Source organism: Garra rufa, unplaced genomic scaffold, assembly GCF_049309525.1.
Source record: "Garra rufa unplaced genomic scaffold, GarRuf1.0 hap1_unplaced_001, whole genome shotgun sequence".
NCBI classification, from domain to species: domain Eukaryota; kingdom Metazoa; phylum Chordata; class Actinopteri; order Cypriniformes; family Cyprinidae; genus Garra; species Garra rufa.
In genome coordinates, this window is record NW_027394276.1 from 14,114,764 (window position 1) to 14,186,852 (window position 72,089).

The window sequence follows — 72,089 nt, forward strand, 5'->3', positions numbered from 1 at the left end:
AACTCACTATTCTGATATTACTACCATAATTGTATGATATAAACTCTCTTTTCTGACATTCATGTCATAATTGCATGATACAAACTAACTAATCTGACTTTATTGTCATAATCGCATGATATAAACAAACTATTCTTCCATTTTTGTCATAATTGCATGATATAAACTGACTATTCTGAATTTCGTGTCATAATTGCATGATACAAACTAACTAACCTGACTTTATTGTCATAATTGCATGATATAAACAAACTATTCTTCCTTTTTTGTCATAATTGCATGATATAAACTCACTATTCTGACTTTTGTCTCATAATTTCTTGATACAAACTAACTATTCTGACTTTATTGTTATAATTGTATGATATAAACAAACTATTTGGCCTTTTTTGTCATAATTACATGATATAAACTCACTATTCTGCCTTTTTTGTCATAATTGCATGATATAAACTCACTCTTCTGACTTTTGTGCCATAATTGCATGATATAAACTTACTATTCTGATATTACTGCCATACTTGCATGATATAAACTCACTATTCTGCCATTCGTGTCATAATTGCATGATACAAACTAACTAATCTGACTTTATTGTCATATTTGCATGATATAAACAAACTATTCTAACTTTTCTGTCATAATTGCATGATATAAACTCACTATTTTGATATTACTGCCATAATTGCATGATATAAACTCACTATTCTGCATTTTTTGTAATAATTACATGATATAAACTCACTATTCTGCCTTTTTTGTCATAATTGCATGATATAAACTCACTATTCTCACTTTTTTGTCATAATTACATGATATAAATTCACTATTCTGCCTTTTTTGTAATAATTACATGATATAAACTCACTATTCTGCCTTTTTTGTCATAATTGCATGATATAAACTCACTATTCTCACTTTTTTGTCATAATTACATGATATAAACTCACTATTCTGCCTTTTTTGTCATAATTGCATGATATAAACTCACTATTCTGAGTTTCATGTCATAATTCCATGATACAAACTAACTAACCTGACTTTGTCATAACTGCATGATATAAACTCACTATTCTGCCTTTTTGTCATAATTGCATGATATAAACTCACTATTCTGATATTACTGCCATAATTGCGTGATATAAATTCACTATTCTGCCTTTTTTGTCATAATTGCTTGATATAAACTCACTATTCTTACTTTTTTGTCATAATTACATGATATAAATTCACTATTCTGCCTTTTTTTGTAATAATTACATGATATAAACTCACTATTCTGCCTTTTTTGTCATAATTGCATGATATAAACTCACTATTCTTACTTTTTTTGTCATAATTACATGATATAAATTCACTATTCTGCCTTTTTTGTAATAATTACATGATATAAACTCACTATTCTGCCTTTTTTTGTCATAATTGCATGATATAAACTCACTATTCTCACTTTTTTGTCATAATTACATGATATAAACTCACTATTCTGCCTTTTTTGTCATAATTGCATGATATAAACTCACTATTCTGCCTTTTTGTCATAATTGCATGATATAAACTCACTATTCTGATATTACTGCCATAATTGCGTGATATAAATGCATTATTCTGCCTTTTTTTGTAATAATTACATGTTATAAACTCACTATTCTGATATTACTGCCATAATTTCATGATATAAACTCAATATTCTGACATTCGTGTCATAATTGCTTGATACAAACTAACTAATCTGACTTTATTGTCATAATTGCATGATATAAACAAACTATTCTTCCTTTTTTGTCATAATTGCACGATATAAACTCACTATTTTGCCTTTTTTGTCATAATTGCATGATATAAACTCACTCTTCTGACTTTTATGCCATAATTGCATGATACAAACTAACTAATCTGACTTTATTTTCATAACTGCAAAATATAAGCTCTCTATTCTGACATTTGTGTCACAACTGCATGATAAAAACTCACTCTTCTGACTATTGTGCCATAATTGGATGATATAAACTCACTATTCTGATATTACTACCATAATTGTATGATATAAACTCTCTTTTCTGACATTCATGTCATAATTGCATGATACAAACTAACTAATCTGACTTTATTGTCATAATTGCATGATAAAAAAAAAAATATTCTTCCTTTTTTGTCATAATTGCATGATAAAAACTCACTATTCTGAGTTTCATGTCATAATTCCATGATACAAACTAACTAACCTGACTTTGTCATAACTGCATGATATAAACTTACTATTCTGACTTTTGTGTCATAATTGCTTGATGCAAACTACCTATTCTGACTTTATTGTTATAATTGCACGATATAAAAGAACTATTCGGCCTTTTTTGTCATAATTGCATGATATAAATTCACTATTCTGCCTTATTTTGTAATAATTACATGATATAAACTCACTATTCTGACATTCATGTCATAATTGCATGATACAAACTAACTAATCTGACTTTATTGTCATAATTGCATGATATAAACAAACTATTTTTCTTTTTGTGTCATAACTGCATGATATAGTCTCTCTATTCTCACATTCGTGTCATAATTGCATGATACAAACTAACTAACCTGACTTTATTGTCATAATTGCATGATATAAACAAACTATTCTTCCATTTTTGTCATAATTGCATGATATAAACTGACTATTCTGAATTTCGTGTCATAATTGCATGATACAAACTAACTAACCTGACTTTATTGTCATAATTGCATGATATAAACAAACTATTCTTCCTTTTTTGTCATAATTGCATGATATAAACTCACTATTCTGACTTTTGTCTCATAATTTCTTGATACAAACTAACTATTCTGACTTTATTGTTATAATTGTATGATATAAACAAACTATTTGGCCTTTTTTGTCATAATTACATGATATAAACTCACTATTCTGCCTTTTTTGTCATAATTGCATGATATAAACTCACTCTTCTGACTTTTGTGCCATAATTGCATGATATAAACTTACTATTCTGATATTACTGCCATACTTGCATGATATAAACTCACTATTCTGCCATTCGTGTCATAATTGCATGATACAAACTAACTAATCTGACTTTATTGTCATATTTGCATGATATAAACAAACTATTCTAACTTTTCTGTCATAATTGCATGATATAAACTCACTATTTTGATATTACTGCCATAATTGCATGATATAAACTCACTATTCTGCCTTTTTTGTAATAATTACATGATATAAACTCACTATTCTGCCTTTTTTGTCATAATTGCATGATATAAACTCACTATTCTCACTTTTTTGTCTTAATTACATGATATAAATTCACTATTCTGCCTTTTTTGTAATAATTACATGATATAAACTCACTATTCTGCCTTTTTTGTCATAATTGCATGATATAAACTCACTATTCTCACTTTTTTGTCATAATTACATGATATAAACTCACTATTCTGCCTTTTTTGTCATAATTGCATGATATAAACTCACTATTCTGAGTTTCATGTCATAATTCCATGATACAAACTAACTAACCTGACTTTGTCATAACTGCATGATATAAACTCACTATTCTGCCTTTTTGTCATAATTGCATGATATAAACTCACTATTCTGATATTACTGCCATAATTGCGTGATATAAATTCACTATTCTGCCTTTTTTGTCATAATTGCTTGATATAAACTCACTATTCTTACTTTTTTGTCATAATTACATGATATAAATTCACTATTCTGCCTTTTTTTGTAATAATTACATGATATAAACTCACTATTCTGCCTTTTTTGTCATAATTGCATGATATAAACTCACTATTCTTACTTTTTTTGTCATAATTACATGATATAAATTCACTATTCTGCCTTTTTTTGTAATAATTACATGATATAAACTCACTATTCTGCCTTTTTTTGTCATAATTGCATGATATAAACTCACTATTCTCACTTTTTTGTCATAATTACATGATATAAACTCACTATTCTGCCTTTTTTGTCATAATTGCATGATATAAACTCACTATTCTGCCTTTTTGTCATAATTGCATGATATAAACTCACTATTCTGATATTACTGCCATAATTGCGTGATATAAATGCATTATTCTGCCTTTTTTTGTAATAATTACATGTTATAAACTCACTATTCTGATATTACTGCCATAATTGCATGATATAAACTCAATATTCTGACATTCGTGTCATAATTGCTTGATACAAACTAACTAATCTGACTTTATTGTCATAATTGCATGATATAAACAAACTATTCTTCCTTTTTTGTCATAATTGCACGATATAAACTCACTATTTTGCCTTTTTTGTCATAATTGCATGATATAAACTCACTCTTCTGACTTTTATGCCATAATTGCATGATACAAACTAACTAATCTGACTTTATTTTCATAACTGCAAAATATAAGCTCTCTATTCTGACATTTGTGTCACAACTGCATGATAAAAACTCACTCTTCTGACTATTGTGCCATAATTGGATGATATAAACTCACTATTCTGATATTACTACCATAATTGTATGATATAAACTCTCTTTTCTGACATTCATGTCATAATTGCATGATACAAACTAACTAATCTGACTTTATTGTCATAATTGCATGATAAAAAAAAAAATATTCTTCCTTTTTTGTCATAATTGCATGATAAAAACTCACTATTCTGAGTTTCATGTCATAATTCCATGATACAAACTAACTAACCTGACTTTGTCATAACTGCATGATATAAACTTACTATTCTGACTTTTGTGTCATAATTGCTTGATGCAAACTACCTATTCTGACTTTATTGTTATAATTGCACGATATAAAAGAACTATTCGGCCTTTTTTGTCATAATTGCATGATATAAATTCACTATTCTGCCTTATTTTGTAATAATTACATGATATAAACTCACTATTCTGACATTCATGTCATAATTGCATGATACAAACTAACTAATCTGACTTTATTGTCATAATTGCATGATATAAACAAACTATTTTTCTTTTTGTGTCATAACTGCATGATATAGTCTCTCTATTCTCACATTCGTGTCATAATTGCATGATACAAACTAACTAACCTGACTTTATTGTCATAATTGCATGATATAAACAAACTATTCTTCCATTTTTGTCATAATTGCATGATATAAACTGACTATTCTGAATTTCGTGTCATAATTGCATGATACAAACTAACTAACCTGACTTTATTGTCATAATTGCATGATATAAACAAACTATTCTTCCTTTTTTGTCATAATTGCATGATATAAACTCACTATTCTGACTTTTGTCTCATAATTTCTTGATACAAACTAACTATTCTGACTTTATTGTTATAATTGTATGATATAAACAAACTATTTGGCCTTTTTTGTCATAATTACATGATATAAACTCACTATTCTGCCTTTTTTGTCATAATTGCATGATATAAACTCACTCTTCTGACTTTTGTGCCATAATTGCATGATATAAACTTACTATTCTGATATTACTGCCATACTTGCATGATATAAACTCACTATTCTGCCATTCGTGTCATAATTGCATGATACAAACTAACTAATCTGACTTTATTGTCATATTTGCATGATATAAACAAACTATTCTAACTTTTCTGTCATAATTGCATGATATAAACTCACTATTTTGATATTACTGCCATAATTGCATGATATAAACTCACTATTCTGCCTTTTTTGTAATAATTACATGATATAAACTCACTATTCTGCCTTTTTTGTCATAATTGCATGATATAAACTCACTATTCTCACTTTTTTGTCTTAATTACATGATATAAATTCACTATTCTGCCTTTTTTGTAATAATTACATGATATAAACTCACTATTCTGCCTTTTTTGTCATAATTGCATGATATAAACTCACTATTCTCACTTTTTTGTCATAATTACATGATATAAACTCACTATTCTGCCTTTTTTGTCATAATTGCATGATATAAACTCACTATTCTGAGTTTCATGTCATAATTCCATGATACAAACTAACTAACCTGACTTTGTCATAACTGCATGATATAAACTCACTATTCTGCCTTTTTGTCATAATTGCATGATATAAACTCACTATTCTGATATTACTGCCATAATTGCGTGATATAAATTCACTATTCTGCCTTTTTTGTCATAATTGCTTGATATAAACTCACTATTCTTACTTTTTTGTCATAATTACATGATATAAATTCACTATTCTGCCTTTTTTTGTAATAATTACATGATATAAACTCACTATTCTGCCTTTTTTGTCATAATTGCATGATATAAACTCACTATTCTTACTTTTTTTGTCATAATTACATGATATAAATTCACTATTCTGCCTTTTTTTGTAATAATTACATGATATAAACTCACTATTCTGCCTTTTTTTGTCATAATTGCATGATATAAACTCACTATTCTCACTTTTTTGTCATAATTACATGATATAAACTCACTATTCTGCCTTTTTTGTCATAATTGCATGATATAAACTCACTATTCTGCCTTTTTGTCATAATTGCATGATATAAACTCACTATTCTGATATTACTGCCATAATTGCGTGATATAAATGCATTATTCTGCCTTTTTTTGTAATAATTACATGTTATAAACTCACTATTCTGATATTACTGCCATAATTGCATGATATAAACTCAATATTCTGACATTCGTGTCATAATTGCTTGATACAAACTAACTAATCTGACTTTATTGTCATAATTGCATGATATAAACAAACTATTCTTCCTTTTTTGTCATAATTGCACGATATAAACTCACTATTTTGCCTTTTTTGTCATAATTGCATGATATAAACTCACTCTTCTGACTTTTATGCCATAATTGCATGATACAAACTAACTAATCTGACTTTATTTTCATAACTGCAAGATATAAGCTCTCTATTCTGACATTTGTGTCACAACTGCATGATAAAAACTCACTCTTCTGACTATTGTGCCATAATTGGACGATATAAACTCACTATTCTGATATTACTACCATAATTGTATGATATAAACTCTCTTTTCTGACATTCATGTCATAATTGCATGATACAAACTAACTAATCTGACTTTATTGTCATAATTGCATGATAAAAAAAAAAAATATTCTTCCTTTTTTGTCATAATTGCATGATATAAACTCACTATTCTGAGTTTCATGTCATAATTCCATGATACAAACTAACTAACCTGACTTTGTCATAACTGCATGATATAAACTTACTATTCTGACTTTTGTGTCATAATTGCTTGATGCAAACTACCTATTCTGACTTTATTGTTATAATTGCACGATATAAAAGAACTATTCGGCCTTTTTTGTCATAATTGCATGATATAAATTCACTATTCTGCCTTATTTTGTAATAATTACATGATATAAACTCACTATTCTGACATTCATGTCATAATTGCATGATACAAACTAACTAATCTGACTTTATTGTCATAATTGCATGATATAAACAAACTATTCTTCGTTTTTTTGTCATAAATGCACGATATAAACCACTATTTTGCCGTTTTGTCATAATTGCATGATATAAACTCACTCTCCTGACTTTTATGCCATAATTGTATGATACAAACTAACTAATTTGACTTTATTGTCATAACTGCAAGATATAAACTCACTATTCTGACATTTTTGTCATAACTGCAAGATATAAACTCACTATTCTGAGATTAGTGCCATAATTGCTTGATATAAATTCACTATTCTGCCTTTTTTTGTAATAGTTACATTATATAAACTCACTATTCTCACTTTTTTGTCATAATTGCATGATATAAAGTAACTAATCTGACTTTATTGTCATAATTGCATGATATAAACTCACTATTCTGAGTTTCGTGTCATAATTGCATGACACAAACTGACTAACCTGACTTTATTGTCATAATTGCATGACACAAACTGACTAACCTGACTTTATTGTCATAATTGCATGATATAAACAAACTATTTTGCTTTTTGTGTCATAACTGCGTGATATAAACTCACTATTCTGACTTTTGTGTCATAATTGCTTGATACAAACTAACTATTCTGACTTTATTGTTATAATTGTATGATATAAACAAACTATTTGGCCTTTTTTGTCATAATTACATGATAAAAACTCACTATTCTGCCTTTTTTGTCATAATTGCATGATATAAACTCACTCTTCTGACTTTTGTGCCATAATTGCATGATATAAACTTACTATTCTGATATTCCTGCCATAATTGCATGATATAAACTCACTATTCTCACTTTTTTGTCATAATTACATGATATAAATTCACTATTCTGCCTTTTTTTGTAATAATTACATGATATAAACTGACTATTCTGCCTTTTTTGTCATAATTGCATGATATAAACTCACTATTCTCACTTTTTTGTCATAATTACATGATATAAACTCACTATTCTGAGTTTCGTGTCATAATTGCATGACACAAACTGACTAACCTGACTTTATTGTCATAATTGCATGACACAAACTGACTAACCTGACTTTATTGTCATAATTGCATGATATAAACAAACTATTTTGCTTTTTGTGTCATAACTGCGTGATATAAACTCACTATTCTGACTTTTGTGTCATAATTGCTTGATACAAACTAACTATTCTGACTTTATTGTTATAATTGTATGATATAAACAAACTATTTGGCCTTTTTTGTCATAATTACATGATATAAACTCACTATTCTGCCTTTTTTGTCATAATTGCATGATATAAACTCACTCTTCTGACTTTTGTGCCATAATTGCATGATATAAACTTACTATTCTGATATTACTGCCATAATTGCATGATATAAACTCACTATTCTGCCATTCGTGTCATAATTGCATGATACAAACTAACTAATCTGACTTTATTGTCATATTTGCATGATATAAACAAACTATTCTAACTTTTTTGTCATAATTGCATGATATAAACTCACTATTTTGATATTACTGCCATAATTGCATGATATAAACTCACTATTCTGCCTTTTTTTGTAATAATTACATGATATAAACTCACTATTCTGCCTTTTTTGTCATAATTGCATGATATAAACTCACTATTCTCACTTTTTTGTCATAATTACATGATATAAATTCACTATTCTGCCTTTTTTTTGTAATAATTACATGATATAAATTCACTATTCTGCCTTTTTTGTCATAATTGCATGATATAAACTCACTATTCTCACTTTTTTGTCATAATTACATGATATAAACTCACTATTCTGCCTTTTTTGTCATAATTGCATGATATAAACTCACTATTTTGCCTTTTTGTCATAATTGCATGATATAAACTCACTATTCTGATATTACTGCCATAATTGCGTGATATAAATTCACTATTCTGCCTTTTTTGTCATAATTGCTTCATATAAACTCACTATTCTCACTTTTTTGTCAAAATTGCATGATATAAATGCATTATTCTGCCTTTTTTTGTAATAATTACATGTTATAAACTCACTATTCTGATATTACTGCCATAATTGCATGATATAAACTCAATATTCTGACATTCGTGTCATAATTGCTTGATACAAACTAACTAATCTGACTTTATTTTCATAACTGCAAGATATAAGCTCTCTATTCTGACATTTGTGTCACAACTGCATGATAAAAACTCACTCTTCTGACTATTGTGCCATAATTGGACGATATAAACTCACTATTCTGATATTACTACCATAATTGTATGATATAAACTCTCTTTTCTGACATTCATGTCATAATTGCATGATACAAACTAACTAATCTGACTTTATTGTCATAATTGCATGATAAAAAAAAATATTCTTCCTTTTTTGTCATAATTGCATGATATAAACTCACTCCTCTGACTTTTGTGCCATAATTGCATGATATAAACTCACTATTCTGAGTTTGATACAAACTAACTAACCTGACTTTAATTTCATAATTGCATGATATAAACAAACTATTTTTCTTTTTGTGTCATAACTGCATGATATAGACTCTCTATTCTGACATTCGTGTCATAATTGCATGATACAAACTAACTAATCTGACTTTATTGTCATAATCGCATGATATAAACAAACCATTCTTCCATTTTTGTCATAATTGCATGACATAAACTGACTATTCTGAATTTCGTGTCATAATTGCATGATACAAACTAACTAACCTGACTTTATTGTCATAATTGCATGATATAAACAAACTATTCTTCCTTTTTTGTCATAATTGCACGATATAAACTCACTCTTCTGACTTTTATGCCATAATTGCATGATACAAACTAACTAATCTGACTTTATTTTCATAACTGCAAGATATAAGCTCTCTATTCTGACATTTGTGTCACAACTGCATGATAAAAACTCACTCTTCTGACTATTGTGCCATAATTGGACGATATAAACTCACTATTCTGATATTACTACCATAATTGTATGATATAAACTCTCTTTTCTGACATTCATGTCATAATTGCATGATACAAACTAACTAATCTGACTTTATTGTCATAATTGCATGATAAAAAAAAATATTCTTCCTTTTTTGTCATAATTGCATGATATAAACTCACTCCTCTGACTTTTGTGCCATAATTGCATGATATAAACTCACTATTCTGAGTTTGATACAAACTAACTAACCTGACTTTAATTTCATAATTGCATGATATAAACAAACTTTTTTTCTTTTTGTGTCATAACTGCATGATATAGACTCTCTATTCTGACATTCGTGTCATAATTGCAAGATACAAACTAACTAATCTGACTTTATTGTCATAATCGCATGATATAAACAAACCATTCTTCCATTTTTGTCATAATTGCATGATATAAACTGACTATTCTGAATTTCGTGTCATAATTGCATGATACAAACTAACTAACCTGACTTTATTGTCATAATTGCATGATATAAACAAACTATTCTTCCTTTTTTGTCATAATTGCATGATATAAACAAACTATTCTTCCTTTTTTGTCATAATTACATGATATAAACTCACTATTCTGCCTTTTTTGTCATAATTGCATGATATAAACTCACTCTTCTGACTTTTGTGCCATAATTGCATGATATAAACTTACTATTCTGATATTACTGCCATAATTGCATGATATAAACTCACTATTCTGCCATTCGTGTCATAATTGCATGATACAAACTAACTAATCTGACTTTATTGTCATATTTGCATGATATAAACAAACTATTCTAACTTTTTTGTCATAATTGCATGATATAAACTCACTATTTTGATATTACTGCCATAATTGCATGATATAAACTCACTATTCTGCCTTTTTTTGTAATAATTACATGATATAAACTCACTATTCTGCCTTTTTGTCATAATTGCATGATATAAACTCACTATTCTCACTTTTTTGTCATAATTACATGATATAAATTCACTATTCTGCCTTTTTTTGTAATAATTACATGATATAAACTCACTATTCTGCCTTTTTTGTCATAATTGCATGATATAAACTCACTATTCTCACTTTTTTGTCATAATTACATGATATAAACTCACTATTCTGCCTTTTTTGTCATAATTGCATGATATAAACTCACTATTCTGCCTTTTTGTCATAATTGCATGATATAAACTCACTATTCTGATATTACTGCCATAATTGCGTGATATAAATTCACTATTCTGCCTTTTTTGTCATAATTGCTTGATATAAACTCACTATTCTCACTTTTTTGTCAAAATTGCATGATATAAATGCATTATTCTGCCTTTTTTTGTAATAATTACATGTTATAAACTCACTATTCTGATGTTACTGCCATAATTGCATGATATAAACTCAATATTCTGACATTCGTGTCATAATTGCTTGATACAAACTAACTAATCTGACTTTATTGTCATAATTGCATGATATAAACAAACTATTCTTCCTTTTTTGTCATAATAGCAAGATATAAACTCACTATTTTGCCTTTTTTGTCATAATTGCATGATATAAACTCACTCTTCTGACTTTTATGCCATAATTGCATGATACAAACTAACTAATCTGACTTTATTTTCATAACTGCAAGATATAAGCTCTCTATTCTGACATTTGTGTCACAACTGCATGATAAAAACTCACTCTTCTGACTATTGTGCCATAATTGGACGATATAAACTCACTATTCTGATATTACTACCATAATTGTATGATATAAACTCTCTTTTCTGACATTCATGTCATAATTGCATGATACAAACTAACTATTCTGACTTTATTGTCATAATTGCATGATAAAAAAAAAATATTCTTCCTTTTTTGTCATAATTGCATGATATAAACTCACTGCTCTGACTTTTGTGCCATAATTGCATGATATAAACTCACTATTCTGAGTTTGATACAAACTAACTAACCTGACTTTAATTTCATAATTGCATGATATAAACAAACTATTTTTCTTTTTGTGTCATAACTGCATGATATAGACTCTCTATTCTGACATTCGTGTCATAATTGCATGATACAAACTAACTAATCTGACTTTATTGTCATAATCGCATGATATAAACAAACCATTCTTCCATTTTTGTCATAATTGCATGATATAAACTGACTATTCTGAATTTCGTGTCATAATTGCATGATACAAACTAACTAACCTGACTTTATTGTCATAATTGCATGATATAAACAAACTATTCTTCCTTTTTTGTCATAATTGCATGATATAAACAAACTATTCTTCCTTTTTTGTCATAATTGCATGATATAAACTCACTATTCTGAGTTCCCTCTCAGTCGGTCTCTACGACGTCACGTCGGAGACCGACGAATTGGGATATCGCTTTAGAGATACCAATCCTCTTCGTGTGTAAACTAAACGAGCCAATGCACATTGGCATGCATGATTGCATCCAGCTGTCGCTGATCACAGCGTGAGCATAAATACACAGCAGGTGCAATGCATAGACAGCATTTCGCATCGGAGCCGATCTTCTCAATGAGAGACGCAACGAGCCATTCTTACAGAAAGAACTCTTCACTGCGGTGTTGGCGGTACGGCGCGTCAGCGGTGGTGGTCTCCTGTGGGTGGAAAAAGCGCGCAGTCAAGGATTGCACTACCTGCCTTCTGTGTCGCAGCGGCCATCTCCCCTGTGTGCTTCAGCACTGAGCAGTTTCTAAAAGAGTATCACGGGTGAACGTCTTTTTAAAGACGAGGTGTTTGAAACACAATGCCGTTTCACCCGTGCGTTTCTGGATGCGGTCGTTACCTGGCGCCAGGTGATGGTCACGATCGCTGTCTGACGTGTCTGGGTATTGAGCACGCTCAGGCGGCGTTTGTGGATGAGTCATTCTGTCATTGCGGCGGCATGTCCATCACGGAGCTGCGGACCAGACTCCGCTTCCTGCAAAGGGGCGGGGTGCCAGTTCCTCTGCCCAGATCTACCGTTCCCCCCGGCAAACGCCGGGGGGACTCTACCTCTGGCAGAGGGCTGACTGGTCTGACGGTGACGGTGGGGAATTTCCCGGCGGGTAATCCGCCGGGGGTTCCTCCTTCCACCGACAGTCCGTTCCATCCGGAGCTCCCAGAAGAGTGTTCGGGTCCTCCTCGTGAGGTACCGCTCATTACTTTTGGGGCTCCCCCTGACGACCGGATGTCAATCGCTGCATCGGGGGTGAGCCAGACTTCTCGGGGGAGGACGATTCCGGATCGCTGCCGTCCACTGGGCGGTCAGCGGTGCCGGATACCGACCCCGAAATGATGGCTATGCTTTCCCGGGCCGCCGAGAGGGTAGGGCTTGAATGGAACCCTCCATCACGTCCCGACCCCTCTCGGCTGGATGACTGGTATCTTGGGGTGGCCCGCGCTGGTTCTCAGCGTCCCACCCCAGTGCCCTTCTTCCCGGAGGTGCATGACGAGCTTACTGGGACGTGGACGGCACCTTTTACTGCCAGAAACCGCTCCAGTGGCACGTCCTCCCTCACCACCCTTGATGGCGGACCAGCGCGGGGGTACGCGGCTGTCCCGCCGGTGGAGCGTGCGGTGGCGATGCAATTGTGTCCCGGCGCCGCTTCCACTTGGCGGGGCAACCCGTTGCTCCCCTCCCGGGCCTGTAGGCACTCGTCGGCTCTGATCGGCAGTGCCTACACGGCTTGTGGCGCTGCTGGCTCCGCCCTACACGCTATGGCGTTGTTACAGGTCCATCAGGCCCAGGCACTGAAGGACCTGTACGAGGGTGGTCACGACCCGGAAGTTCTACGTGAACTCCGTATCGCTACGGACCTCGCGCTACGAGCGACGAAGGTTACGGCGCGGTCTCTGGGTCGTGCGATGTCCACGATGGTGGTCCGGGAACGCCATCTCTGGCTGTGTCTGGCCGACATGAGGGAAGCAGACAAGGTCAGGTTCCTGAATGCCCCCGTGTCCCAGACCGGCCTCTTCGGCGACGCGGTCGAAAATTTCGCCCAGCAGTTTTCGGCCGCCCAGAAGCAGACTGAGGCCATCAGTCATATCCTGCCCCGGCGTGCTCCCGCTGCTGCCTCCACCCAGCCGCCGGCGGCACCTCGGTCTGCTCGTCGCCGAGGGCGGCCCCCTGCCTCCGCCCCCGCTCCACAGCAGCCTGCGCAGCAGCCTTCACGGCGGCGCCGTGGAGCCGGTCCCAGGGCGGCCGCCCCGCCCGTCCAGGCTCCCACCAAGACCAGTGGGAAACGCAAGAACAAGCGTCCCTGAGACGGGCGACCCAGAGATGGAGGAAGCTGCTCTTCGGGAGATGGTGATCGCACCACTCCCTCCCCCGGAGGAGGGCCGGGCGGAGAATCTTTTGTTTCCTTTAAAAAAGTTTCTTTTAAGAAACCCGTCATCGGCCTCACGGTCGGTGACACCCAAATTTTCAATAAAAGAGCAGTTTCTACTATCTCTGGGTCCCCAGAGGGGACAGCGGGTGTTGCACGGGTTAGCCCCGGGCTTCACCCCCTCTCCCCTCCCGCCAGCAAATGGCGCTGGGCGGTTGGAGAGTGCGGTAAGACGGACTACTCACGCACCAGCTGCCAGAACGCAGGTAAATGTCTTGCACACACCACACACAGACACCCTGACCCCGCTTCGGACCGGCATAGAGACGCCCGAGCGGGGTCCCTGCGTTCCACCTCGCTGCCCCCCCGCAGGTACGTCAGTGGTCCCGCTGGTCCCTCTTGTACGTTGGCTGGGGGCCTGGAGAGGGCTTCCCAGTCCGTCTTGCTGGCTCCTCCGGACCATCAGGCTCGGCTACGCGATTCAGTTCGCCCGGCGTCCGCCTCGGTTCAGGGGCATCCACTTCACTACAGTGAAAGTAGCAGATGCCCCTGTCCTACGGGCAGAGATTGCTACCTTGCTGGCGAAGAAAGCAATAGAGCCGGTCCCTCTAGCCGATATGAAGACAGGGTTTTACAGCCCCTACTTCATAGTACCCAAGAAAAGCGGCGGTTTACGACCGATCCTGGACCTGCGCATCTTGAATCGAGCTCTTCACAAGCTACCTTTCAGAATGCTCACACAAAAACACATCCTCAGATGTGTTCGTCCCCAGGATTGGTTCGCAGCGATCGACCTGAAGGACGCGTACTTTCATGTTTCGATCCTTCCGCGCCACAGACCATTTCTGCGGTTCGCGTTCGAAGGCAGAGCATATCAGTACAAGGTCCTGCCCTTCGGGCTGTCCCTCTCCCCCCGTGTCTTCACGAAAGTCGCGGAGGCGGCCCTTGTTCCCCTCAAGGAACAGGGCGTTCGTATCCTCAACTACCTCGACGACTGGCTGATACTAGCACACTCTCGAGAGCAGTTATGCGAACACAGGGACCTGGTGTTGGCACACCTCGCCCGCTTGGGCCTTCGGGTCAACTGGGAAAAGAGCAAACTCTCCCCCGTGCAGAGGATCTCTTTTCTTGGTGTGGAACTGGACTCGGTCAGCCAAACAGCTCGCCTCACGCAAGAGCGGGCTCAGTCGGTGCTGAACTGCTTGAATACGTTCAAGAGCAGAGAAGTGGTCCCACTGAAACAGTTTCAGAGGCTCCTGGGGCATATGGCAGCAGCTACGGCAGTCTTACCGCTTGGCCTGCTCCATATGAGGCCACTTCAGCACTGGCTTCATGGCCGAGTCCCGAGGAGAGCGTGGCAGCACGGCACTCTCCGGGTCAAAGTAACCTCGGCCTGTCGCCTAACCTTCACCCCGTGGTCAGACCTAGCTTTTCTTCGGGCAGGAGTTCCCTTAGAACAGGTCTCCAGGCACGCTGTGGTACACACGGATGCCTCCACCACCGGTTGGGGAGCCACGTACAACGGGCAGGCAGTGTCGGGGGTTTGGACGAGCCCCCAGCTACACTGGCATATCAACTGCCTAGAGCTGCTGGCAGTACGCCTTGCCTTGAACCGTCTCAAAGGGCGCCTTCGAGGCAAACACGTGCTGGTCCGTACGGACAACACTGCGACCGTTGCGTACATCAACCGACAAGGTGGTCTACGCTCCCGTCGCATGTCGCAGCTCGCCCGTTCTCTCCTCCTCTGGAGTCAGAAGCATCTGAGGTCGCTTCGTGCCATTCACATTCCGGGTTTGCTCAACCGTGCAGCCGACGAGCTCTCACGAGCTGCGCTTCCCGGAGAAAGGAGACTCCATCCCCAGTCGGTCCAGCTGATCTGGAGACGTTTCGGGAAAGCTCAGGTAGACCTGTTTGCTTCTCCAGAGACGTCCCACTGCCAGCTCTTTTACTCCCTGACCGAGGGTACACTCGGCACGGACTCCCTGGCATGCAGCTGGCCACGGGGCCTTCGCAAGTATGCGTTTCCCCCAGTGAGCCTTCTCGCACAGACACTGTGCAAGGTCAGGGAGGACGAGGAGCAGGTCCTGTTAGTGGCGCCTTACTGGCCTACTCGGACCTGGTTCCCAGAACTGATGCTCCTCGCGACAGCCCCTCCCTGGCGGATTCCTCTGAGGAAGGATTTACTGACTCAGAGACGGGGCACCCTGTGGCACCCGCGTCCAGACCTCTGGAAACTACATGTCTGGTCCCTGGACGGGACGCGGAGGTTCTGAGTGATCTACCCCAAGGAGTGGTAGACACCATCACTTCGGCGAGAGCTGCATCCACGAGACATGCTTACGCCTTGAAGTGGAACCTGTTCGTCGAATGGGCTTTCTCAAGAAATGAGGATCCCCGAAGATGCTCGGTCGGAGTCGTGCTTACCTTTTTGCAGCAAGGGTTGGAGCGTAGGCTGTCACCCTCCACCCTTAAGGTCTATGTGGCCGCTATTTCTGCAAACCATGACCCCGTTGAAGGAAGGTCAGTAGGTAGGCACGACCTGGTCGTCAGGTTTCTCAGGGGAGCCAGGAGGTTAAATCCTCCTAGGCCCCCCTCCGTACCCTCTTGGGACCTGTCTCTGGTGCTCACAGCACTACAGCGGGTCCCCTTTGAGCCTTTACAGTCAGTCGAGCTGAAGTATCTCTCTATGAAGACTCTGCTCCTGCTGGCATTGGCCTCCATCAAGAGGGTAGGGGACCTGCAGGCGTTTTCGGTCGACGATTCGTGCCTTCAGTTCGGGCCGGCAGATTCCCAGGTAACCCTGAGGCCCCGGCCTGGCTACGTGCCCAAGGTTCCCACTACTCCCTTCAGGGACCAAGTGGTGAGCCTGCAAGCGCTGCCCCCGGAGGAGGCAGACCCAGCCCTAGCTTTGCTTTGTCCCGTCCGAGCATTAAGATGCTACGTCGACCGGACGCAAAGCTTCAGGACCTCAGATCAGCTCTTTATTTGTCACGGAGGACGGCAGAAGGGGAAGGCCGTCTCCAAGCAGAGGATGGCACACTGGATAGTGGATGCCATCGCCTTGGCTTATCAAGCTCAGGGCGTGCCCTGCCCGCTCAGGTTGCGAGCTCACTCTACTAGGAGTATTGCATCCTCCTGGGCGCTGGCTCGTGGCGCCTCGCTATCTGACATTTGTAGAGCTGCGGGTTGGGCGACCCCTAACACGTTCGCTAGGTTTTATAGCCTTCGTGTAGAGCCAGTCTCCTCCTGTGTTCTCACCTCAAACGGGTAGAAGCACTGAGAGGCACTGGCTCAGGTCGGCTTGCTATCTTCTCCAGAGTGTCCATGAAGACCCTGTCGAATCCTCCTTCCTCGGCTCCAGACGTAGCGGAGCGTCTAGGCGCCAGGCCTCTCTCGATGAATCTTTAGAACCGATAGAAGGCTTAGGATACATGAGAGACTTAAGTGAATCCCATATGTCTTCCACGGTACCCACAGAGACCGTGTTTTCCCGGTAACCTTCTACCATCTTCACGAGGGTTCAATCACCTCCATTCTTCCATATGTCCTAATTGAGCCATATGCGTATTGCTCCGAACCTCCTGCGGGATGGGTGGGAGCTCCGCACGTTCCCAGTGCTCCAGCTTCACTAAGTAGGTAGTGCTATGTTATACAGTGACTGGTCTTTTCTGATCCGCCCTTGGCCTTAGCAAAAATTGGAGGCCAGGTGGCTTGCTCAGGACACTGGAGGGGGGCAGCAGCTGCGGCGCTTTGCTAGGGATCCCAATTCGTCGGTCTCCGACGTGACGTCGTAGAGACCGACTGAGAGGGAACGTCTTGGTTACGTATGTAACCCTCGTTCCCTGAAGGAGGGAACGGAGACGTCACGTCCCGTCGCCTCAGCTGCTGTACCACCGCTGTGCGGCCGGACCCAAGCTCGGCTCCTCAGCGAAATCCTGTCTATGCATTGCACCTGCTGTGTATTTATGCTCACGCTGTGATCAGCGACAGCTGGATGCAATCATGCATGCCAATGTGCATTGGCTCGTTTAGTTTACACACGAAGAGGATTGGTATCTCTAAAGCGATATCCCAATTCGTCGGTCTCCGACGTGACGTCTCCGTTCCCTCCTTCAGGGAACGAGGGTTACATACGTAACCAAGACGTTTCGTGTCATAATTGCATGATACAAACTAACTAACCTGACTTTACTGTCATAATTGCATGATATAAACTCACTATTCTTCCTTTTTTGTCATAATTGCATGATATAAACTCACTATTCTGAGTTTCGTGTCATAATTGCATGATACAAACTAACTAATCTGACTTTATTGTCATAATTGCATGATAAAAACAAACTATTCTTCCTTTTTTGTCATAATTGCATGATATAAACTCACTCCTCTGACTTTTGTGCCATAATTGCATGATATAAACTCACTATTCTGAGTTTCGTGTCATAATTGCATGATACAAACTAACTAACCTGACTTTAATTTCATAATTGCATGATATAAACAAACTATTTTTCTTTTTGTGTCATAACTGCATGATATAGTCTCTCTATTCTCACATTCGTGTCATAATTGCATGATACAAACTAACTAATCTGACTATATTGTCATAATTGCATGATATAAACTGACTATTCTGAATTTCGTGTCATAATTGCATGATACAAACTAACTAACCTGACTTTATTGTCATAATTGCATGATATAAACAAACTATTCTTCCTTTTTTGTCATAATTGCATGACATAAACTCACTATTCTGACTTTTGTGTCATAATTTCTTGATACAAACTAACTATTCTGACTTTATTGTTATAATTGTATGATATAAACAAACTATTTGGCCTTTTTTGTCATAATTACATGATATAAACTCACTATTCTGCCTTTTTTGTCATAATTGCATGATATAAACTCACTCTTCTGACTTTTGTGCCATAATTGCATGATATAAACTTACTATTCTGATATTACTGCCATACTTGCATGATATAAACTCACTATTCTGCCATTCGTGTCATAATTGCATGATACAAACTAACTAATCTGACTTTATTGTCATATTTGCATGATATAAACAAACTATTCTAACTTTTCTGTCATAATTGCACGATATAAACTCACTATTTTGATATTACTGCCATAATTGCATGATATAAACTCACTATTCTGCCTTTTTTGTAATAATTACATGATATAAACTCACTATTCTGCCTTTTTTGTCATAATTGCATGATATAAACTCACTATTCTCACTTTTTTTTGTCATAATTACATGATATAAATTCACTATTCTGCCTTTTTTGTAATAATTACATGATATAAACTCACTATTCTGCCTTTTTTGTCATAATTGCATGATATAAACTCACTATTCTCACTTTTTTGTCATAATTACATGATATAAACTCACTATTCTGCCTTTTTTGTCATAATTGCATGATATAAACTCACTATTCTGCCTTTTTGTCATAATTGCATGATATAAACAAACCATTCTTCCATTTTTGTCATAATTGCATGATATAAACTGACTATTCTGAATTTCGTGTCATAATTGCATGATACAAACTAACTAACCTGACTTTATTGTCATAATTGCATGATATAAATTCACTATTCTGCCTTTTTTGTAATAATTACATGATATAAACTCACTATTCTGCCTTTTTTGTCATAATTGCATGATATAAACTCACTATTCTCACTTTTTTGTAATAATTACATGATATAAACTCACTATTCTGCCTTTTTTGTCATAATTGCATGATATAAACTCACTATTCTGCCTTTTTGTCATAATTGCATGATATAAACAAACCATTCTTCCATTTTTGTCATAATTGCATGATATAAACTGACTATTCTGAATTTCGTGTCATAATTGCATGATACAAACTAACTAACCTGACTTTATTGTCATAATTGCATGATATAAACAAACTATTCTTCCTTTTTTGTCATAATTGCATGATATAAACAAACTATTCTTCCTTTTTTGTCATAATTACATGATATAAACTCACTATTCTGCCTTTTTTGTCATAATTGCATGATATAAACTCACTCTTCTGACTTTTGTGCCATAATTGCATGATATAAACTTACTATTCTGATATTACTGCCATAATTGCATGATATAAACTCACTATTCTGCCATTCGTGTCATAATTGCATGATACAAACTAACTAATCTGACTTTATTGTCATATTTGCATGATATAAACAAACTATTCTAACTTTTTTGTCATAATTGCATGATATAAACTCACTATTTTGATATTACTGCCATAATTGCATGATATAAACTCACTATTCTGCCTTTTTTTGTAATAATTACATGATATAAACTCACTATTCTGCCTTTTTGTCATAATTGCATGATATAAACTCACTATTCTCACTTTTTTGTCATAATTACATGATATAAATTCACTATTCTGCCTTTTTTTGTAATAATTACATGATATAAACTCACTATTCTGCCTTTTTTTGTCATAATTGCATGATATAAACTCACTATTCTCACTTTTTTGTCATAATTACATGATATAAACTCACTATTCTGCCTTTTTTGTCATAATTGCATGATATAAACTCACTATTCTGCCTTTTTGTCATAATTGCATGATATAAACTCACTATTCTGATATTACTGCCATAATTGCGTGATATAAATTCACTATTCTGCCTTTTTTGTCATAATTGCTTGATATAAACTCACTATTCTCACTTTTTTGTCAAAATTGCATGATATAAATGCATTATTCTGCCTTTTTTTGTAATAATTACATGTTATAAACTCACTATTCTGATGTTACTGCCATAATTGCATGATATAAACTCAATATTCTGACATTCGTGTCATAATTGCTTGATACAAACTAACTAATCTGACTTTATTGTCATAATTGCATGATATAAACAAACTATTCTTCCTTTTTTGTCATAATTGCACGATATAAACTCACTATTTTGCCTTTTTTGTCATAATTGCATGATATAAACTCACTCTTCTGACTTTTATGCCATAATTGCATGATACAAACTAACTAATCTGACTTTATTTTCATAACTGCAAGATATAAGCTCTCTATTCTGACATTTGTGTCACAACTGCATGATAAAAACTCACTCTTCTGACTATTGTGCCATAATTGGACGATATAAACTCACTATTCTGATATTACTACCATAATTGTATGATATAAACTCTCTTTTCTGACATTCATGTCATAATTGCATGATACAAACTAACTATTCTGACTTTATTGTCATAATTGCATGATAAAAAAAAAAATATTCTTCCTTTTTTGTCATAATTGCATGATATAAACTCACTGCTCTGACTTTTGTGCCATAATTGCATGATATAAACTCACTATTCTGAGTTTGATACAAACTAACTAACCTGACTTTAATTTCATAATTGCATGATATAAACAAACTATTTTTCTTTTTGTGTCATAACTGCATGATATAGACTCTCTATTCTGACATTCGTGTCATAATTGCATGATACAAACTAACTAATCTGACTTTATTGTCATAATCGCATGATATAAACAAACCATTCTTCCATTTTTGTCATAATTGCATGATATAAACTGACTATTCTGAATTTCGTGTCATAATTGCATGATACAAACTAACTAACCTGACTTTATTGTCATAATTGCATGATATAAACAAACTATTCTTCCTTTTTTGTCATAATTGCATGATATAAACAAACTATTCTTCCTTTTTTGTCATAATTGCATGATATAAACTCACTATTCTGAGTTTCGTGTCATAATTGCATGATACAAACTAACTAACCTGACTTTACTGTCATAATTGCATGATATAAACTCACTATTCTTCCTTTTTTGTCATAATTGCATGATATAAACTCACTATTCTGAGTTTCGTGTCATAATTGCATGATACAAACTAACTAACCTGACTTTAATTTCATAATTGCATGATATAAACAAACTATTTTTCTTTTTGTGTCATAACTGCATGATATAGTCTCTCTATTCTCACATTCGTGTCATAATTGCATGATACAAACTAACTAATCTGACTTTATTGTCATAATCGCATGATATAAACAAACCATTCTTCCATTTTTGTCATAATTGCATGATATAAACTGACTATTCTGAATTTCGTGTCATAATTGCATGATACAAACTAACTAACCTGACTTTATTGTCATAATTGCATGATATAAACAAACTATTCTTCCTTTTTTGTCATAATTGCATGATATAAACTCACTATTCTGACTTTTGTGTCATAATTTCTTGATACAAACTAACTATTCTGACTTTATTGTTATAATTGTATGATATAAACAAACTATTTGGCCTTTTTTGTCATAATTACATGATATAAACTCACTATTCTGCCTTTTTTGTCATAATTGCATGATATAAACTCACTCTTCTGACTTTTGTGCCATAATTGCATGATATAAACTTACTATTCTGATATTACTGCCATACTTGCATGATATAAACTCACTATTCTGCCATTCGTGTCATAATTGCATGATACAAACTAACTAATCTGACTTTATTGTCATATTTGCATGATATAAGCAAACTATTCTAACTTTTCTGTCATAATTGCACGATATAAACTCACTATTTTGATATTACTGCCATAATTGCATGATATAAACTCACTATTCTGCCTTTTTTGTAATAATTACATGATATAAACTCACTATTCTGCCTTTTTTGTCATAATTGCATGATATAAACTCACTATTCTCACTTTTTTGTCATAATTACATGATATAAATTCACTATTCTGCCTTTTTTGTAATAATTACATGATATAAACTCACTATTCTGCCTTTTTTGTCATAATTGCATGATATAAACTCACTATTCTCACTTTTTTGTCATAATTACATGATATAAACTCACTATTCTGCCTTTTTTGTCATAATTGCATGATATAAACTCACTATTCTGCCTTTTTGTCATAATTGCATGATATAAACAAACCATTCTTCCATTTTTGTCATAATTGCATGATATAAACTGACTATTCTGAATTTCGTGTCATAATTGCATGATACAAACTAACTAACCTGACTTTATTGTCATAATTGCATGATATAAACAAACTATTCTTCCTTTTTTGTCATAATTGCATGATATAAACAAACTATTCTTCCTTTTTTGTCATAATTGCATGATATAAACTCACTCTTCTGACTTTTGTGCCATAATTGCATGATATAAACTTACTATTCTGATATTACTGCCATAATTGCATGATATAAACTCACTATTCTGCCATTCGTGTCATAATTGCATGATACAAACTAACTAATCTGACTTTATTGTCATATTTGCATGATATAAACAAACTATTCTAACTTTTTTGTCATAATTGCATGATATAAACTGACTATTTTGATATTACTGCCATAATTGCATGATATAAACTCACTATTCTGCCTTTTTTTGTAATAATTACATGATATAAACTCACTATTCTGCCTTTTTTGTCATAATTGCATGATATAAACTCACTATTCTCACTTTTTTGTCATAATTACATGATATAAATTCACTATTCTGCCTTTTTTTGTAATAATTACATGATATAAACTCAATATTCTGCCTTTTTTTGTCATAATTGCATGATATAAACTCACTATTCTCACTTTTTTGTTATAATTACATGATATAAACTCACTATTCTGCCTTTTTTGTCATAATTGCATGATATAAACTCACTATTCTGCCTTTTTGTCATAATTGCATGATATAAACTCACTATTCTGATATTACTGCCATAATTGCGTGATATAAATTCACTATTCTGCCTTTTTTGTCATAATTGCTTGATATAAACTCACTATTCTCACTTTTTTGTCAAAATTGCATGATATAAATGCATTATTCTGCCTTTTTTTTGTAATAATTACATGTTATAAACTCACTATTCTGATGTTACTGCCATAATTGCATGATATAAACTCAATATTCTGACATTCGTGTCATAATTGCTTGATACAAACTAACTAATCTGACTTTATTGTAATAATTGCATTATATAAACAAACTATTCTTCCTTTTTTGTCATAATTGCACGATATAAACTCACTATTTTGCCTTTTTTGTCATAATTGCATGATATAAACTCACTCTTCTGACTTTTATGCCATAATTGCATGATACAAACTAACTAATCTGACTTTATTTTCATAACTGCAAGATATAAGCTCTCTATTCTGACATTTGTGTCACAACTGCATGATAAAAACTCACTCTTCTGACTATTGTGCCATAATTGGACGATATAAACTCACTATTCTGATATTACTACCATAATTGTATGATATAAACTCTCTTTTCTGACATTCATGTCATAATTGCATGATACAAACTAACTAATCTGACTTTATTGTCATAATTGCATGATAAAAAAAAAAATATTCTTCCTTTTTTGTCATAATTGCATGATATAAACTCACTCCTCTGACTTTTGTGCCATAATTGCATGATATAAACTCACTATTCTGAGTTTGATACAAACTAACTAACCTGACTTTAATTTCATAATTGCATGATATAAACAAACTATTTTTCTTTTTGTGTCATAACTGCATGATATAGATTCTCTATTCTGACATTCGTGTCATAATTGCATGATACAAACTAACTAATCTGACTTTATTGTCATAATCGCATGATATAAACAAACCATTCTTCCATTTTTGTCATAATTGCATGACATAAACTGACTATTCTGAATTTCGTGTCATAATTGCATGATACAAACTAACTAACCTGACTTTATTGTCATAATTGCATGATATAAACAAACTATTCTTCCTTTTTTGTCATAATTGCATGATATAAACAAACTATTCTTCCTTTTTTGTCATAATTGCATGATATAAACTCACTATTCTGAGTTTTGTGTCATAATTGCATGATACAAACTAACTAACCTGACTTTACTGTCATAATTGCATGATATAAACTCACTATTCTTCCTTTTTTGTCATAATTGCATGATATAAACTCACTATTCTGAGTTTCGTGTCATAATTGCATGATACAAACTAACTAATCTGACTTTATTGTCATAATTGCATGATAAAAACAAACTATTCTTCCTTTTTTGTCATAATTGCATGATATAAACTCACTCCTCTGACTTTTGTGCCATAATTGCATGATATAAACTCACTATTCTGAGTTTCGTGTCATAATTGCATGATACAAACTAACTAACCTGACTTTAATTTCATAATTGCATGATATAAACAAACTATTTTTCTTTTTGTGTCATAACTGCATGATATAGTCTCTCTATTCTCACATTCGTGTCATAATTGCATGATACAAACTAACTAACCTGACTTTATTGTCATAATTGCATGATATAAACAAACTATTCTTCCATTTTTGTCATAATTGCATGATATAAACTGACTATTCTGAATTTCGTGTCATAATTGCATGATACAAACTAACTAACCTGACTTTATTGTCATAATTGCATGATATAAACAAACTATTCTTCCTTTTTTGTCATAATTGCATGATATAAACTCACTATTCTGACTTTTGTGTCATAATTTCTTGATACAAACTAACTATTCTGACTTTATTGTTATAATTGTATGATATAAACAAACTATTTGGCCTTTTTTGTCATAATTACATGATATAAACTCACTATTCTGCCTTTTTTGTCATAATTGCATGATATAAACTCACTCTTCTGACTTTTGTGCCATAATTGCATGATATAAATATACTATTCTGATATTACTGCCATACTTGCATGATATAAACTCACTATTCTGCCATTCGTGTCATAATTGCATGATACAAACTAACTAATCTGACTTTATTGTCATATTTGCATGATATAAACTCACTATTCTCACTTTTTTGTCATAATTACATGATATAAACTCACTATTCTGCCTTTTTTGTCATAATTGCATGATATAAACTCACTCTTCTGACTTTTGTGCCATAATTGCATGATATAAACTTACTATTCTGATATTACTGCCATAATTGCATGATATAAACTCACTATTCTGCCATTTGTGTCATAATTGCATGATACAAACTAACTAATCTGACTTTATTGTCATATTTGCATGATATAAACAAACTATTCTAACTTTTTTGTCATAATTGCATGATATAAACTCACTATTTTGATATTACTGCCATAATTGCATGATATAAACTCACTATTCTGCCTTTTTTTGTAATAATTACATGATATAAACTCACTATTCTGCCTTTTTTGTCATAATTGCATGATATAAACTCACTATTCTTACTTTTTTGTCATAATTACATGATATAAATTCACTATTCTGCCTTTTTTTGTAATAATTACATGATATAAACTCACTATTCTGCCTTTTTTGTCATAATTGCATGATATAAACTCACTATTCTCACTTTTTTGTCATAATTACATGATATAAACTCACTATTCTGCCTTTTTTGTCATAATTGCATGATATAAACTCACTATTCTGCCTTTTTGTCATAATTGCATGATATAAACTCACTATTCTGATATTACTGCCATAATTGCGTGATATAAATTCACTATTCTGCCTTTTTTGTCATAATTGCTTGATATAAACTCACTATTCTCACTTTTTTGTCAAAATTGCATGATATAAATGCATTATTCTGCCTTTTTTTGTAATAATTACATGTATAAACTCACTATCATGATATTACTGCCATAATTGCATGATATAAACTCAATATTCTGACATTCGTGTCATAATTGCTTGATACAAACTAACTAATCTGACTTTATTGTCATAATTGTATGATATAAACAAACTATTCTTCCTTTTTTGTCATAATTGCACGATATAAACTCACTATTTTGCCTTTTTTGTCATAATTGCATGATATAAACTCACTCTTCTGACTTTTATGCCATAATTGCATGATACAAACTAACTAATCTGACTTTATTTTCATAACTGCAAGATATAAGCTCTCTATTCTGACATTTGTGTCACAACTGCATGATAAAAACTCACTCTTCTGACTATTGTGCCATAATTGGACGATATAAACTCACTATTCTGATATTACTACCATAATTGTATGATATAAACTCTCTTTTCTGACATTCATGTCATAATTGCATGATACAAACTAACTAATCTGACTTTATTGTCATAATTGCATGATAAAAAAAAAATATTCTTCCTTTTTTGTCATAATTGCATGATATAAACTCACTCCTCTGACTTTTGTGCCATAATTGCATGATATAAACTCACTATTCTGAGTTTGATACAAACTAACTAACCTGACTTTAATTTCATGATTGCATGATATAAACAAACTTTTTTTCTTTTTGTGTCATAACTGCATGATATAGACTCTCTATTCTGACATTCGTGTCATAATTGCATGATACAAACTAACTAATCTGACTTTATTGTCATAATCGCATGATATAAACAAACCATTCTTCCATTTTTGTCATAATTGCATGATATAAACTGACTATTCTGAATTTCGTGTCATAATTGCATGATACAAACTAACTAACCTGACTTTATTGTCATAATTGCATGATATAAACAAACTATTCTTTCTTTTTTGTCATAATTGCATGATATAAACAAACTATTCTTCCTTTTTTGTCATAATTACATGATATAAACTCACTATTCTGCCTTTTTTTGTCATAATTGCATGATATAAACTCACTCTTCTGACTTTTGTGCCATAATTGCATGATATAAACGTACTATTCTGATATTACTGCCATAATTGCATGATATAAACTCACTATTCTGCCATTCGTGTCATAATTGCATGATACAAACTAACTAATCTGACTTTATTGTCATATTTGCATGATATAAACAAACTATTCTAACTTTTTTGTCATAATTGCATGATATAAACTCACTATTTTGATATTACTGCCATAATTGCATGATATAAACTCACTATTCTGCCTTTTTTTGTAATAATTACATGATATAAACTCACTATTCTGCCTTTTTTGTCATAATTGCATGATGTAAACTCACTATTCTTACTTTTTTGTCATAATTACATGATATAAATTCACTATTCTGCCTTTTTTTGTAATAATTACATGATATAAACTCACTATTCTGCCTTTTTTTGTCATAATTGCATGATATAAACTCACTATTCTCACTTTTTTGTCATAATTACATGATATAAACTCACTATTCTGCCTTTTTTGTCATAATTGCATGATATAAACTCACTATTCTGCCTTTTTGTCATAATTGCATGATATAAACTCACTATTCTGATATTACTGCCACAATTGCGTGATATAAATTCACTATTCTGCCTTTTTTGTCATAATTGCTTGATATAAACTCACTATTCTCACTTTTTTGTCAAAATTGCATGATATAAATGCATTATTCTGCCTTTTTTTGTAATAATTACATGTATAAACTCACTATCATGATATTACTGCCATAATTGCATGATATAAACTCAATATTCTGACATTCGTGTCATAATTGCTTGATACAAACTAACTAATCTGACTTTATTGTCATAATTGCATGATATAAACAAACTATTCTTCCTTTTTTGTCATAATTGCACGATATAAACTCACTATTTTGCCTTTTTTGTCATAATTGCATGATATAAACTCACTCTTCTGACTTTTATGCCATAATTGCATGATACAAACTAACTAATCTGACTTTATTTTCATAACTGCATGATAAAAACTCACTCTTCTGACTATTGTGCCATAATTGGACGATATAAACTCACTATTCTGATATTACTACCATAATTGTATGATATAAACTCTCTTTTCTGACATTCATGTCATAATTGCATGATACAAACTAACTAACCTGACTTTGTCATAACTGCATGATATAAACTTACTATTCTGACTTTTGTGTCATAATTGCTTGATGCAAACTACCTATTCTGACTTTATTGTTATAATTGCACGATATAAAAGAACTATTCGGCCTTTTTTGTCATAATTGCATGATATAAATTCACTATTCTGCCTTATTTTGTAATAATTACATGATATAAACTCACTATTCTGACATTCATGTCATAATTGCATGATACAAACTAACTAATCTGACTTTATTGTCATAACTGCATGATATAAACAAACTATTCTTCGTTTTTTGTCATAATTGCACGATATAAACCACTATTTTGCCGTTTTGTCATAATTGCATGATATAAACTCACTCTCCTGACTTTTATGCCATAATTGTATGATACAAACTAACTAATTTGACTTTATTGTCATAACTGCAAGATATAAACTCACTATTCTGACATTTTTGTCATAACTGCAAGATATAAACTCACTATTCTGAGATTAGTGCCATAATTGCTTGATATAAATTCACTATTCTGCCTTTTTTTGTAATAGTTACATTATATAAACTCACTATTCTCACTTTTTTGTCATAATTGCATGATATAAAGTAACTAATCTGACTTTATTGTCATAATTGCATGATATAAACTCACTATTCTGAGTTTCGTGTCATAATTGCATGACACAAACTGACTAACCTGACTTTATTGTCATAATTGCATGACACAAACTGACTAACCTGACTTTATTGTCATAATTGCATGATATAAACAAACTATTTTGCTTTTTGTGTCATAACTGCGTGATATAAACTCACTATTCTGACTTTTGTGTCATAATTGCTTGATACAAACTAACTATTCTGACTTTATTGTTATAATTGTATGATATAAACAAACTATTTGGCCTTTTTTGTCATAATTACATGATATAAACTCACTATTCTGCCTTTTTTGTCATAATTGCATGATATAAACTCACTCTTCTGACTTTTGTGCCATAATTGCATGATATAAACTTACTATTCTGATATTCCTGCCATAATTGCATGATATAAACTCACTATTCTCACTTTTTTGTCATAATTACATGATATAAATTCACTATTCTGCCTTTTTTTGTAATAATTACATGATATAAACTGACTATTCTGCCTTTTTTGTCATAATTGCATGATATAAACTCACTATTCTCACTTTTTTGTCATAATTACATGATATAAACTCACTATTCTGAGTTTCGTGTCATAATTGCATGACACAAACTGACTAACCTGACTTTATTGTCATAATTGCATGACACAAACTGACTAACCTGACTTTATTGTCATAATTGCATGATATAAACAAACTATTTTGCTTTTTGTGTCATAACTGCGTGATATAAACTCACTATTCTGACTTTTGTGTCATAATTGCTTGATACAAACTAACTATTCTGACTTTATTGTTATAATTGTATGATATAAACAAACTATTTGGCCTTTTTTGTCATAATTACATGATATAAACTCACTATTCTGCCTTTTTTGTCATAATTGCATGATATAAACTCACTCTTCTGACTTTTGTGCCATAATTGCATGATATAAACTTACTATTCTGATATTACTGCCATAATTGCATGATATAAACTCACTATTCTGCCATTCGTGTCATAATTGCATGATACAAACTAACTAATCTGACTTTATTGTCATATTTGCATGATATAAACAAACTATTCTAACTTTTTTGTCATAATTGCATGATATAAACTCACTATTTTGATATTACTGCCATAATTGCATGATATAAACTCACTATTCTGCCTTTTTTTGTAATAATTACATGATATAAACTCACTATTCTGCCTTTTTTGTCATAATTGCATGATATAAACTCACTATTCTCACTTTTTTGTCATAATTACATGATATAAATTCACTATTCTGCCTTTTTTTTGTAATAATTACATGATATAAACTCACTATTCTGCCTTTTTTGTCATAATTGCATGATATAAACTCACTATTCTCACTTTTTTGTCATAATTACATGATATAAACTCACTATTCTGCCTTTTTTGTCATAATTGCATGATATAAACTCACTATTCTGCCTTTTTGTCATAATTGCATGATATAAACTCACTATTCTGATATTACTGTCATAATTGCTTGATACAAACTAACTAATCTGACTTTATTTTCATAACTGCAAGATATAAGCTCTCTATTCTGACATTTGTGTCACAACTGCATGATAAAAACTCACTCTTCTGACTATTGTGCCATAATTGGACGATATAAACTCACTATTCTGATATTACTACCATAATTGTATGATATAAACTCTCTTTTCTGACATTCATGTCATAATTGCATGATACAAACTAACTAATCTGACTTTATTGTCATAATTGCATGATAAAAAAAAATATTCTTCCTTTTTTGTCATAATTGCATGATATAAACTCACTCCTCTGACTTTTGTGCCATAATTGCATGATATAAACTCACTATTCTGAGTTTGATACAAACTAACTAACCTGACTTTAATTTCATAATTGCATGATATAAACAAACTTTTTTCTTTTTGTGTCATAACTGCATGATATAGACTCTCTATTCTGACATTCGTGTCATAATTGCATGATACAAACTAACTAATCTGACTTTATTGTCATAATCGCATGATATAAACAAACCATTCTTCCATTTTTGTCATAATTGCATGATATAAACTGACTATTCTGAATTTCGTGTCATAATTGCATGATACAAACTAACTAACCTGACTTTATTGTCATAATTGCATGATATAAACAAACTATTCTTCCTTTTTTGTCATAATTGCACGATATAAACTCACTATTTTGCCTTTTTTGTCATAATTGCATGATATAAACTCACTCTTCTGACTTTTATGCCATAATTGCATGATACAAACTAACTAATCTGACTTTATTTTCATAACTGCAAGATATAAGCTCTCTATTCTGACATTTGTGTCACAACTGCATGATAAAAACTCACTCTTCTGACTATTGTGCCATAATTGGACGATATAAACTCACTATTCTGATATTACTACCATAATTGTATGATATAAACTCTCTTTTCTGACATTCATGTCATAATTGCATGATACAAACTAACTAATCTGACTTTATTGTCATAATTGCATGATAAAAAAAAATATTCTTCCTTTTTTGTCATAATTGCATGATATAAACTCACTCCTCTGACTTTTGTGCCATAATTGCATGATATAAACTCACTATTCTGAGTTTGATACAAACTAACTAACCTGACTTTAATTTCATAATTGCATGATATAAACAAACTTTTTTTCTTTTTGTGTCATAACTGCATGATATAGACTCTCTATTCTGACATTCGTGTCATAATTGCATGATACAAACTAACTAATCTGACTTTATTGTCATAATCGCATGATATAAACAAACCATTCTTCCATTTTTGTCATAATTGCATGATATAAACTGACTATTCTGAATTTCGTGTCATAATTGCATGATACAAACTAACTAACCTGACTTTATTGTCATAATTGCATGATATAAACAAACTATTCTTCCTTTTTTGTCATAATTGCATGATATAAACAAACTATTCTTCCTTTTTTGTCATAATTACATGATATAAACTCACTATTCTGCCTTTTTTGTCATAATTGCATGATATAAACTCACTCTTCTGACTTTTGTGCCATAATTGCACGATATAAACTTACTATTCTGATATTACTGCCATAATTGCATGATATAAACTCACTATTCTGCCATTCGTGTCATAATTGCATGATACAAACTAACTAATCTGACTTTATTGTCATATTTGCATGATATAAACAAACTATTCTAACTTTTTTGTCATAATTGCATGATATAAACTCACTATTCTCACTTTTTTGTCATAATTACACGATATAAACTCACTATTCTGCCTTTTTTGTCATAATTGCATGATATAAACTCACTATTCTGCCTTTTTGTCATAATTGCATGATATAAACTCACTATTCTGATATTACTGCCATAATTGCGTGATATAAATTCACTATTCTGCCTTTTTTTGTCATAATTGCTTGATATAAACTCACTATTCTCACTTTTTTGTCAAAATTGCATGATATAAATGCATTATTCTGCCTTTTTTTGTAATAATTACATGTTATAAACTCACTATTCTGATGTTACTGCCATAATTGCATGATATAAACTCAATATTCTGACATTCGTGTCATAATTGCTTGATACAAACTAACTAATCTGACTTTATTGTCATAATTGCATGATATAAACAAACTATTCTTCCTTTTTTGTCATAATTGCACGATATAAACTCACTATTTTGCCTTTTTTGTCATAATTGCATGATATAAACTCACTCTTCTGACTTTTATGCCATAATTGCATGATACAAACTAACTAATCTGACTTTATTTTCATAACTGCAAGATATAAGCTCTCTATTCTGACATTTGTGTCACAACTGCATGATAAAAACTCACTCTTCTGACTATTGTGCCATAATTGGACGATATAAACTCACTATTCTGATATTACTACCATAATTGTATGATATAAACTCTCTTTTCTGACATTCATGTCATAATTGCATGATACAAACTAACTAATCTGACTTTATTGTCATAATTGCATGATAAAAAAAAATATTCTTCCTTTTTTGTCATAATTGCATGATATAAACTCACTCCTCTGACTTTTGTGCCATAATTGCATGATATAAACTCACTATTCTGAGTTTGATACAAACTAACTAACCTGACTTTAATTTCATAATTGCATGATATAAACAAACTTTTTTCTTTTTGTGTCATAACTGCATGATATAGACTCTCTATTCTGACATTCGTGTCATAATTGCATGATACAAACTAACTAATCTGACTTTATTGTCATAATCGCATGATATAAACAAACCATTCTTCCATTTTTGTCATAATTGCATGATATAAACTGACTATTCTGAATTTCGTGTCATAATTGCATGATACAAACTAACTAACCTGACTTTATTGTCATAATTGCATGATATAAACAAACTATTCTTCCTTTTTTGTCATAATTGCACGATATAAACTCACTATTTTGCCTTTTTTTGTCATAATTGCATGATATAAACTCACTCTTCTGACTTTTATGCCATAATTGCATGATACAAACTAACTAATCTGACTTTATTTTCATAACTGCAAGATATAAGCTCTCTATTCTGACATTTGTGTCACAACTGCATGATAAAAACTCACTCTTCTGACTATTGTGCCATAATTGGACGATATAAACTCACTATTCTGATATTACTACCATAATTGTATGATATAAACTCTCTTTTCTGACATTCATGGCATAATTGCATGATACAAACTAACTAATCTGACTTTATTGTCATAATTGCATGATAAAAAAAAATATTCTTCCTTTTTTGTCATAATTGCATGATATAAACTCACTCCTCTGACTTTTGTGCCATAATTGCATGATATAAACTCACTATTCTGAGTTTGATACAAACTAACTAACCTGACTTTAATTTCATAATTGCATGATATAAACAAACTTTTTTTCTTTTTGTGTCATAACTGCATGATATAGACTCTCTATTCTGACATTCGTGTCATAATTGCATGATACAAACTAACTAATCTGACTTTATTGTCATAATCGCATGATATAAACAAACCATTCTTCCATTTTTGTCATAATTGCATGATATAAACTGACTATTCTGAATTTCGTGTCATAATTGCATGATACAAACTAACTAACCTGACTTTATTGTCATAATTGCATGATATAAACAAACTATTCTTCCTTTTTTGTCATAATTGCATGATATAAACAAACTATTCTTCCTTTTTTGTCATAATTACATGATATAAACTCACTATTCTGCCTTTTTTGTCATAATTGCATGATATAAACTCACTCTTCTGACTTTTGTGCCATAATTGCACGATATAAACTTACTATTCTGATATTACTGCCATAATTGCATGATATAAACTCACTATTCTGCCATTCGTGTCATAATTGCATGATACAAACTAACTAATCTGACTTTATTGTCATATTTGCATGATATAAACAAACTATTCTAACTTTTTTGTCATAATTGCATGATATAAACTCACTATTCTCACTTTTTTGTCATAATTACATGATATAAACTCACTATTCTGCCTTTTTTGTCATAATTGCATGATATAAACTCACTATTCTGCCTTTTTGTCATAATTGCATGATATAAACTCACTATTCTGATATTACTGCCATAATTGCGTGATATAAATTCACTATTCTGCCTTTTTTTGTCATAATTGCTTGATATAAACTCACTATTCTCACTTTTTTGTCAAAATTGCATGATATAAATGCATTATTCTGCCTTTTTTTGTAATAATTACATGTTATAAACTCACTATTCTGATGTTACTGCCATAATTGCATGATATAAACTCAATATTCTGACATTCGTGTCATAATTGCTTGATACAAACTAACTAATCTGACTTTATTGTCATAATTGCATGATATAAACAAACTATTCTTCCTTTTTTGTCATAATTGCACGATATAAACTCACTATTTTGCCTTTTTTGTCATAATTGCATGATATAAACTCACTCTTCTGACTTTTATGCCATAATTGCATGATACAAACTAACTAATCTGACTTTATTTTCATAACTGCAAGATATAAGCTCTCTATTCTGACATTTGTGTCACAACTGCATGATAAAAACTCACTCTTCTGACTATTGTGCCATAATTGGACGATATAAACTCACTATTCTGATATTACTACCATAATTGTATGATATAAACTCTCTTTTCTGACATTCATGTCATAATTGCATGATACAAACTAACTAATCTGACTTTATTGTCATAATTGCATGATAAAAAAAAAAAAATTCTTCCTTTTTTGTCATAATTGCATGATATAAACTCACTCCTCTGACTTTTGTGCCATAATTGCATGATATAAACTCACTATTCTGAGTTTGATACAAACTAACTAACCTGACTTTAATTTCATAATTGCATGATATAAACAAACTATTTTTCTTTTTGTGTCATAACTGCATGATATAGACTCTCTATTCTGACATTCGTGTCATAATTGCATGATACAAACTAACTAATCTGACTTTATTGTCATAATCGCATGATATAAACAAACCATTCTTCCATTTTTGTCATAATTGCATGACATAAACTGACTATTCTGAATTTCGTGTCATAATTGCATGATACAAACTAACTAACCTGACTTTATTGTCATAATTGCATGATATAAACAAACTATTCTTCCTTTTTTGTCATAATTGCATGATATAAACAAACTATTCTTCCTTTTTTGTCATAATTGCATGATATAAACTCACTATTCTGAGTTTCGTGTCATAATTGCATGATACAAACTAACTAACCTGACTTTACTGTCATAATTGCATGATATAAACTCACTATTCTTCCTTTTTTGTCATAATTGCATGATATAAACTCACTATTCTGAGTTTCGTGTCATAATTGCATGATACAAACTAACTAATCTGACTTTATTGTCATAATTGCATGATAAAAACAAACTATTCTTCCTTTTTTGTCATAATTGCATGATATAAACTCACTCCTCTGACTTTTGTGCCATAATTGCATGATATAAACTCACTATTCTGAGTTTCGTGTCATAATTGCATGATACAAACTAACTAACCTGACTTTAATTTCATAATTGCATGATATAAACAAACTATTTTTCTTTTTGTGTCATAACTGCATGATATAGTCTCTCTATTCTCACATTCGTGTCATAATTGCATGATACAAACTAACTAACCTGACTTTATTGTCATAATTGCATGATATAAACAAACTATTCTTCCATTTTTGTCATAATTGCATGATATAAACTGACTATTCTGAATTTCGTGTCATAATTGCATGATACAAACTAACTAACCTGACTTTATTGTCATAATTGCATGATATAAACAAACTATTCTTCCTTTTTTGTCATAATTGCATGATATAAACTCACTATTCTGACTTTTGTCTCATAATTTCTTGATACAAACTAACTATGGTAACACTTTCTATGAAGCCCCTATTTATAATACATTATGAGGGTATTTCTAAGGCATTATAATGAATGCATAATGCATTATAATAAACCTTATAATATGTTATACCATCTCATGAATAATCATAACAACAATTATAATACATTATAATACTTGAGTATTTGAGGTTATAACTTTTAAGATTATGATTATTTATAACACACATATTTATTCCACCTAATTTACAATGGACTATATCATATTACATTTATTTTTTTCATTTATATTATATTTTATTTTGATGGTCCCCTTAGTCTATTGACTATACGCAACTTTTCAACTACATGTCAACTAACACTCCTTAGAATATTAGTAGACTTAGGTTAAGGTTAGGCTAGGTAGTAGAAGGTTTACATGCTTACAAAGTTACTTATAATCAGTTTGTCATTTGGGGAACCAAAAATACAGTGTTAGCATATATTTTGCATACTAATTTAAAAATGATTACATAAAAATTACTGTTAGCTGACATGCAGTTGCAGAGTTACTTATAAAAAGCTGTCTAAAGGGTACCATCAAAATAATCAAACTGATAATACTAATGTGTCATATTACACATTTATCTCATCTAATACCTGATCTTATGGCTCTTTGAGAAATATTATTATAATTACTTATAAGTGGTCTTTGTATGCTTTAAGTAAAGTGACATGAGAAACATGGCAAGATATGAGACTTATAATATGTTATAACTATGGAGGAGGTAATCATACTGTTAAAAGCTATAACCACAAATAAGTAAAACATTATAATACATTAAGACTGTTCTTATGAATACTCATAAGATGATACAACATATTATAAGTTTTTTTATAATGTATTATTAATGTATTATAATGCCTTAAGAATACCCTTATAATGTATTATAAATACAGGCTTCATAGAAAGTGTTACCCTAACGATTCTGACTTTATTGTTATAATTGTATGATATAAACAAACTATTTGGCCTTTTTTGTCATAATTACATGATATAAACTCACTATTCTGCCTTTTTTGTCATAATTGCATGATATAAACTCACTCTTCTGACTTTTGTGCCATAATTGCATGATATAAACTTACTATTCTGATATTACTGCCATACTTGCATGATATAAACTCACTATTCTGCCATTCGTGTCATAATTGCATGATACAAACTAACTAATCTGACTTTATTGTCATATTTGCATGATATAAACAAACTATTCTAACTTTTCTGTCATAATTGCATGATATAAACTCACTATTTTGATATTACTGCCATAATTGCATGATATAAACTCACTATTCTGCCTTTTTTGTAATAATTACATGATATAAACTCACTATTCTGCCTTTTTTGTCATAATTGCATGATATAAACTCACTATTCTCACTTTTTTGTCATGATATAAATTCACTATTCTGCCTTTTTTGTAATAATTACATGATATAAACTCACTATTCTGCCTTTTTTGTCATAATTGCATGATATAAACTCACTATTCTCACTTTTTTGTCATAATTACATGATATAAACTCACTATTCTGCCTTTTTTGTCATAATTGCATGATATAAACTCACTATTCTGCCTTTTTGTCATAATTGCATGATATAAACTCACTATTCTGATATTACTGCCATAATTGCGTGATATAAATTCACTATTCTGCCTTTTTTGTCATAATTGCTTGATATAAACTCACTATTCTTACTTTTTTGTCATAATTACATGATATAAATTCACTATTCTGCCTTTTTTTGTAATAATTACATGATATAAACTCACTATTCTGCCTTTTTTGTCATAATTGCATGATATAAACTCACTATTCTTACTTTTTTGTCATAATTACATGATATAAATTCACTATTCTGCCTTTTTTTGTAATAATTACATGATATAAACTCACTATTCTGCCTTTTTTGTCATAATTGCATGATATAAACTCACTATTCTCACTTTTTTGTCATAATTACATGATATAAACTCACTATTCTGCCTTTTTTGTCATAATTGCATGATATAAACTCACTATTCTGCCTTTTTGTCATAATTGCATGATATAAACTCACTATTCTGATATTACTGCCATAATTGCGTGATATAAATTCACTATTCTGCCTTTTTTGTCATAATTGCTTGATATAAACTCACTATTCTCACTTTTTTGTCAAAATTGCATGATATAAATGCATTATTCTGCCTTTTTTTGTAATAATTACATGTTATAAACTCACTATTCTGATATTACTGCCATAATTGCATGATATAAACTCAATATTCTGACATTCGTGTCATAATTGCTTGATACAAACTAACTAATCTGACTTTATTGTCATAATTGCATGATATAAACAAACTATTCTTCCTTTTTTGTCATAATTGCACGATATAAACTGACTATTTTGCCTTTTTTGTCATAATTGCATGATATAAACTCACTCTTCTGACTTTTATGCCATAATTGCATGATACAAACTAACTAATCTGACTTTATTTTCATAACTGCAAGATATAAGCTCTCTATTCTGACATTTGTGTCACAACTGCATGATAAAAACTCACTCTTCTGACTATTGTGCCATAATTGGACGATATAAACTCACTATTCTGATATTACTACCATAATTGTATGATATAAACTCTCTTTTCTGACATTCATGTCATAATTGCATGATACAAACTAACTAATCTGACTTTATTGTCATAATTGCATGATAAAAAAAAAAATATTCTTCCTTTTTTGTCATAATTGCATGATATAAACTCACTATTCTGAGTTTCATGTCATAATTCCATGATACAAACTAACTAACCTGACTTTGTCATAACTGCATGATATAAACTTACTATTCTGACTTTTGTGTCATAATTGCTTGATGCAAACTACCTATTCTGACTTTATTGTTATAATTGCACGATATAAAAGAACTATTCGGCCTTTTTTGTCATAATTGCATGATATAAATTCACTATTCTGCCTTATTTTGTAATAATTACATGATATAAACTCACTATTCTGACATTCATGTCATAATTGCATGATACTGTCACGATTCACCTGACACCACATGTCTTCTGCATTTGTTTAGCACTGTTTATCATTTGGTTTCTCCCTTCTGGTTTCCCCTGTCTCTGTGTTCATTTGGTTTAGCCCTGTGTTTAGCCATTATCTGTATCACCTGTCTTTGATTATTAGTCATCTGTGTCACCTGTGTTCTATCATTAGTTACCCTTTATAAGTCGTTTGCCCTTTTGTGTCTTGGTGTCGTCTTAAAGTTAGTTTGCTGGTGTTTGTTTGGATTCTCTATCTGTCATTTGGAAATAAATACGTTCTTTGGATACTCCTGGCTTTTGGACTTTCACTATAGCTCTGTGTCACCCAGCAACCCTGACAGAAGACGACACCAAGACATTAAAGATGGCTGAGGGCAGGCTATGGAGACTACGGCAGAGTGGTCGGACATTGGAGAGGTATGTGGAGGAGTTCCTCGAGCTTTCACATCAGGTGGGCTGGCACGATGCTTCACTCGGCGCTGTGTTTGTTTTGGGACTGGATGATGAGATTATTCGCTGCGATCTTCCTACCTGTCAATTCCCCTTGATCGAGCTAGTCAATCTCATTCTGTTTTTAAATGGGTCTGATTTCGAAGTCGAAGAAATTGATTCTATCAGTCCGATTGAGTCTCATCATCCAGCCCCCTCTGCCACGCAGCACATCGTGCCAGCCTTCCATAAGCCAGGACCCCCCACATACCCCACCAATGGTTCCGGCCACCTGCCAACCCGGAGACACCCCAAGGCATTTCCGGTCGAGATGGCCTCCATTCCTGAGTTCCCGGCCAAGGAGGACATTATGGCTCTGATGGCGATTTCTCAGGAGTACACAGCACCTATTCACCTTCCTGAGCCTCCTCTGGTTCCGCCCAGCCTTCCAGAGACTCCGCTGGTTCAGCCCAGCCTTCCAGAGACTCCGCTGGTTCAGCCCAGCCTTCCAGAGACTCCGCTGGTTCAGCCCAGCCTTCCAGAGACTCCGCTGGTTCAGCCCAGCCTTCCAGAGACTCCGCTGGTTCAGCCCAGCCTTCCAGAGACTCCGCTGGTTCAGCCCAGCCTTCCAGAGACTCCGCTGGTTCAGCCCAGCCTTCCAGAGACTCCGCTGGTTCAGCCCAGCCTTCCAGAGACTCCGCTGGTTCAGCCCAGCATTCCTGATCCTCCGCTGGTCCTGTTCAGCCTTCCTGAAACCCCGCTGGTCCAGCCCAGCCTTCCAGAGCACCCTCCAGTGACTGCGCCGCCAGAGCGCCCTCCAGTGACTGCGCCGCCAGAGCGCCCTCCAGTGACTGCGCCGCCAGAGCGCCCTCCAGTGACTGCGCCGCCAGAGCGCCCTCCAGTGACTGCGCCGCCAGAGCGCCCTCCAGTGACTGCGCCGCCAGAGCGCCCTCCAGTGACTGCGCCGCCAGAGCGCCCTCCAGTGACTGCGCCGCCAGAGCGCCCTCCAGTGACCGCTCGCCCAGAGCTAACTCATTCTGTGTCTTCGCTGGAGACGCCCAGCCTTCCTGAATCCCCGCTGGGGTCGTCCAGCCGTCCAGAGCCCGCTCCTCAAGAGCGCCGTCCAGAGCCCGCTCCTCAAGAGCGCCGTCCTGAGCCCGCTCCTCCAGAGCGCCGTCCAGAGCCTTCGCTGGCCCCGTCCAGCCGTCCGGAGTCTCAGCTGGTCTCTTCCTGCCGTCCAGTGTCTCAGCTGGTCTCTTCCTGCCGGCCAGTGTCTCAGCTGGTTCCGTCCAGCCGTCCAGAGTATCCCCCCTATGAACTGCTGAACCTCCCCAAGAAAATTTTGGGGGGGGGCTACATACCCCGAGTCCACGTGGCCTGGCCGAGGACCGAGGCCAGAGCCACGGGGACTGCTCAGCCACGGCCACCTAAACTGCCAGTCCGGCCATGGCCTCCTGACCCACCATGGCCACCCGAACTACCTGTCCGGCCGTGGCCGCCTGACCCGCCATGGCCGCTCGAACTGCCTGTCCGGCCGTGGCCGCCTGACCCGCCATGGCCGCTCGAACTGCCTGTCCGGCCATGGCCGCCTGACCCGCCATGGCTTCCTGTTCCGGCCTGGAGGCCTTCCCAACTCAGCAAGGTCCTGCTCCGTAACAGCCTCCAGGGCGCCCGCCCCCCCCTCCCCGGTGTTTCCATCACGGCGCGAGACGCGCCTACCGGGAGGGGGAGGTACTGTCACGATTCACCTGACACCACATGTCTTCTGCATTTGTTTAGCACTGTTTATCATTTGGTTTCTCCCTTCTGGTTTCCCCTGTCTCTGTGTTCATTTGGTTTAGCCCTGTGTTTAGCCATTATCTGTATCACCTGTCTTTGATTATTAGTCATCTGTGTCACCTGTGTTCTATCATTAGTTACCCTTTATAAGTCGTTTGCCCTTTTGTGTCTTTGTGTCGTCTTAAAGTTAGTTTGCTGGTGTTTGTTTGGATTCTCTATCTGTCATTTGGAAATAAATACGTTCTTTGGATACTCCTGGCTTTTGGACTTTCACTATAGCTCTGTGTCACCCAGCAACCCTGACAGATACAAACTAACTAATCTGACTTTATTGTCATAATTGCATGATATAAACAAACTATTCTTCGTTTTTTGTCATAATTGCACGATATAAACCACTATTTTGCCATTTTGTCATAATTGCATGATATAAACTCACTCTCCTGACTTTTATGCCATAATTGTATGATACAAACTAACTAATTTGACTTTATTGTCATAACTGCAAGATATAAACTTACTATTCTGACATTTTTGTCATAACTGCAAGATATAAACTCACTATTCTGAGATTAGTGCCATAATTGCTTGATATAAATTCACTATTCTGCCTTTTTTTGTAATAGTTACATTATATAAACTAACTATTCTCACTTTTTTGTCATAATTGCATGATATAAAGTAACTAATCTGACTTTATTGTCATAATTGCATGATATAAACTCACTATTCTGAGTTTCGTGTCATAATTGCATGACACAAACTGACTAACCTGACTTTATTGTCATAATTGCATGACACAAACTGACTAACCTGACTTTATTGTCATAATTGCATGATATAAACAAACTATTTTGCTTTTTGTGTCATAACTGCGTGATATAAACTCACTATTCTGACTTTTGTGTCATAATTGCTTGATACAAACTAACTATTCTGACTTTATTGTTATAATTGTATGATATAAACAAACTATTTGGCCTTTTTTGTCATAATTACATGATATAAACTCACTATTCTGCCTTTTTTGTCATAATTGCATGATATAAACTCACTCTTCTGACTTTTGTGCCATAATTGCATGATATAAACTTACTATTCTGATATTCCTGCCATAATTGCATGATATAAACTCACTATTCTCACTTTTTTGTCATAATTACATGATATAAATTCACTATTCTGCCTTTTTTTGTAATAATTACATGATATAAACTGACTATTCTGCCTTTTTTGTCATAATTGCATGATATAAACTCACTATTCTCACTTTTTTGTCATAATTACATGATATAAACTCACTATTCTGAGTTTCGTGTCATAATTGCATGACACAAACTGACTAACCTGACTTTATTGTCATAATTGCATGACACAAACTGACTAACCTGACTTTATTGTCATAATTGCATGATATAAACAAACTATTTTGCTTTTTGTGTCATAACTGCGTGATATAAACTCACTATTCTGACTTTTGTGTCATAATTGCAAACTAACTATTCTGACTTTATTGTTATAATTGTATGATATAAACAAACTATTTGGCCTTTTTTGTCATAATGATATAAACTCACTATTCTGCCTTTTTTGTCGTAATTGCATGATATAAACTCACTCTTCTGACTTTTGTGCCATAATTGCATGATATAAACTTACTATTCTGATATTACTGCCATAATTGCATGATATAAACTCACTATTCTGCCATTCGTGTCATAATTGCATGATACAAACTAACTAATCTGACTTTATTGTCATATTTGCATGATATAAACAAACTATTCTAACATTTTTGTCATAATTGCATGATATAAACTCACTATTTTGATATTACTGCCATAATTGCATGATATAAACTCACTATTCTGCCTTTTTTTGTAATAATTACATGATATAAACTCACTATTCTGCCTTTTTTGTCATAATTGCATGATATAAACTCACTATTCTCACTTTTTTGTCATAATTACATGATATAAACTCACTATTCTGCCTTTTTTGTCATAATTGCATGATATAAACTCACTATTCTGCCTTTTTGTCATAATTGCATGATATAAACTCATTATTCTGATATTACTGCCATAATTGCGTGATATAAATTCACTATTCTGCCTTTTTTGTCATAATTGCTTCATATAAACTCACTATTCTCACTTTTTTGTCAAAATTGCATGATATAAATGCATTATTCTGTCTTTTTTTGTAATAATTACATGTTATAAAATCACTATTCTGATATTACTGCCATAATTGCATGATATAAACTCAATATTCTGACATTCGTGTCATAATTGCTTGATACAAACTAACTAATCTGACTTTATTTTCATAACTGCAAGATATAAGCTCTCTATTCTGACATTTGTGTCACAACTGCATGATAAAAACTCACTCTTCTGACTATTGTGCCATAATTGGACGATATAAACTCACTATTCTGATATTACTGCCATAATTGTATGATATAAACTCTCTTTTCTGACATTCATGTCATAATTGCATGATACAAACTAACTAATCTGACTTTATTGTCATAATTGCATGATAAAAAAAAATATTCTTCCTTTTTTGTCATAATTGCATGATATAAACTCACTCCTCTGACTTTTGTGCCATAATTGCATGATATAAACTCACTATTCTGAGTTTGATACAAACTAACTAACCTGACTTTAATTTCATAATTGCATGATATAAACAAACTTTTTTTCTTTTTGTGTCATAACTGTGTGATATAGACTCTCTATTCTGACATTCGTGTCATAATTGCATGATACAAACTAACTAATCTGACTTTATTGTCATAATCGCATGATATAAACAAACCATTCTTCCATTTTTGTCATAATTGCATGATATAAACGGACTATTCTGAATTTCGTGTCATAATTGCATGATACAAACTAACTAACCTGACTTTATTGTCATAATTGCATGATATAAACAAACTATTCTTCCTTTTTTGTCATAATTGCATGATATAAACAAACTATTCTTCCTTTTTTGTCATAATTACATGATATAAACTCACTATTCTGCCTTTTTTGTCATAATTTCATGATATAAACTCACTCTTCTGACTTTTGTGCCATAATTGCATGATATAAACTTACTATTCTGATATTACTGCCATAATTGCATGATATAAACTCACTATTCTGCCATTCGTGTCATAATTGCATGATACAAACTAACTAATCTGACTTTATTGTCATATTTGCATGATATAAACAAACTATTCTAACTTTTTTGTCATAATTGCATGATATAAACTCACTATTTTGATATTACTGCCATAATTGCATGATATAAACTCACTATTCTGAATTTTTTTGTAATAATTACATGATATAAACTCACTATTCTGCCTTTTTTGTCATAATTACATGATATAAATTCACTATTCTGCCTTTTTTTGTAATAATTACATGATATAAACTCACTATTCTGCCTTTTTTTGTCATAATTGCATGATATAAACTCACTATTCTCACTTTTTTGTCATAATTACATGATATAAACTCACTATTCTGCCTTTTTTGTCATAATTGCATGATATAAACTCACTATTCTGCCTTTTTGTCATAATTGCATGATATAAACTCACTATTCTGATATTACTGCCATAATTGCGTGATATAAATTCACTATTCTGCCTTTTTTGTCATAATTGCTTGATATAAACTCACTATTCTCACTTTTTTGTCAAAATTGCATGATATAAATGCATTATTCTGCCTTTTTTTGTAATAATTACATGTTATAAACTCACTATTCTGATGTTACTGCCATAATTGCATGATATAAACTCAATATTCTGACATTCGTGTCATAATTGCTTGATACAAACTAACTAATCTGACTTTATTGTCATAATTGCATGATATAAACAAACCATTCTTCCTTTTTTGTCATAATTGCACGATATAAACTCACTATTTTGCCTTTTTTGTCATAATTGCATGATATAAACTCACTCTTCTGACTTTTATGCCATAATTGCATGATACAAACTAACTAATCTGACTTTATTTTCATAACTGCAAGATATAAGCTCTCTATTCTGACATTTGTGTCACAACTGCATGATAAAAACTCACTCTTCTGACTATTGTGCCATAATTGGACGATATAAACTCACTATTCTGATATTACTACCATAATTGTATGATATAAACTCTCTTTTCTGACATTCATGTCATAATTGCATGATACAAACTAACTAATCTGACTTTATTGTCATAATTGCATGATAAAAAAAAAAAATTCTTCCTTTTTTGTCATAATTGCATGATATAAACTCACTCCTCTGACTTTTGTGCCATAATTGCATGATATAAACTCACTATTCTGAGTTTGATACAAACTAACTAACCTGACTTTAATTTCATAATTGCATGATATAAACAAACTATTTTTCTTTTTGTGTCATAACTGCATGATATAGACTCTCTATTCTGACATTCGTGTCATAATTGCATGATACAAACTAACTAATCTGACTTTATTGTCATAATCGCATGATATAAACAAACCATTCTTCCATTTTTGTCATAATTGCATGACATAAACTGACTATTCTGAATTTCGTGTCATAATTGCATGATACAAACTAACTAACCTGACTTTATTGTCATAATTGCATGATATAAACAAACTATTCTTCCTTTTTTGTCATAATTGCATGATATAAACAAACTATTCTTCCTTTTTTGTCATAATTGCATGATATAAACTCACTATTCTGAGTTTTGTGTCATAATTGCATGATACAAACTAACTAACCTGACTTTACTGTCATAATTGCATGATATAAACTCACTATTCTTCCTTTTTTGTCATAATTGCATGATATAAACACACTATTCTGAGTTTCGTGTCATAATTGCATGATACAAACTAACTAATCTGACTTTATTGTCATAATTGCATGATAAAAACAAACTATTCTTCCTTTTTTGTCATAATTGCATGATATAAACTCACTCCTCTGACTTTTGTGCCATAATTGCATGATATAATCTCACTATTCTGAGTTTTGTGTCATAATTGCATGATACAAACTAACTAACCTGACTTTAATTTCATAATTGCATGATATAAACAAACTATTTTTCTTTTTGTGTCATAACTGCATGATATAGTCTCTCTATTCTCACATTCGTGTCATAATTGCATGATACAAACTAACTAACCTGACTTTATTGTCATAATTGCATGATATAAACAAACTATTCTTCCATTTTTGTCATAATTGCATGATATAAACTGACTATTCTGAATTTCGTGTCATAATTGCATGATACAAACTAACTAACCTGACTTTATTGTCATAATTGCATGATATAAACAAACTATTCTTCCTTTTTTGTCATAATTGCATGATATAAACTCACTATTCTGACTTTTGTGTCATAATTTCTTGATACAAACTAACTATTCTGACTTTATTGTTATAATTGTATGATATAAACAAACTATTTGGCCTTTTTTGTCATAATTACATGATATAAACTCACTATTCTGCCTTTTTTGTCATAATTGCATGATATAAACTCACTCTTCTGACTTTTGTGCCATAATTGCATGATATAAACTTACTATTCTGATATTACTGCCATACTTGCATGATATAAACTCACTATTCTGCCATTCGTGTCATAATTGCATGATACAAACTAACTAATCTGACTTTATTGTCATATTTGCATGATATAAACAAACTATTCTAACTTTTCTGTCATAATTGCATGATATAAACTCACTATTTTGATATTACTGCCATAATTGCATGATATAAACTCACTATTCTGCCTTTTTTGTAATAATTACATGATATAAACTCACTATTCTGCCTTTTTTGTCATAATTGCATGATATAAACTCACTATTCTCACTTTTTTGTCATAATTACATGATATAAATTCACTATTCTGCCTTTTTTGTAATAATTACATGATATAAACTCACTATTCTGCCTTTTTTGTCATAATTGCATGATATAAACTCACTATTCTCACTTTTTTGTCATAATTACATGATATAAACTCACTATTCTGCCTTTTTTGTCATAATTGCATGATATAAACTCACTATTCTGAGTTTCATGTCATAATTCCATGATACAAACTAACTAACCTGACTTTGTCATAACTGCATGATATAAACTCACTATTCTGCCTTTTTGTCATAATTGCATGATATAAACTCACTATTCTGATATTACTGCCATAATTGCGTGATATAAATTCACTATTCTGCCTTTTTTGTCATAATTGCTTGATATAAACTCACTATTCTTACTTTTTTGTCATAATTACATGATATAAATTCACTATTCTGCCTTTTTTTGTAATAATTACATGATATAAACTCACTATTCTGCCTTTTTTGTCATAATTGCATGATATAAACTCACTATTCCTCCTTTTTTTTTTATAATTACATGATATAAATTCACTATTCTGCCTTTTTTTGTAATAATTACATGATATAAACTCACTATTCTGCCTTTTTTTGTCATAATTGCATGATATAAACTCACTATTCTCACTTTTTTGTCATAATTACATGATATAAACTCACTATTCTGCCTTTTTTGTCATAATTGCATGATATAAACTCACTATTCTGCCTTTTTGTCATAATTGCATGATATAAACTCACTATTCTGATATTACTGCCATAATTGCGTGATATAAATGCATTATTCTGCCTTTTTTTGTAATAATTACATGTTATAAACTCACTATTCTGATATTACTGCCATAATTGCATGATATAAACTCAATATTCTGACATTCGTGTCATAATTGCTTGATACAAACTAACTAATCTGACTTTATTGTCATAATTGCATGATATAAACAAACTATTCTTCCTTTTTTGTCATAATTGCACGATATAAACTCACTATTTTGCCTTTTTTGTCATAATTGCATGATATAAACTCACTCTTCTGACTTTTATGCCATAATTGCATGATACAAACTAACTAATCTGACTTTATTTTCATAACTGCAAGATATAAGCTCTCTATTCTGACATTTGTGTCACAACTGCATGATAAAAACTCACTCTTCTGACTATTGTGCCATAATTGGACGATATAAACTCACTATTCTGATATTACTACCATAATTGTATGATATAAACTCTCTTTTCTGACATTCATGTCATAATTGCATGATACAAACTAACTAATCTGACTTTATTGTCATAATTGCATGATAAAAAAAAAATATTCTTCCTTTTTTGTCATAATTGCATGATAAAAACTCACTATTCTGAGTTTCATGTCATAATTCCATGATACAAACTAACTAACCTGACTTTGTCATAACTGCATGATATAAACTTACTATTCTGACTTTTGTGTCATAATTGCTTGATGCAAACTACCTATTCTGACTTTATTGTTATAATTGCACGATATAAAAGAACTATTCGGCCTTTTTTGTCATAATTGCATGATATAAATTCACTATTCTGCCTTATTTTGTAATAATTACATGATATAAACTCACTATTCTGACATTCATGTCATAATTGCATGATACAAACTAACTAATCTGACTTTATTGTCATAATTGCATGATATAAACAAACTATTTTTCTTTTTGTGTCATAACTGCATGATATAGTCTCTCTATTCTCACATTCGTGTCATAATTGCATGATACAAACTAACTAACCTGACTTTATTGTCATAATTGCATGATATAAACAAACTATTCTTCCATTTTTGTCATAATTGCATGATATAAACTGACTATTCTGAATTTCGTGTCATAATTGCATGATACAAACTAACTAACCTGACTTTATTGTCATAATTGCATGATATAAACAAACTATTCTTCCTTTTTTTGTCATAATTGCATGATATAAACTCACTATTCTGACTTTTGTCTCATAATTTCTTGATACAAACTAACTATTCTGACTTTATTGTTATAATTGTATGATATAAACAAACTATTTGGCCTTTTTTGTCATAATTACATGATATAAACTCACTATTCTGCCTTTTTTGTCATAATTGCATGATATAAACTCACTCTTCTGACTTTTGTGCCATAATTGCATGATATAAACTTACTATTCTGATATTACTGCCATACTTGCATGATATAAACTCACTATTCTGCCATTCGTGTCATAATTGCATGATACAAACTAACTAATCTGACTTTATTGTCATATTTGCATGATATAAACAAACTATTCTAACTTTTCTGTCATAATTGCATGATATAAACTCACTATTTTGATATTACTGCCATAATTGCATGATATAAACTCACTATTCTGCCTTTTTTGTAATAATTACATGATATAAACTCACTATTCTGCCTTTTTTGTCATAATTGCATGATATAAACTCACTATTCTCACTTTTTTGTCATAATTACATGATATAAATTCACTATTCTGCCTTTTTTGTAATAATTACATGATATAAACTCACTATTCTGCCTTTTTTGTCATAATTGCATGATATAAACTCACTATTCTCACTTTTTTGTCATAATTACATGATATAAACTCACTATTCTGCCTTTTTTGTCATAATTGCATGATATAAACTCACTATTCTGAGTTTCATGTCATAATTCCATGATACAAACTAACTAACCTGACTTTGTCATAACTGCATGATATAAACTCACTATTCTGCCTTTTTGTCATAATTGCATGATATAAACTCACTATTCTGATATTACTGCCATAATTGCGTGATATAAATTCACTATTCTGCCTTTTTTGTCATAATTGCTTGATATAAACTCACTATTCTTACTTTTTTGTCATAATTACATGATATAAATTCACTATTCTGCCTTTTTTTGTAATAATTACATGATATAAACTCACTATTCTGCCTTTTTTGTCATAATTGCATGATATAAACTCACTATTCTTACTTTTTTTGTCATAATTACATGATATAAATTCACTATTCTGCCTTTTTTTGTAATAATTACATGATATAAACTCACTATTCTGCCTTTTTTTGTCATAATTGCATGATATAAACTCACTATTCTCACTTTTTTGTCATAATTACATGATATAAACTCACTATTCTGCCTTTTTTGTCATAATTGCATGATATAAACTCACTATTCTGCCTTTTTGTCATAATTGCATGATATAAACTCACTATTCTGATATTACTGCCATAATTGCGTGATATAAATGCATTATTCTGCCTTTTTTTGTAATAATTACATGTTATAAACTCACTATTCTGATATTACTGCCATAATTGCATGATATAAACTCAATATTCTGACATTCGTGTCATAATTGCTTGATACAAACTAACTAATCTGACTTTATTGTCATAATTGCATGATATAAACAAACTATTCTTCCTTTTTTGTCATAATTGCACGATATAAACTCACTATTTTGCCTTTTTTGTCATAATTGCATGATATAAACTCACTCTTCTGACTTTTATGCCATAATTGCATGATACAAACTAACTAATCTGACTTTATTTTCATAACTGCAAGATATAAGCTCTCTATTCTGACATTTGTGTCACAACTGCATGATAAAAACTCACTCTTCTGACTATTGTGCCATAATTGGACGATATAAACTCACTATTCTGATATTACTACCATAATTGTATGATATAAACTCTCTTTTCTGACATTCATGTCATAATTGCATGATACAAACTAACTAATCTGACTTTATTGTCATAATTGCATGATAAAAAAAAAATATTCTTCCTTTTTTGTCATAATTGCATGATAAAAACTCACTATTCTGAGTTTCATGTCATAATTCCATGATACAAACTAACTAACCTGACTTTGTCATAACTGCATGATATAAACTTACTATTCTGACTTTTGTGTCATAATTGCTTGATGCAAACTACCTATTCTGACTTTATTGTTATAATTGCACGATATAAAAGAACTATTCGGCCTTTTTTGTCATAATTGCATGATATAAATTCACTATTCTGCCTTATTTTGTAATAATTACATGATATAAACTCACTATTCTGACATTCATGTCATAATTGCATGATACAAACTAACTAATCTGACTTTATTGTCATAATTGCATGATATAAACAAACTATTTTTCTTTTTGTGTCATAACTGCATGATATAGTCTCTCTATTCTCACATTCGTGTCATAATTGCATGATACAAACTAACTAACCTGACTTTATTGTCATAATTGCATGATATAAACAAACTATTCTTCCATTTTTGTCATAATTGCATGATATAAACTGACTATTCTGAATTTCGTGTCATAATTGCATGATACAAACTAACTAACCTGACTTTATTGTCATAATTGCATGATATAAACAAACTATTCTTCCTTTTTTTGTCATAATTGCATGATATAAACTCACTATTCTGACTTTTGTCTCATAATTTCTTGATACAAACTAACTATTCTGACTTTATTGTTATAATTGTATGATATAAACAAACTATTTGGCCTTTTTTGTCATAATTACATGATATAAACTCACTATTCTGCCTTTTTTGTCATAATTGCATGATATAAACTCACTCTTCTGACTTTTGTGCCATAATTGCATGATATAAACTTACTATTCTGATATTACTGCCATACTTGCATGATATAAACTCACTATTCTGCCATTCGTGTCATAATTGCATGATACAAACTAACTAATCTGACTTTATTGTCATATTTGCATGATATAAACAAACTATTCTAACTTTTCTGTCATAATTGCATGATATAAACTCACTATTTTGATATTACTGCCATAATTGCATGATATAAACTCACTATTCTGCCTTTTTTGTAATAATTACATGATATAAACTCACTATTCTGCCTTTTTTGTCATAATTGCATGATATAAACTCACTATTCTCACTTTTTTGTCATAATTACATGATATAAATTCACTATTCTGCCTTTTTTGTAATAATTACATGATATAAACTCACTATTCTGCCTTTTTTGTCATAATTGCATGATATAAACTCACTATTCTCACTTTTTTGTCATAATTACATGATATAAACTCACTATTCTGCCTTTTTTGTCATAATTGCATGATATAAACTCACTATTCTGAGTTTCATGTCATAATTCCATGATACAAACTAACTAACCTGACTTTGTCATAACTGCATGATATAAACTCACTATTCTGCCTTTTTGTCATAATTGCATGATATAAACTCACTATTCTGATATTACTGCCATAATTGCGTGATATAAATTCACTATTCTGCCTTTTTTGTCATAATTGCTTGATATAAACTCACTATTCTTACTTTTTTGTCATAATTACATGATATAAATTCACTATTCTGCCTTTTTTTGTAATAATTACATGATATAAACTCACTATTCTGCCTTTTTTGTCATAATTGCATGATATAAACTCACTATTCTTACTTTTTTTGTCATAATTACATGATATAAATTCACTATTCTGCCTTTTTTTGTAATAATTACATGATATAAACTCACTATTCTGCCTTTTTTTGTCATAATTGCATGATATAAACTCACTATTCTCACTTTTTTGTCATAATTACATGATATAAACTCACTATTCTGCCTTTTTTGTCATAATTGCATGATATAAACTCACTATTCTGCCTTTTTGTCATAATTGCATGATATAAACTCACTATTCTGATATTACTGCCATAATTGCGTGATATAAATGCATTATTCTGCCTTTTTTTGTAATAATTACATGTTATAAACTCACTATTCTGATATTACTGCCATAATTGCATGATATAAACTCAATATTCTGACATTCGTGTCATAATTGCTTGATACAAACTAACTAATCTGACTTTATTGTCATAATTGCATGATATAAACAAACTATTCTTCCTTTTTTGTCATAATTGCACGATATAAACTCACTATTTTGCCTTTTTTGTCATAATTGCATGATATAAACTCACTCTTCTGACTTTTATGCCATAATTGCATGATACAAACTAACTAATCTGACTTTATTTTCATAACTGCAAGATATAAGCTCTCTATTCTGACATTTGTGTCACAACTGCATGATAAAAACTCACTCTTCTGACTATTGTGCCATAATTGGACGATATAAACTCACTATTCTGATATTACTACCATAATTGTATGATATAAACTCTCTTTTCTGACATTCATGTCATAATTGCATGATACAAACTAACTAATCTGACTTTATTGTCATAATTGCATGATAAAAAAAAAAATATTCTTCCTTTTTTGTCATAATTGCATGATAAAAACTCACTATTCTGAGTTTCATGTCATAATTCCATGATACAAACTAACTAACCTGACTTTGTCATAACTGCATGATATAAACTTACTATTCTGACTTTTGTGTCATAATTGCTTGATGCAAACTACCTATTCTGACTTTATTGTTATAATTGCACGATATAAAAGAACTATTCGGCCTTTTTTGTCATAATTGCATGATATAAATTCACTATTCTGCCTTATTTTGTAATAATTACATGATATAAACTCACTATTCTGACATTCATGTCATAATTGCATGATACAAACTAACTAATCTGACTTTATTGTCATAATTGCATGATATAAACAAACTATTTTTCTTTTTGTGTCATAACTGCATGATATAGTCTCTCTATTCTCACATTCGTGTCATAATTGCATGATACAAACTAACTAACCTGACTTTATTGTCATAATTGCATGATATAAACAAACTATTCTTCCATTTTTGTCATAATTGCATGATATAAACGGACTATTCTGAATTTCGTGTCATAATTGCATGATACAAACTAACTAACCTGACTTTATTGTCATAATTGCATGATATAAACAAACTATTCTTCCTTTTTTGTCATAATTGCATGATATAAACTCACTATTCTGACTTTTGTCTCATAATTTCTTGATACAAACTAACTATTCTGACTTTATTGTTATAATTGTATGATATAAACAAACTATTTGGCCTTTTTTGTCATAATTACATGATATAAACTCACTATTCTGCCTTTTTTGTCATAATTGCATGATATAAACTCACTCTTCTGACTTTTGTGCCATAATTGCATGATATAAACTTACTATTCTGATATTACTGCCATACTTGCATGATATAAACTCACTATTCTGCCATTCGTGTCATAATTGCATGATACAAACTAACTAATCTGACTTTATTGTCATATTTGCATGATATAAACAAACTATTCTAACTTTTCTGTCATAATTGCATGATATAAACTCACTATTTTGATATTACTGCCATAATTGCATGATATAAACTCACTATTCTGCCTTTTTTGTAATAATTACATGATATAAACTCACTATTCTGCCTTTTTTGTCATAATTGCATGATATAAACTCACTATTCTCACTTTTTTGTCTTACAGTTTTTCTCAATTGCTAAAACACTATAACCAGTCTTTTGAACTAAAATTTCAAAACTATAACGCCATTTTTGAAAAAGCACACCCATTTCCCTAAACTATAAACACTATTCCCTGCTTTGACACATGAGTTATATTTGGTGAACTGTTACTTCAAAACTCTACACACAAATCCCTGCATTTCTCAGTGCTTACACCATGAGGTCATTTAGAAAGCACAAGCATTCAATATTGTTCACTCAAGTCTGCGAAGTTTGAGCTCAATTAGCACACAATTACCCAACTGGAAACACTAGGAGTCAAAATTTAGCACACACCAATCAGAACCTTCGATGGAGATAAAAGGATAAAAGTTTTTCTCAGTCACTTTGGTGCATTTCTCAGATCAGAAATGAAATATACATTAGTGCAGTTTCAGTTGCTATTGTCATGTTGCTCAAAATGTATTACAGTTTTTTACGATTGCTTACACACTAAAATTAAAAATAGCACACAGTTAGTGAAACCTGACACCCAAGGAGCAAAGCCTCAGCCCAAATCTACACAACTATAAGCACATTCTCAGCCTCACACTTTTTGCAAGACACTACACACATTGTTTTGCAAGACACTAAACACACTTCTCTACATTAGACACAGAAATCTACAGAAATGTCACTTCTTTGCCATTTTAAGGCACTGCTTTCCAAAATACTACACATATGAACCAATGATCAAACATGGCCATCAGGTGTGCAGACACTTAGATGCTTAACTGTAAACTCAACAATCAAGGTGTAAGCACTATAAAAAGGCAGTAAGTTGCAGTAAGAGGAATAAGGAGAAACATCTTTTACCACAAAGCTATTCTAAAAGTTCTGTCCCAAAGCTGTGGGAACATCACTATATATGCTGCAATCATGCAGAATGGGTTCATTACACTGGCATGCCAAAATAGGTCCTCACAATACAGAACACATACTCACATTTTTAGACAGACTAATTATTGGACAGACTAGATATTGGACTAATGCAACCAGAAACTTGTTCCATCATTACACTACCTCCCACAACACTCTCCCTTCCTTTCCTGTTTCCCTTACGCATGGCAGTGGAAGGTTTAGGATCTCCAACCCTATGTTATGCCCCTCATCCAAGCTATGGAGGAGGCCTGTGTGACCTAATAGAATCCGAGTCTGGGCAAGGATGAAATCACCATTCGAGAAAATTCTTCCCTTGCCATCTTACGAGGGAGGACATTGGCTGTCCCTGCTGAAATAAAACAGCCTAGGCTGGTTGGCTGGTGGTTTCCCAGCCTGACCAGCTAAGACCAGCCTGAGCAGCATGGCCAGGCTGGGAAAGTGGCCAAAACCCCTCTAAAACTAGCCTGCTGACCAGCTATGACCAGCTAAAATCAGGCTGGTTGACCAGCTAAATCCAGCCAACCAGCCTAGGCTGGTTTTAGCTGGGGGTTTTTTCAGGAGGGGTAATGTGGACAAAGTGCCCATATTCAGCTACATGAAGAGATGATGATGCTAAGGTGTTTTTTTTTCTCCACAAAAGTATATGTACTATATTGTATTTAGAATATGTTCTGATTTTCAGTGCAAAATGCAGCCTAATTGCAATGATGTACTGAAGGATTTTACACTTGGTGAAAAATAAATACTTTCATCAAGGTGCAATACTTGTCTCGTGTGTTGTGTTTGGACAATATATTCATATTCTTTAACAATATCTTAAAAAAATCAAACCCAGACTGTATCATTAGAAAGGTAGAAATGTTACAAGTGTTTAAGATTGAGCACAGCAGTGTGTAAGTGGTTCAAACAGAATCCAACTATATGAACCATGTGTGTGCCATATGGTACCAAAACAGGCTTTTGGTACATTATTGTACAGTTTTGAATTAAGTGTTTCATTTTGCAAAAGATCTGAGATGTTCTGCTACTTGTGTGTGTAGATGTGTGAATTGTGTGTAGGGTTTTGACAAAATGAGCCATGTTTTTAAAATTGTGCCTAAGCAATCATAAAAAACTGTATATACTGTAGTTCTCTGTGCAATAGTCTTACCCCTCAAAACATCAAGTCACTAGCTCATTGTATAAATCATTACCTAAATGCAAAATATTTGATCTAGTTGTCCTAAACTGTCAATCATATATTCTACACATTTCTATTAGACTTTTTGTAAATTTGCCATGAATTATTCAAGTGAATCTTGACTTTCACTAATGAAGATAATATAGATCAACCAATGATTACAGTAAGCAGTTCTCTGAAATAGATCAAAGGTACATCTCATGAACCTTCCATTGGAAAGCATATAGACAGAGGACAACACAGGAGTTACAAATTCTGACAGTGGACTTTCTTATTTTTATTTTCACCTTTGTGCTTGTGCTTGTTCTTTTTTTTTCTGTTTCACAAAGACGTTGTGTGCTTTTATTTTATTTTTTTTATTTTTTGTCAGACCACTAGTACAAGTGTATCTGTGAATCCTATCCAGTCTTTTTCAATCAATATCCCACATACAGTAATGTGTAATTTTGAAGAGGAAGAGTAGGAGGTGAAAGAGGAAGAGGAGGAGGAGAAGGAGGACGATGACGACAACAGCATGGAAGAGACAGAGGAAGAGCAAGGGCAAGAAGACAAGCAGTCTCATATATTTTAGTTGATGAGTGCCAGGGTTGGATCAGGCATGCAAGAGGATTTGACCCCTGCTGCCTGGCCAGGGCTAATTTAGCCTGTAATGCTGAAGAGGTTCTTTGGCCTGTCCCAGACCAAAGACAGGATGCTGGGCCGAATAATTATTTTGTTGTTTTTTGCTGTTTTGTACTGTACTCTACATACATTAAATTAAGGAATAAAACACGTGCAAAGGAATAGATTTGTTGTGTTCATCATGTGAAAAGTTTTTTATTTGTATTGTTTTTGTAGTATTGTTTTAAATTTATCTCATCAGTGTGTAAAACTGTGTTGTAGTGTGTTTGTTTTTGAGGATTTGTGTGTCATGCCTGAAAGCAAAGTTTGGTTTTTCAGCAAGATTGAATTGTTTTGAGTAGAGAGCTTCATTTTGACCTCAATATAGGAAGTTTGGGGAAATGAGTTAGGAGTTGTGGATTTGTGTTTAGAGTTTCTCAAATAAGAGGCACAATTTCAAGAAATGTGTTTAAGCAATTGAGAAAAACTGTAATTACATGATATAAACTCACTATTCTGCCTTTTTTGTCATAATTGCATGATATAAACTCACTCTTCTGACTTTTGTGCCATAATTGCATGATATAAACTTACTATTCTGATATTCCTGCCATAATTGCATGATATAAACTCACTATTCTCACTTTTTTGTCATAATTACATGATATAAATTCACTATTCTGCCTTTTTTTGTAATAATTACATGATATAAACTGACTATTCTGCCTTTTTTGTCATAATTGCATGATATAAACTCACTATTCTCACTTTTTTGTCATAATTACATGATATAAACTCACTATTCTGAGTTTCGTGTCATAATTGCATGACACAAACTGACTAACCTGACTTTATTGTCATAATTGCATGACACAAACTGACTAACCTGACTTTATTGTCATAATTGCATGATATAAACAAACTATTTTGCTTTTTGTGTCATAACTGCGTGACATAAACTCACTATTCTGACTTTTGTGTCATAATTGCTTGATACAAACTAACTATTCTGACTTTATTGTTATAATTGTATGATATAAACAAACTATTTGGCCTTTTTTGTCATAATTACATGATATAAACTCACTATTCTGCCTTTTTTGTCATAATTGCATGATATAAACTCACTCTTCTGACTTTTGTGCCATAATTGCATGATATAAACTTACTATTCTGATATTACTGCCATAATTGCATGATATAAACTCACTATTCTGCCATTCGTGTCATAATTGCATGATACAAACTAACTAATCTGACTTTATTGTCATATTTGCATGATATAAACAAACTATTCTAACTTTTTTGTCATAATTGCATGATATAAACTCACTATTTTGATATTACTGCCATAATTGCATGATATAAACTCACTATTCTGCCTTTTTTTGTAATAATTACATGATATAAACTCACTATTCTGCCTTTTTTGTCATAATTGCATGATATAAACTCACTATTCTCACTTTTTTGTCATAATTACATGATATAAATTCACTATTCTGCCTTTTTTTTGTAATAATTACATGATATAAATTCACTATTCTGCCTTTTTTGTCATAATTGCATGATATAAACTCACTATTCTCACTTTTTTGTCATAATTACATGATATAAACTCACTATTCTGCCTTTTTTGTCATAATTGCATGATATAAACTCACTATTTTGCCTTTTTGTCATAATTGCATGATATAAACTCACTATTCTGATATTACTGCCATAATTGCGTGATATAAATTCACTATTCTGCCTTTTTTGTCATAATTGCTTCATATAAACTCACTATTCTCACTTTTTTGTCAAAATTGCATGATATAAATGCATTATTCTGCCTTTTTTTGTAATAATTACATGTTATAAACTCACTATTCTGATATTACTGCCATAATTGCATGATATAAACTCAATATTCTGACATTCGTGTCATAATTGCTTGATACAAACTAACTAATCTGACTTTATTTTCATAACTGCAAGATATAAGCTCTCTATTCTGACATTTGTGTCACAACTGCATGATAAAAACTCACTCTTCTGACTATTGTGCCATAATTGGACGATATAAACTCACTATTCTGATATTACTACCATAATTGTATGATATAAACTCTCTTTTCTGACATTCATGTCATAATTGCATGATACAAACTAACTAATCTGACTTTATTGTCATAATTGCATGATAAAAAAAAATATTCTTCCTTTTTTGTCATAATTGCATGATATAAACTCACTCCTCTGACTTTTGTGCCATAATTGCATGATATGAACTCACTATTCTGAGTTTGATACAAACTAACTAACCTGACTTTAATTTCATAATTGCATGATATAAACAAACTATTTTTCTTTTTGTGTCATAACTGCATGATATAGACTCTCTATTCTGACATTCGTGTCATAATTGCATGATACAAACTAACTAATCTGACTTTATTGTCATAATCGCATGATATAAACAAACCATTCTTCCATTTTTGTCATAATTGCATGACATAAACTGACTATTCTGAATTTCGTGTCATAATTGCATGATACAAACTAACTAACCTGACTTTATTGTCATAATTGCATGATATAAACAAACTATTCTTCCTTTTTTGTCATAATTGCACGATATAAACTCACTCTTCTGACTTTTATGCCATAATTGCATGATACAAACTAACTAATCTGACTTTATTTTCATAACTGCAAGATATAAGCTCTCTATTCTGACATTTGTGTCACAACTGCATGATAAAAACTCACTCTTCTGACTATTGTGCCATAATTGGACGATATAAACTCACTATTCTGATATTACTACCATAATTGTATGATATAAACTCTCTTTTCTGACATTCATGTCATAATTGCATGATACAAACTAACTAATCTGACTTTATTGTCATAATTGCATGATAAAAAAAAATATTCTTCCTTTTTTGTCATAATTGCATGATATAAACTCACTCCTCTGACTTTTGTGCCATAATTGCATGATATAAACTCACTATTCTGAGTTTGATACAAACTAACTAACCTGACTTTAATTTCATAATTGCATGATATAAACAAACTTTTTTTCTTTTTGTGTCATAACTGCATGATATAGACTCTCTATTCTGACATTCGTGTCATAATTGCAAGATACAAACTAACTAATCTGACTTTATTGTCATAATCGCATGATATAAACAAACCATTCTTCCATTTTTGTCATAATTGCATGATATAAACTGACTATTCTGAATTTCGTGTCATAATTGCATGATACAAACTAACTAACCTGACTTTATTGTCATAATTGCATGATATAAACAAACTATTCTTCCTTTTTTGTCATAATTGCATGATATAAACAAACTATTCTTCCTTTTTTGTCATAATTACATGATATAAACTCACTATTCTGCCTTTTTTGTCATAATTGCATGATATAAACTCACTCTTCTGACTTTTGTGCCATAATTGCATGATATAAACTTACTATTCTGATATTACTGCCATAATTGCATGATATAAACTCACTATTCTGCCATTCGTGTCATAATTGCATGATACAAACTAACTAATCTGACTTTATTGTCATATTTGCATGATATAAACAAACTATTCTAACTTTTTTGTCATAATTGCATGATATAAACTCACTATTTTGATATTACTGCCATAATTGCATGATATAAACTCACTATTCTGCCTTTTTTTGTAATAATTACATGATATAAACTCACTATTCTGCCTTTTTGTCATAATTGCATGATATAAACTCACTATTCTCACTTTTTTGTCATAATTACATGATATAAATTCACTATTCTGCCTTTTTTTGTAATAATTACATGATATAAACTCACTATTCTGCCTTTTTTTGTCATAATTGCATGATATAAACTCACTATTCTCACTTTTTTGTCATAATTACATGATATAAACTCACTATTCTGCCTTTTTTGTCATAATTGCATGATATAAACTCACTATTCTGCCTTTTTGTCATAATTGCATGATATAAACTCACTATTCTGATATTACTGCCATAATTGCGTGATATAAATTCACTATTCTGCCTTTTTTGTCATAATTGCTTGATATAAACTCACTATTCTCACTTTTTTGTCAAAATTGCATGATATAAATGCATTATTCTGCCTTTTTTTGTAATAATTACATGTTATAAACTCACTATTCTGATGTTACTGCCATAATTGCATGATATAAACTCAATATTCTGACATTCGTGTCATAATTGCTTGATACAAACTAACTAATCTGACTTTATTGTCATAATTGCATGATATAAACAAACTATTCTTCCTTTTTTGTCATAATAGCACGATATAAACTCACTATTTTGCCTTTTTTGTCATAATTGCATGATATAAACTCACTCTTCTGACTTTTATGCCATAATTGCATGATACAAACTAACTAATCTGACTTTATTTTCATAACTGCAAGATATAAGCTCTCTATTCTGACATTTGTGTCACAACTGCATGATAAAAACTCACTCTTCTGACTATTGTGCCATAATTGGACGATATAAACTCACTATTCTGATATTACTACCATAATTGTATGATATAAACTCTCTTTTCTGACATTCATGTCATAATTGCATGATACAAACTAACTATTCTGACTTTATTGTCATAATTGCATGATAAAAAAAAAATATTCTTCCTTTTTTGTCATAATTGCATGATATAAACTCACTGCTCTGACTTTTGTGCCATAATTGCATGATATAAACTCACTATTCTGAGTTTGATACAAACTAACTAACCTGACTTTAATTTCATAATTGCATGATATAAACAAACTATTTTTCTTTTTGTGTCATAACTGCATGATATAGACTCTCTATTCTGACATTCGTGTCATAATTGCATGATACAAACTAACTAATCTGACTTTATTGTCATAATCGCATGATATAAACAAACCATTCTTCCATTTTTGTCATAATTGCATGATATAAACTGACTATTCTGAATTTCGTGTCATAATTGCATGATACAAACTAACTAACCTGACTTTATTGTCATAATTGCATGATATAAACAAACTATTCTTCCTTTTTTGTCATAATTGCATGATATAAACAAACTATTCTTCCTTTTTTGTCATAATTGCATGATATAAACTCACTATTCTGAGTTTCGTGTCATAATTGCATGATACAAACTAACTAACCTGACTTTACTGTCATAATTGCATGCTATAAACTCACTATTCTTCCTTTTTTGTCATAATTGCATGATATAAACTCACTATTCTGAGTTTCGTGTCATAATTGCATGATACAAACTAACTAATCTGACTTTATTGTCATAATTGCATGATAAAAACAAACTATTCTTCCTTTTTTGTCATAATTGCATGATATAAACTCACTCCTCTGACTTTTGTGCCATAATTGCATGATATAAACTCACTATTCTGAGTTTCGTGTCATAATTGCATGATACAAACTAACTAACCTGACTTTAATTTCATAATTGCATGATATAAACAAACTATTTTTCTTTTTGTGTCATAACTGCATGATATAGTCTCTCTATTCTCACATTCGTGTCATAATTGCATGATACAAACTAACTAATCTGACTTTATTGTCATAATCGCATGATATAAACAAACCATTCTTCCATTTTTGTCATAATTGCATGATATAAACTGACTATTCTGAATTTCGTGTCATAATTGCATGATACAAACTAACTAACCTGACTTTATTGTCATAATTGCATGATATAAACAAACTATTCTTCCTTTTTTGTCATAATTGCATGATATAAACTCACTATTCTGACTTTTGTGTCATAATTTCTTGATACAAACTAACTATTCTGACTTTATTGTTATAATTGTATGATATAAACAAACTATTTGGCCTTTTTTGTCATAATTACATGATATAAACTCACTATTCTGCCTTTTTTGTCATAATTGCATGATATAAACTCACTCTTCTGACTTTTGTGCCATAATTGCATGATATAAACTTACTATTCTGATATTACTGCCATACTTGCATGATATAAACTCACTATTCTGCCATTCGTGTCATAATTGCATGATACAAACTAACTAATCTGACTTTATTGTCATATTTGCATGATATAAACAAACTATTCTAACTTTTCTGTCATAATTGCACGATATAAACTCACTATTTTGATATTACTGCCATAATTGCATGATATAAACTCACTATTCTGCCTTTTTTGTAATAATTACATGATATAAACTCACTATTCTGCCTTTTTTGTCATAATTGCATGATATAAACTCACTATTCTCACTTTTTTGTCATAATTACATGATATAAATTCACTATTCTGCCTTTTTTGTAATAATTACATGATATAAACTCACTATTCTGCCTTTTTTGTCATAATTGCATGATATAAACTCACTATTCTCACTTTTTTGTCATAATTACATGATATAAACTCACTATTCTGCCTTTTTTGTCATAATTGCATGATATAAACTCACTATTCTGCCTTTTTGTCATAATTGCATGATATAAACAAACCATTCTTCCATTTTTGTCATAATTGCATGATATAAACTGACTATTCTGAATTTCGTGTCATAATTGCATGATACAAACTAACTAACCTGACTTTATTGTCATAATTGCATGATATAAACAAACTATTCTTCCTTTTTTGTCATAATTGCATGATATAAACAAACTATTCTTCCTTTTTTGTCATAATTACATGATATAAACTCACTATTCTGCCTTTTTTGTCATAATTGCATGATATAAACTCACTCTTCTGACTTTTGTGCCATAATTGCATGATATAAACTTACTATTCTGATATTACTGCCATAATTGCATGATATAAACTCACTATTCTGCCATTCGTGTCATAATTGCATGATACAAACTAACTAATCTGACTTTATTGTCATATTTGCATGATATAAACAAACTATTCTAACTTTTTTGTCATAATTGCATGATATAAACTCACTATTTTGATATTACTGCCATAATTGCATGATATAAACTCACTATTCTGCCTTTTTTTGTAATAATTACATGATATAAACTCACTATTCTGCCTTTTTGTCATAATTGCATGATATAAACTCACTATTCTCACTTTTTTGTCATAATTACATGATATAAATTCACTATTCTGCCTTTTTTTGTAATAATTACATGATATAAACTCACTATTCTGCCTTTTTTTGTCATAATTGCATGATATAAACTCACTATTCTCACTTTTATGTCATAATTACATGATATAAACTCACTATTCTGCCTTTTTTGTCATAATTGCATGATATAAACTCACTATTCTGCCTTTTTGTCATAATTGCATGATATAAACTCACTATTCTGATATTACTGCCATAATTGCGTGATATAAATTCACTATTCTGCCTTTTTTGTCATAATTGCTTGATATAAACTCACTATTCTCACTTTTTTGTCAAAATTGCATGATATAAATGCATTATTCTGCCTTTTTTTGTAATAATTACATGTTATAAACTCACTATTCTGATGTTACTGCCATAATTGCATGATATAAACTCAATATTCTGACATTCGTGTCATAATTGCTTGATACAAACTAACTAATCTGACTTTATTGTCATAATTGCATGATATAAACAAACTATTCTTCCTTTTTTGTCATAATTGCACGATATAAACTCACTATTTTGCCTTTTTTGTCATAATTGCATGATATAAACTCACTCTTCTGACTTTTATGCCATAATTGCATGATACAAACTAACTAATCTGACTTTATTTTCATAACTGCAAGATATAAGCTCTCTATTCTGACATTTGTGTCACAACTGCATGATAAAAACTCACTCTTCTGACTATTGTGCCATAATTGGACGATATAAACTCACTATTCTGATATTACTACCATAATTGTATGATATAAACTCTCTTTTCTGACATTCATGTCATAATTGCATGATACAAACTAACTATTCTGACTTTATTGTCATAATTGCATGATAAAAAAAAAAATATTCTTCCTTTTTTGTCATAATTGCATGATATAAACTCACTGCTCTGACTTTTGTGCCATAATTGCATGATATAAACTCACTATTCTGAGTTTGATACAAACTAACTAACCTGACTTTAATTTCATAATTGCATGATATAAACAAACTATTTTTCTTTTTGTGTCATAACTGCATGATATAGACTCTCTATTCTGACATTCGTGTCATAATTGCATGATACAAACTAACTAATCTGACTTTATTGTCATAATCGCATGATATAAACAAACCATTCTTCCATTTTTGTCATAATTGCATGATATAAACTGACTATTCTGAATTTCGTGTCATAATTGCATGATACAAACTAACTAACCTGACTTTATTGTCATAATTGCATGATATAAACAAACTATTCTTCCTTTTTTGTCATAATTGCATGATATAAACAAACTATTCTTCCTTTTTTGTCATAATTGCATGATATAAACTCACTATTCTGAGTTTCGTGTCATAATTGCATGATACAAACTAACTAACCTGACTTTACTGTCATAATTGCATGATATAAACTCACTATTCTTCCTTTTTTGTCATAATTGCATGATATAAACTCACTATTCTGAGTTTCGTGTCATAATTGCATGATACAAACTAACTAACCTGACTTTAATTTCATAATTGCATGATATAAACAAACTATTTTTCTTTTTGTGTCATAACTGCATGATATAGTCTCTCTATTCTCACATTCGTGTCATAATTGCATGATACAAACTAACTAATCTGACTTTATTGTCATAATCGCATGATATAAACAAACCATTCTTCCATTTTTGTCATAATTGCATGATATAAACTGACTATTCTGAATTTCGTGTCATAATTGCATGATACAAACTAACTAACCTGACTTTATTGTCATAATTGCATGATATAAACAAACTATTCTTCCTTTTTTGTCATAATTGCATGATATAAACTCACTATTCTGACTTTTGTGTCATAATTTCTTGATACAAACTAACTATTCTGACTTTATTGTTATAATTGTATGATATAAACAAACTATTTGGCCTTTTTTGTCATAATTACATGATATAAACTCACTATTCTGCCTTTTTTGTCATAATTGCATGATATAAACTCACTCTTCTGACTTTTGTGCCATAATTGCATGATATAAACTTACTATTCTGATATTACTGCCATACTTGCATGATATAAACTCACTATTCTGCCATTCGTGTCATAATTGCATGATACAAACTAACTAATCTGACTTTATTGTCATATTTGCATGATATAAACAAACTATTCTAACTTTTCTGTCATAATTGCACGATATAAACTCACTATTTTGATATTACTGCCATAATTGCATGATATAAACTCACTATTCTGCCTTTTTTGTAATAATTACATGATATAAACTCACTATTCTGCCTTTTTTGTCATAATTGCATGATATAAACTCACTATTCTCACTTTTTTGTCATAATTACATGATATAAATTCACTATTCTGCCTTTTTTGTAATAATTACATGATATAAACTCACTATTCTGCCTTTTTTGTCATAATTGCATGATATAAACTCACTATTCTCACTTTTTTGTCATAATTACATGATATAAACTCACTATTCTGCCTTTTTTGTCATAATTGCATGATATAAACTCACTATTCTGCCTTTTTGTCATAATTGCATGATATAAACAAACCATTCTTCCATTTTTGTCATAATTGCATGATATAAACTGACTATTCTGAATTTCGTGTCATAATTGCATGATACAAACTAACTAATCTGACTTTATTGTCATATTTGCATGATATAAACAAACTATTCTAACTTTTTTGTCATAATTGCATGATATAAACTCACTATTTTGATATTACTGCCATAATTGCATGATATAAACTCACTATTCTGCCTTTTTTTGTAATAATTACATGATATAAACTCACTATTCTGCCTTTTTTGTCATAATTGCATGATATAAACTCACTATTCTCACTTTTTTGTCATAATTACATGATATAAATTCACTATTCTGCCTTTTTTTTGTAATAATTACATGATATAAATTCACTATTCTGCCTTTTTTGTCATAATTGCATGATATAAACTCACTATTCTCACTTTTTTGTCATAATTACATGATATAAACTCACTATTCTGCCTTTTTTGTCATAATTGCATGATATAAACTCACTATTCTGCCTTTTTGTCATAATTGCATGATATAAACTCACTATTCTGATATTACTGCCATAATCGCGTGATATAAATTCACTATTCTGCCTTTTTTGTCATAATTGCTTCATATAAACTCACTATTCTCACTTTTTTGTCAAAATTGCATGATATAAATGCATTATTCTGCCTTTTTTTGTAATAATTACATGTTATAAACTCACTATTCTGATATTACTGCCATAATTGCATGATATAAACTCAATATTCTGACATTCGTGTCATAATTGCTTGATACAAACTAACTAATCTGACTTTATTTTCATAACTGCAAGATATAAGCTCTCTATTCTGACATTTGTGTCACAACTGCATGATAAAAACTCACTCTTCTGACTATTGTGCCATAATTGGACGATATAAACTCACTATTCTGATATTACTACCATAATTGTATGATATAAACTCTCTTTTCTGACATTCATGTCATAATTGCATGGTACAAACTAACTAATCTGACTTTATTGTCATAATTGCATGATAAAAAAAAATATTCTTCCTTTTTTGTCATAATTGCATGATATAAACTCACTCCTCTGACTTTTGTGCCATAATTGCATGATATAAACTCACTATTCTGAGTTTGATACAAACTAACTAACCTGACTTTAATTTCATAATTGCATGATATAAACAAACTTTTTTTCTTTTTGTGTCATAACTGCATGATATAGACTCTCTATTCTGACATTCGTGTCATAATTGCATGATACAAACTAACTAATCTGACTTTATTGTCATAATCGCATGATATAAACAAACCATTCTTCCATTTTTGTCATAATTGCATGATATAAACTGACTATTCTGAATTTCGTGTCATAATTGCATGATACAAACTAACTAACCTGACTTTATTGTCATAATTGCATGATATAAACAAACTATTCTTCCTTTTTTGTCATAATTGCACGATATAAACTCACTCTTCTGACTTTTATGCCATAATTGCATGATACAAACTAACTAATCTGACTTTATTTTCATAACTGCAAGATATAAGCTCTCTATTCTGACATTTGTGTCACAACTGCATGATAAAAACTCACTCTTCTGACTATTGTGCCATAATTGGACGATATAAACTCACTATTCTGATATTACTACCATAATTGTATGATATAAACTCTCTTTTCTGACATTCATGTCATAATTGCATGATACAAACTAACTAATCTGACTTTATTGTCATAATTGCATGATAAAAAAAAATATTCTTCCTTTTTTGTCATAATTGCATGATATAAACTCACTCCTCTGACTTTTGTGCCATAATTGCATGATATAAACTCACTATTCTGAGTTTGATACAAACTAACTAACCTGACTTTAATTTCATAATTGCATGATATAAACAAACTTTTTTTCTTTTTGTGTCATAACTGCATGATATAGACTCTCTATTCTGACATTCGTGTCATAATTGCAAGATACAAACTAACTAATCTGACTTTATTGTCATAATCGCATGATATAAACAAACCATTCTTCCATTTTTGTCATAATTGCATGATATAAACTGACTATTCTGAATTTCGTGTCATAATTGCATGATACAAACTAACTAACCTGACTTTATTGTCATAATTGCATGATATAAACAAACTATTCTTCCTTTTTTGTCATAATTGCATGATATAAACAAACTATTCTTCCTTTTTTGTCATAATTACATGATATAAACTCACTATTCTGCCTTTTTTGTCATAATTGCATGATATAAACTCACTCTTCTGACTTTTGTGCCATAATTGCATGATATAAACTTACTATTCTGATATTACTGCCATAATTGCATGATATAAACTCACTATTCTGCCATTCGTGTCATAATTGCATGATACAAACTAACTAATCTGACTTTATTGTCATATTTGCATGATATAAACAAACTATTCTAACTTTTTTGTCATAATTGCATGATATAAACTCACTATTTTGATATTACTGCCATAATTGCATGATATAAACTCACTATTCTGCCTTTTTTTGTAATAATTACATGATATAAACTCACTATTCTGCCTTTTTGTCATAATTGCATGATATAAACTCACTATTCTCACTTTTTTGTCATAATTACATGATATAAATTCACTATTCTGCCTTTTTTTGTAATAATTACATGATATAAACTCACTATTCTGCCTTTTTTTGTCATAATTGCATGATATAAACTCACTATTCTCACTTTTTTGTCATAATTACATGATATAAACTCACTATTCTGCCTTTTTTGTCATAATTGCATGATATAAACTCACTATTCTGCCTTTTTGTCATAATTGCATGATATAAACTCACTATTCTGATATTACTGCCATAATTGCGTGATATAAATTCACTATTCTGCCTTTTTTGTCATAATTGCTTGATATAAACTCACTATTCTCACTTTTTTGTCAAAATTGCATGATATAAATGCATTATTCTGCCTTTTTTTGTAATAATTACATGTTATAAACTCACTATTCTGATGTTACTGCCATAATTGCATGATATAAACTCAATATTCTGACATTCGTGTCATAATTGCTTGATACAAACTAACTAATCTGACTTTATTGTCATAATTGCATGATATAAACAAACTATTCTTCCTTTTTTGTCATAATAGCACGATATAAACTCACTATTTTGCCTTTTTTGTCATAA